At 38.0% G+C, this 72,089-nt stretch overlaps 3 protein-coding genes across 3 annotated transcripts; all 3 read right to left on the reverse strand.

Annotated features, from left to right (window-relative positions):
• Window positions 1-14,799: 14,799 nt before the first annotated feature.
• On the reverse strand, window positions 14,800-17,096 carry LOC117305626. The gene is made up of 6 exons (XM_033790506.1): window positions 16,930-17,096; window positions 16,514-16,836; window positions 16,229-16,431; window positions 15,769-16,119; window positions 15,326-15,449; window positions 14,800-15,104 (listed from the first exon to the last, which is right to left on the reverse strand). Exons 1-6 carry the CDS (start codon window positions 17,094-17,096, stop codon window positions 14,800-14,802), a joined length of 1,473 nt encoding a protein of 490 aa, XP_033646397.1.
• Window positions 17,097-39,442: 22,346 nt separating this feature from the next.
• LOC117305627 lies at window positions 39,443-41,050 on the reverse strand. The gene is made up of 2 exons (XM_033790507.1): window positions 40,439-41,050; window positions 39,443-40,102 (listed from the first exon to the last, which is right to left on the reverse strand). The coding sequence occupies exons 1-2, from the start codon at window positions 41,048-41,050 to the stop codon at window positions 39,998-40,000; spliced, it is 717 nt and encodes a 238-aa protein (XP_033646398.1). The 3' UTR covers window positions 39,443-39,997.
• A 22,566-nt stretch (window positions 41,051-63,616) lies between these two features.
• LOC117305613 lies at window positions 63,617-66,985 on the reverse strand. The gene is made up of 3 exons (XM_033790494.1): window positions 66,798-66,985; window positions 65,715-66,267; window positions 63,617-64,907 (listed from the first exon to the last, which is right to left on the reverse strand). Exons 2-3 carry the CDS (start codon window positions 65,924-65,926, stop codon window positions 63,779-63,781), a joined length of 1,341 nt encoding a protein of 446 aa, XP_033646385.1. The 5' UTR covers window positions 65,927-66,267; window positions 66,798-66,985; the 3' UTR covers window positions 63,617-63,778.
• Window positions 66,986-72,089: the final 5,104 nt, after the last annotated feature.

Below are 72,089 nucleotides of genomic sequence, written 5' to 3' on the forward strand. Positions count from 1 at the left end.
GAAACTGGCGAAGCCGCAGATCTAAAACGAACTCTACAACAACGGGAAGCAGGCATGTGCAAGACTGTGCAGCTCACGTTTTGTGCTTTAGTGTTAAGCTGAGCTGAATAGGACTAGCCCGGGTTGGACTCCCAAACGGAGGAGACTAACATTGGCTAGATCTATAATTTATAGCCATAAATGTAATTTGTCAGTCCATGTATGTGTGGTGGGGAGTTCATGAGACAAGAAATCAAATTGGCAGTAGGCCTATGCCGCAATTGATAGTGATTTCGTTTGCAATTAACTACGTCACTATTAACAACAAAACTTAACTAATTATCATATATGCATAGGTCTATACTTATTTGCAATGCAGAATTTAAACAAAATAATGAAACAAAAACAGCAAACCCACCATTTCATACTTCATGTGATGCCAAGCAAATTTTGATGACGCAACATCGGTTCGCACTGCGTTTCAAATTTTTGCAGGAAGCATTCGTAAGAAGTATGAACCGGGGGCCACAAACATTCTCAACAAAATTCTCAACAAAAATTCTCAACAAAATAGACGGCAAGTTACTAGTCTGTCTGAGATGATGATCGTTATTTTAAAAGCCAAATATTTCTTGAAAAGCGCTGGAACAAAACTTTACACCTCTCAAGTTTTATGGCTAGGTATTTATTTAACTTCTTCATGGTCTTGTTGATAACGTGAAAGAGATTGCAATAAAAACAGTGAATTCATAAAGTGATCTGGAACTGGTCAAACTGAGTATTTTTAATATGGACATCCTTAGCCCTAGTCAGCCGCCAGAGTCTCCACTGATCGTCCAAACTTACTCAATAATTCCAGAGTGCCTATACATAGTCCTACTCAAACTAAAGTCTACCACAAATTCTTCACTAACGCTCCCATGACCGTCAATTCTTGTGGACTTAAAGTTGTGTTAAAAATTTTATGTTTGAATTGTGTCAGGCAATAAGACGCTCTTAGCTAAGAAACGGGATGCTTTCATTCTGACTGACTGACAGACTCCCACCGTCAACAAATCCCCATTGGGCAAAGGAAGCCGCAACAAATTGCCAATCAGAAAGTACATTTCTGAGACGGACTCACAAGACTCGGAGGTAGGTATACATAGTATGTATATATATTTGCAAACAACAAGGTTTTTTTCTTCTGATGGTGGTGTTGGGGTGGTTTTTGGTGTTTTATTTCTTGCTTTTATTTGTTTACAGTTGTTGGAAGACGTCGTTCACAGAAAATAAAGTAGACACAACTAAATTTCCTTGATGGTAAATAGGAGAAATAGAATGCTCGGATATTAAAATTTACGGTTAACTTTTCTTGCAGGACAGCTACGAGCCGGTGCCAAAAAAAAAGTGTCCAATTATTTTAGAACCACAAACAAAGAGAGATACGTCGGTAGTTTACTAGGGCTGATTTGTTTTGTTTGTAAGACAAACCTCATTGATTTATAAAGCCGTGGTAGTAGATGCCGATTGTCTTTTTTTGTTGAAATATGTTTTAACAATATATATGCCCTTTGTAAGGGCAATATTGCCATTCTTTCAAAAGAAAAGGTCAGAGCAAGAAATGTGTCAGTGGGTTATTTTCTTTTAGTTAATATCAAAATTAATTGACGATTTATTAACTTTTTGACAACTGGACAAGACACAAAAATAAAGGAATTGGAGAAAGAAGTCGAAGAGCTGCGCACCAACAATATGGTGCTAACGAGAAAGGTGGACAGACTCACTGACGCTTTGTCTTGTTTGGAAATTATGTTGTATTTGGTTTTGTTGTTTGTTTAGCTTGTTTGTATGTTTGTGTGTACGTGTTTGTTTGTTTGTTTAATTGTATGTTGTTTGTTTATTTGTTTTTTAGCCTGTTTGAATTTGTTCAACGCCCCTTTTCCAGTGAAATATACAATAGCTAGGCCTCTTAGATCAATAATACGAGACCAAGTACTTCCGATGACAGGAGTTGATTTAATCTGAATTAATGTCATTACATCTACAGATTTGCCATCGCTACTTAAAACGATGAGAGATCTTCCGAAAGAAGAAGGAAGCAGTCGCATGTAATATCAAGGAACCGTATACATGTAATATCAAACATAAAGACTCGGCCGCGGCCAGTGCATCAGATGAGGTATGATGTTTCGGTTAATCCCTTCCTTAATTGATTTGCATGTCTAATACGTACAATAAAGATGTTGACTTAAACATGTTATTATTATTATTATTATTTCTTGTGCTTTATTGTTGTCCCCCTTTATCTCTATATGTTATTGTTTATTTTCAGATCTCATGTACGTTGTTTGGTGAACTAAAGGTACCGAAGAGTGTGAATTTTGCTTTAAAACATCATGGCATTTGCGTGAAATGAAGTATTGCCTTCCAGGTCTCGAGTTGGTGAATTTTTGATCACGTCAACAAGTTACGCGAGAACTCTACGATTTAATGGGGATCAGCCTGATTCACACTCATTCTGCAGACGGGCATGTTTATTTGTAGAATTCGGTTGGTAAGTCTCATGATTGAGAACGTCAACTGAAATTTCATCGGCACAAACAAATAGGGCTATTGGTGCCAGTGTCAAGCCACTTATGCCACGCTTACTCCATAGAACTGTCCGGACTAAAAAAAAATAAAAATCATCAAGGCAATAAAGGGCATATCAAAAAGCACCGACAAAAAAATAAACAAGCGAGTATAGACGTCAGCGAAAGGGAGCAATTTGCCATAATCGGCTGGTTACGTCACATCAGGACAGAACACAATTAGGTACATGCTTTTCTATTTCATCTGGAGGACACCTGTCTTAACTTCAACCTTCAAAGGCATCCCTCTCCAAGCTCTGCTTTCAGGGTTTTGCCCCATATCACTTCCTCTTTAAGTTATGAAATATTGTTAAAACTGAAATGAAATCGAAGCCTTTCTGTAGGCAGTATCGATCTAGTCCATGGCAAGTTTTAATTTTGTTTCAGATAGTTGTACAAAGGGGAAGGTTATTAAGATACAAACCTCTAGTGAAACCCGTGTATAAATACGATTTTAACAAATCCTTGCAGCTCTCACAAATTGATATACAATTTTGTTTTTATATAAAGTAACCTATGGAAAAAAACTGTCCGTAGCTAAACTCGCGTACGACATGTGCCAATAATTCCCAGACAAAACTTTTCTGAATGACAATAAACTTTATATTTTGAGTCTGCGTACTCGTATCGTTGAGCATTCAACAAATGTCACGTGCAAGAAGAACACGAACAAAAAAAATCTGCACGGTGTTACAATGTAATACACTGAGCATGGGCGTATAATGTAATACACGGAGGTCAACCAATATTTTCTATACACATGTACTGGAGATGGAGGGGGATTTGCGCAGTTCTTTCCCTGTCGATGCTGTGTGAACGACCCTTATGGAAAAGGGTTGTTTAGTTTTTACGCTAACATAAACTGATTGGATTATATATGAGTAAAGCATTATTTTACTCATGTTATATGCATATTTTATTGGTCAGGTTTTTGGTGTTGAATAAAACGCATATAAAAATAAACACATCAACTAAAATTCCAAGTCTCCCCTCAGCAGTTCGTCATGACATGGTTTAGTAAAACGTTTTACCATTTATGCACCTAATTAAGACATAGTTAATTGAAATGTTTCCTATTTGTTTGAAAATGAAAGTTGTCCATGGATTCATGTCTGATTAAGCTCAAATTTAAGAAAAAATCTGCAGTTCAGTAATGCTTGTATCCACTACGCCTCCCTCATGGTGTTGATCAGTCTGGTGGTGACACGCCGCTGTTAAAATTTGAATTAAAGTACCGATTGAAAATAACTAGACGCTGTGCAATAAATTTAGCGCGATAGAAATGCCTTGGTGCGATAGACTGTTGCGCCGCCTAACGCGTGGGTTTTATCGCGCCAGACAACAAAATAAGTAAACAGCCGTCGGCAATTAGTCGCGCGTAGGCGGTACTCTTTCGCGACAATCTCCACGCGAAAAATGCTGGACCATTCTCCTTGCATGGTTGTGTGAATGCTTGAAATGTGATTCATTGTTGTTCCCAGCTGAGAGCAACCACAGTTTACAGCCTATTACATCTTTATTTGGAAGGAAAAAGCCGGTTTGATTTGAAGAACTATTTACTGAAAAGAAGTTTGAAACTCTAGCGGCATCACAAAGGAATTGTTGCTTATAGACAGCCCATTCAAAATGAACCAATGCACGAAAGTTCTATACAGTCACTTTTGTAAACCTACCGCCTAAAACTACCGGTTCTATAAACCTACCGCCTAAAACTAACCCAATAGGCAACGACTACGTCTTTAGTTGGAAGGAGACAGCCGGTTTTTACTGGACGAGCTAGTTTCAGAAACAAGTATAAAAAGCTAGCGGCATCACATAGGAAGTGTAGGTGTCCTCTTTTGCCACTGTCCCCAGTGAATTAAATTCCCATCAAAGGGAAAGTCGGATCCCAAAAAGACCACACTTGTTAAGCAAAGCTTCTTATTGTAAATGTTGTACCAGTGGCATCTCAAAGGAACTGTTGAACAATGGAGCTGTCACTCATCTTATTGAAGGGTGTGCATTTTTTGGGTGGGATAAATTTATAGGGGGGGGGGTTGGCCCTGTGAGTTTTTTCAATTATGTGATATAAAAAGGAAACATAAACTTGCTTTGACATAGTTCTTCAAAAGTAGGATGTCGTCTTGAAATAATTTATGATTACAAAGTCGACAGCCTGAGAGAAGGATATTGCCTCCTTGATACGTTTTATCTCCTTGCTCTGATGCTGCAAAACGTTTACGTAAGATAACATCATGAGATCAATTGTGTCCGGATAAAAAACTCCTTGAAGTTGAATGTCATTTTCCAGATGCTGTTCAAATTAAACTCATGTTTAGTAACATTGGACTCCAAGGTAGTCAAACTTTTATAACATCAAAATAATTTGAGTTTAAGTAGGATTTTAAACTTGTGCATGGTGGAAAAACGATATAGAAAGGTTTGCGGTAACACCATGTCTAATGAGTTGGGGTGGTTCTGAAAAGAAACGTTGGTTTTCAACTTTGAAATAAATTTAAAGTACAACAAAATCATTAAACAAATGCCAATAAAAAAAATGATGAAAAGTAATTAAACTCGGGAAAAAAACCATTGTTTTAGGGAGGCAGGCAAAAATGTTCAACCACGTGATTTCGGGGATTCAACAATAAGGAAAATAACAACCCGTACACACGTATAGCAATAGGTGAAGTAAAACCTTGGCTGTCAAATTGTTTGCCGCACATTGAAAAGAAAGCCAGTTGACGGTCGGTTACTTACTACTCCTTAAAGTGACCATGCTCATGCACCATCCTCTGACCATGGCAACACTGTTGGTAAGAAACTTTCCAACGCATATGGGACTTGCCGCGGGAATTATTTCAGCAAGCAAGCGCGTAACCCCAAATGACAGAATTCAGAACCACATAATCAATCAATTACGTCGTTTATCTTTACGGAATGTGCAGAATTATTTGAAGGCTTAACAATCAAGAAATTCCAACTGCAGCGGCATCACATAGGAATCACTTTTCTTTGAAGACTAAGCTTTTTTAAGACGTTCTTCGGGGATTAATTTTGAGAAAAATTGAAAAGTTAATGGAGAACAACTTCCTAAAAGGCCCTAATTCAAATATCAAAATAATCCCAATTCCCATAGGTCTTAGTATTTAAACGACAAATTATTGAAACGAAAGTTCTATTTAAGTTATGTCATTTGAATACAACACCGAATCAGTGTTCGAAACGCTCAGACTGGTGTAGACTATTAAACTCTCAACTCTTATTATTTGTGGAACAAATTCAATTGCCATGATTAAAGATTAAATTTCAATTAAATAATTAATTTAATTTTCGAACGAGTTTCATTGAAAGTTTCCTGGTTAATCAATAAAAACAATTCTGAAAAATACTTATGTTCGAATGATCATTGTTTTAGAGCTTACGGATACGAAGGAGCATGGAAAAAACCTCACAAATTCAGCCTTAGGCATGAGGCATGGACAATATGTTGAATAAAAAACCAAAGATATGTCCTCGGATTGTTTAATAATTATTTATGCTACACGAAAATCAGTTTTGGGTAAGAGTTGAAGCTGCCAAGAAGAAGAAAAAAAAACACCATAAAATTTGTTCAAGTCTGCAATATTCTTGAAAAAGTATGGTAGAATGATCATTTAAAACACAAAGGTAATTTTAACAATACAACCGCATGCGTCACATCAACGGAATCACTAAGGTTATTAGTTTAACAATATCTGAGTTCCACCAAAAACTAAGCTGTCAAATTGTTCTCGATACGCACATACTTGAACAAAACATATGCATTGAAACGAAAGTCAGTCGGTCAGAGACTATTGCAGAATGGCCGTGCTCTTGTAGGCACCGTCCTCTGACCATGGCAACACTGTTGCTAGGCGGCGTAAGAACCTATTCAAAGCTTTTGGGCCTTGCCGCGGCAATTATTTCATAAAGAAAGCGGTAGGACCCAAATGACAGAAGTCCGATCAACAGAGTCAACCAATTACGTCTTTATTTTGACGGAATCGGCAGATTTGTTTGAAGGCTAACAATAAAGAAATTCCGAACTCCAGCTGCATCACAAAGGAATCGTGTTTCTCTGAACATGGGGCTTGTTACCCACCCCCAGGTTTGAACGCGGTGAACATAAAAAAAAAAGTCAATCACTGGGGGAAAATATAGAGGGGACTTTTTTATGACGTACCAACCATTCTTTGGGGATTAATTTGGAGGGAACCTGACAAGTTAATGGAGAATTATTTCCTGAAAGGCCCTAATTCAATTATCAAAATAATCTCAATTCCTATATAGCTCTTAGTCTTAGCATTTTGGAGAAAAATTATTGAAACGAAAGTTCGATTTAAGTTATGTCAGTTGAAGACAATACCGAAACAATGTTCGAAACGCTCAGACTGGTGGACACTATTAATCTCTAAGCTATTTTTACTGTTTGTGGAATAAATTATTGTCTCTGCTTTTTTCAATGGCCCTGATTAAAGAAGATATTTTAATGAAAGGGTTAACTTGTTTCTCAATCGAGTTTCATTGAAGGTTCCCTGGTTCATAAATTACTCAAAATAATCCCAATTCAAATATAGCTCGTAGCATTTAAAATAAACATTATTGAAAGGGAAGTTTGATTTAAGTTATGTCAATTGAAGACAATGAAACAGTGTTCCCAACGCTCAGACTGGCTTAATCTCTCAACCAACGTTCTGGCATAAAACCGCTCTGCTTTTTTCAATGGCCCTGATTAAAGATGACATTTTAATTAAATAATTTATTTAACTTTAGAACGAGTTTCATTGGAGGTTTCCTGGAAGTTATCAATAAAAACAATTCGGAGGAACGTCCCCTGTTTGGCGGAAAAATACTAATGTTTGAATTCTTTTTGTTTATCATATGGATAAGGAGGAGCAGGGGAAAAAGGTTATAGGAAACACTTTGTCTTTATAGGAAATAAGTGAATTGCATTTTTATTGGTCTAAAAGCTTGGTCATCCACTCAAAATGCAATTTTTCAACGACAAATTTATTAATTTTTTGAAAAATAGTACCTAAACTCAAGGTGCCTAAGTTTCGTCAATTATCAGGCATAATAACCAGCTTTGTGGATAGCGTAGGCAAAAAGGGTGTAAAAGTTTTACTGTTCAAAATCTCACCGTCAATATTATGTTTGCAGAAAATGTAATTTGCACAGACTTAAAAGGGACAACATAACTTTTACATATATTTTTCTAAAGACTGAAGTTTTTTTAGTTAAAAAAGAGAAAGTGTACAGCTTTAAGGCACGAGGCATTCACAACATGTTGAATAACAAACAAACCCAGATATTTCCTCGGATTATTTTATAATTGTTTATACTGTATCGACAATAACTTTTGGGTTTAAAAGTTGAAACTGCCAAGAGGGGCAAAAACACAATCACAAATTGCAAGCCAGCGCTATTCTTGAAAAGTTATGGTAGATTGATCATACAATACAAAGGTTTTTGTAACAATACAATCGCATGCGTCACAGCAAAATGTTAGCGGCAACTCGCTCCGATCCGTAGCAGCACTGTTGCTGGAATCGGTTAATACAAAAATACCAAACATACATGTGCAGGGTAAAAACCGTTAGCTGCCAAATTGTTTTCGAGCCGCACATTTGAACAAAATAGTAATGCATTGAAAAAAACAGTCGGTCAGAGACTCTTGCAGAGTGGCCGTGCTCTTGTAGGCACCTTCCTCTGACCATGGCAACACTGTTGCTAGGCGGCGTAAGAACCTTTACAAAGCTTAATGACCTTGCCACGGCAATTATTTCATAGAGAAAGCGGTGTAGGCCCCAAAATGATAGAAGTCCGATCCACAGCATCAACAAACTACGTCTTTATCTTGACGGAATCGGCAGATTTATTTGAAGGCTTTAACAATACAGAAATTCCGAACTCCAGCGGCATCACTGAGGAAGTTGGGTTTCTCTGTTGATGAAGGACAATTTATGAAAGTAAATCCAATGGAGGAGACAAATAAATTTAACAACAAATTATGTATATTCTTTATCCCTGATGCCAATTTTAACATCTATTAAATAAACTATGTATTATAACTTATCACATGCACACAAGTGCGAGTGATATATGGAAAAATATAGCGCTTCTGCATCCCATATCCAACGAGGCGGAAGGATATGGGATGCAGACTCACCATTTTTTTTTGTATTACATGAGAGTGTGTGTGTTAAAAAGAATGTATCTTCCAGTCTCACGTTCAATGCGCAAAGTTTAAAATTTCAAAACGTTATTTTGTGACGAACAGCATGCATGCGCAAGAAGTTTAGAACACAATTAACGCGTACTGAAAGATAAATACGAATAGATTTAGATTATAAATATCAAGCATTCAGGCTTATTTGTTAAATTCAAAGGGACACATTGCCAACTTGTGGAGTCACAATCCAAGGCATTGTGTCCCTTTAAAGATTACCAAGAACCAAGTAGATTTTTTTTTGACCCAATTTGTTTTTTTCTTTGTCTAGTAAAATGCAAAAGGATGTGGTACACAAGAGTGATATTGTCAAGAGGTGAGGAAGTTAACTTACATTTATATATTTAATAATTATTCAGCATGTACAAAGTTATACCAGAACTGGTAATTTCTTTGTACTTGCTAAAATAATTTTCATATAACTGAGACTGAAATTATTTTCAGGAAATTATTTAAGTACTATTATCATCCAAAACCATGTTATTTTAAAGGTTCTCGACACAATTGGCAATTACTGAAAATAATCTTTAGGGCAAATTTTTACTTGGTAATGAGCAATGGAGAGCTGTTTGAAGTATAACACATTGTCAGAAACGGTTACCTTTGAAGTAACATAGTTTTTAAGAAAGAATTTATGTTTCACTATAAAACAATTCACTAATAAACAATCGACATGGTGGAATTGGCTAGTGTCCTTGTACCTACCAAAAAAAAAACCCTGATAATTTGAATTTAATTTGCGTTAAGTTGTTTACGAACAAGTTCGCGGCCAGCAGCGTCAATGCGTTTGCAGCAAACTTTCCACTCGTCATTCTTGAGCAGATCCGGTGTTTGGACTATCTTAAAATAGTCCAACCGGATCTGCTCAAGCCTGACGAGGTCGAGCTGGCCACGAACCTGCCAAAAAATTGATTTTTTTTAATTTTTTATTATTGGTATACGTGTCGACGGGGATTCATGGGTTGCCCCAACCGTCAGTGTATTGCTATCGTCGAGCGTCGAAGAAATTAATCAACTCAGTTTACTCCATAGCCACTCTTATATACCAATTTCTTTATATAAGTCCTTAGGGCTACCTCAAATTGAGGCATTGGCGTATGCCACCATGGTTTGCACCAACGGCGATCCCTAAGAATTTCTATTCCTGTACAAGTATTGGCTTTCTTGCAATGTCTAAATACCCTCTTATATTTAATACCCTTACTTGATCTAGGATTAGATACGTATGTATCTGTGTCCATATGTGTGTGTATTTGATCAAATGTTGGAAACCCATCTAACCAACCTACTTCTACTAATGGATCTGGTCTCCATCTTAATCCTAATGATCCCCATGGTTGAGATGCTGGCCCTCTTGGTGCTATTTTACCATTTAACATAGGACAACGTCTTTGTGTGTTGTGTACTTGTGATGCATTAATCCATCTTTCTAATTGTGCTAAGCTTGTGTTATCTTGGTTTTTGCTACATGCTTTTGTTCTTTGGTATGCTTGTATTCCAATGTTTGTTGCGGTTTTTTCTGTTGGTCTTTCTAGTCTGTCTTTAAATGTTACGTCATGTGCCGTCAAGAATCTGTTTTTTCTTAGTAAATTATTCATTTGGAATCTTGTGCGTTTTGTATTCTGTAGAGTTCTATCTGCTGCAACTTCTCCTGCTGTTGTTCCCTCTACTTGAGTCACATATGGATATCTGTCTGCTGCTAATGCTGCTACATCCATCATTAGTAATGAGCAGTCTGCAGCCATTGCACCTGTTACTCTTGGTGCTATTTGTGGTGGTCGTCTTACAAAGTTGTCTAGAAACATTTTATATTCTATAATGAAGTCTGTCGTTATGTTATATTGTTCTGGATGTCTTGGTTTACATTGTGTTCTTATTAAAATCAATGGTAACGGTTTATGTGAGAACATTGGTGACTGTGTTGCATCAAATTGTGTATAACCATGTCTTTCTCTAAAGTTTAACAATGCTTCATCTATTGATACATAATAATGGTCGTGTTCTTGTTTTGTTGTGAATACTTGATGTTCTTGACGTGTTTTATTCGACGCCGTTGGATTTGCTGCATTTCTATAATTAAATGGTTTAGATCTGTCATCTACTTGTGTTAGTCTTTCTCTTGCACAGTGATCGAAGTTTACGGATGAACCATTTTTCCAGTAATTTCCTGATTGTCCTTGTAATCCGAAACAGCTTAGTGGGTCTGTTTTGTCTGCTTGTAGTACAGTTTCCATTCTTAGGTATGATTCACTTGCTATTGGAATTGCTGATACTCCGTGGTTTGCTATTGTGTTGTCTACTCCAATTGTTGCATTTGTGTATTGATATTTTGCATTGTCAATATCTCTACAGTTATCTCCTCCGAATATGATCTTCTGTCCGATTGAAACTGTGTGTTCCCAAGTTTCCCCACTTGCTTTTCTTTCAAATGATCCATAATCTCTGTAATTTAGTTCGTCTCCTACACCCATGAATTGATCTCTGTCTGTTTGTTCCAGTCCATCATGATCTATATTGTCTCTCATTAGTTGTTCCATTTCTGGTGTTACTGGGAAACGTATTGTTGATATTGTTGGTAACGTCTTAACGTCGTCTTCTAATGGATAATGTACAGTGTATCCTCTCTATTTGGTGATATTGTCATTGGTTTTATTTTAAATGCCCCACTTTGGTCTATAAATAGCTCTATACTTGTGTCTGTACTTGTTGCTATTTCTAATGTATTTACATCTCTACCTGGTTTATGAATATATTGTCTTAAATTTTTTTATTTAATTTTTACCCATTTTAATTCACAGCAATCATATAATGTTGCCATTTCTTGCCATACACATGGATCCATATATTGTTGAAATTGATCAATTCCTATAATATGCTAACCTCCGTCATAATAATATTGTGGAATTGATGACGGTTTTGCTGTACCAGATTCTGTTCCAGGATATATTCTACGTAAACCGGAAAGTTTATTTTCATCAATAGAATGACTAAATTCTTTCTTAAATACTTGGGGTCCACAATTAACTTTTAGCTGCTGTGGTCTATTTTTAAAACTTTCTTGATAACTGTCTGGAAAATTTAAATTTCCTAATGCACCCCCTCCTCCCCCTCCTGCATCCGCCCCACCGGCGCTTCTTGGTTCTCTACCCGCATCTGTTTCGTCTCCATCTATTTCCATTGCTTCTTCTTGTTCCCCCCTATTATTATTTTGGTTTAATGCGTCTTCAAAAGTTTCTTCGTTATTATCTTCTGAATTATTTTGTTCTGACGGTTCAAAATTTTCTTCGTCACTGTCTAAATCTAAATCGTCGTCACCGTCTGTATCTGTAAATGATGAGTTGGGGGAATACGAGGGTGAGTCATTATTAACTGAGTCTGAATCATTTTGTTCAGGTTCTAATGTTTCTTTATCTGTTTGTTCAACATCTTCTTTTTCATCCTGAATTTCTTTTCCAATTCTTTCTAAATTATTTACACTAAAATGTTCGATAGGAATATTATTAACAGGTACATTATTTAAAGCTTCTACATTTCGGACAGTTTTGCCTTCTCTTTGGGCTTGTAAAGCTTGAATCACTATTAATATTTGTTTTATGTATATAATCATTAACTCTTCGCATCACCATATATCCTGCTCGACTTTTCTCGTCATTTTGTTGTTTTGTTTTACTCAAATAAATTTTATATGCTGCTTTTTGCCCCCCATGTGTAAATTCCTTTTTGTTTTTGTTGCTACTTCTGATAAATCTATTCCAAATTGTCTTCCCAATTGTACAGCTGCTATCCCCATTATACCCAATGTTCCCGACCATGGATTTGTTCCGACCTAAATTGTTCCCCAATAAATTCGTGATCTGCCTCAATTCTAACCCCCCTTCTGCGTAATGCCTATCATGATCTCTGGCGATGCGATCAGTTTCATCTACGGGGTCATTGGTATCTAAATTAATATTACTAGTTCTAGGACCTACAAAATTACTGGTTGGCACATGCAATTTATCATTTAAAAAATCTCCAAAACTTATTTCTTCGTCTACTTTAGTAAATTTGGTGTTGATATTAGATTTAGGCGGTGCATCTGCTTTTCTTTTCCCCATCTTTCAATTCCCTGTATATACATGAGATACATATTACATGTTATTATTTCTTATTTGTTGTTGAAATTTATTGTCCCGAATTCCCCTACTCTGATCCAAATGCATAGCCTTTGATTGTAATATCACACTCACCAAATCTCTGAAGTGTTCATTATCTACAAAATCAATTAACCAGTCTGCCTTTCTGTTATTATAAGAATTTAACCAAAATTTAAAGAAATCTTCCCAATAATCTTTTTCTGTCTTATTTGGGTCTACTCTTGCTTCGTATTGCACATCTAGTGTATATAAGTCAAATTCCAACATTTGCCCCGTCTCCCCATTGTGGATTTTCTGATGGCTTCTTGTTCTCATCTTTATGCTTCTTGAGGATTTTCTTCCTTTACCAATTTAATGTCTTGTAAGATCGCCTCTTGGGTTTCTGGGTCCAGTGAAGATATCAATGATTCTAGTTCTGGATCGATGTCCTTCTGAAATATATCCACAGAGTCTATAAATTCTTGAAAGTCTTTTTCAAATTCAGTTGCTTCAGACTTTGATTTTGGTTTGTACCGAAAATCTCCATCAATTATGTCATCAGGGACATATTCCCCAAGATCTGGGATACCCGGTGTGTGTCTCAGATCTTCTACAGTTTGTGATCTTTTCAGCTTGAAGAAGGGGACGTTATCCCCATCATCTTCAAGCGGCTCAACGCCACTGATTTGACTGCTGTCGCTCTTATATGTTGTTTGTGGTACATCTAATGTGTACCTCATCCGTTTTGGGGATGGTGAGTCTAGTACTTCGATTTCCTCAGGTTTTTCGTCCTGAGTCAACCTCATTCTTCTGCTCGTGTCATTTTCGCATGTGCTTTTGTCATGAGCATCAGTTTCTAGGATGTGCTCCCAGTGAGCTGATGCTTCTTCCCTTGTGAATTTTTGGTTGCCCATGTTTGTCTTTTCCATGACGTCTTTGATCAATGCTCCCATCAAGATCTTGCCCCTACCAGTATAGTCGAAATCACTGATCCCAACTGTACAAACAACGAGATTCACCATATTATTGATATGTTGGTGCATAGCTTTTTCTTGATACTTGTCATCAATCTTTGCTACCCCACTCAGTACTTTAAGGTAACACCCTGGGTGGAATTCGACCGACTTGTCGTCCCAGGGTAGACAATCCCAGTTAAGCTTGTTCCACTTATGCAATATACAGCGATTCATGAGGGCCTCTTTGTTCATGGAATTAATTACATGCTTGAAAGGGTGTTGATTTGTGGTTATTAAACAAGTGAACCGACCAATTCTTGCTGCCCCGGCGAATTTCACCTCTATTTCGGCGTTTTCCACCCCTAGCAATTCTTTCATCTTCTCGGACATTTGATCAGTGATCACCAGTTCATTAAAGAGGGTCCACCTCTTGACCTTCATGGACATGAACTGAAAAACACTTGCATCGGTCTGTCCCCCACCTCCAATGATTGCGTGGTTTTGGCACACTCTCTGTATGGGTCGAACAATCCAGGATTTACCTGCATTACTCGGCCCATATATGCATAGTGAGTTTTTTTTTTCGTTACTTGTTGCCTTATTGAACACATTATGAATTTCATTCAACCACGTGTCTTTCTTTTCGCCATGTATCTTGAGGAACTCGTTCATCGCAATGACCGAGTCCTCTTTACTCATAATCGTGGTGCTGCTAGTTTCGTCATACCGTGAATTGGTACCATACCTCTGTTCGTATGTCTCAATGTGTTCGTTGAGAGACTTCGCATGTTGTATTCCCCGGTAGTGTCTGGCCGCATTGTTCCATACATTCTTAATTATCATAGGATTAACAGTTGCCCTGTGCAGCAAGACATGGTCGGAATCTTCCATATATTGCATATGTTTCTTCAGCGGACATCACGCCGGAGGGTGTTGAGATGGGCGTGGACCGACTCCCCTCCTTGCTCGCCGTAGAAGCCAAGACCAAAGTGCCACTGCCGCAGCCAGGAGATGACATGGTCCTCTAGTAGATGCATCTTCGGCGGCACACTCTCAGATGGAAAAGTGGCTCGAAAGTAAGCCAGGTAGTTCTTAATGTCCTGGCTTAATGCATCTACGGCTGGGCCATCCAGGACCGATGAAGTGTTATACGTCCGGTGACAAGTGGCAAACAGCTGGAAGAGTTTGGCATACTTTGCAGCGACTGTTCTTGCTTCACCCACCAGGGAAGGACAAAGATCTCAGGTTTTGTTGACTACTGCGTCGGTTAGGAGTTTGATGTTTTCTTCCTGCATTATATAAGATAGGTAGAATATTTTAGCTCTAAAATACTTATCAGTTATAATTGTTATTAGTCATACTTGTTATTTGTCACAATGTCTTACAAAAATTTGTATACCTTGCAACATTTGTGGCCATGATTGCCAACAATACTCTTCCCATGGTAGGCTTGTCGCTGCACCCGGAAATCCTGGAGAACGATGTCAAGTTGCCCAGCGGGAGGACCTTGACCCGGCTTGAGCGCTGCCTTTTCTCGAAGAGCCTTTGCCTCCGCCAACTGAACAAAATTAATAACATGGGCAATGTAGTGAATAGAAATGATTGGGTTTTGGGTACTTTTTGTAGTGACACAAAACAATACCACAGGTTTACATTAAACAACACGGTTTGAAGGTAGAAACCGTTAAAATATTACTTCTTAGGCAATGATAATTATGATGTAAATGCAAAGATAACCTTAGTCTCCCAAGAAATAAATTTGTGTGACATCGGGAGATGAAATTTTTTTTTAAGGAATATTGCAAGTAATATTTTAAGGAAAGATTTCTACCAGCAAACCCTCAAACAGTTTTACATTTTATGTTATGAAAACTTACCAGATGTTGTTGTAGCTTTCGCAGTGCAGTCGTTTCAGCGATGTAAGCTTGAAGATCTGCACTTCCCTCAACAGATGACATGATGGTGTCCGCAAGGTCTTCTTCTTTCTGACGGAATTCCTCCTCCAAGGCCTCTGCCTGCAGATCTAGTTGCCGGGCCCTCTTCAACACGGAGACGACACTCTTGAAGCAGGAGCCAAGTGCTGGATTGTCTTCCTCGGTGCGATGTTCATCTTGCAACGCTAACAAAGCCGCCACTTGCATGTCAAGGTCATGACATGCCCCTTCAAAGCTATTAAAATGCTTGAGGTATAACCCCAGACTGATGTGAAGTCCGGGGGGGGGGCAAACCTGTAATAAGTAAGAAACAAACTAACTTGTAACTTCATTTGCATTGACGTGCATTGAATTAAAAAAAAAAACATTTATAAGCGCTAAATACAATTCGCAAATTGTTTACCTGTGTCAGCGGGATCCTAAACATTGGCTCTCTGATCACGTTGTGGAAGAGTTTGGCCTTGGAGAGATTACTGCCGTCATCGTTGAATCTGCGGAGGTCGTCGTCCAGGGTCTGTAGAGTCCTCTGCCTGGATGGTGTCCGTTCCTCCCGGGGCTGGCGCATGTCCTCTTTTGTGATGTCACAATAAAGACAGCAGTGTCGCCCTATTCAATACAAGAAAAAAATAAAATAAACATACGTCTACATTTTGCTTTTTTGAACTTTGAAAAACAAAACTGAATTTACCTGAAGCCCCGGTGATCCCATACACTCGGCAGAGATACTCATAGTCCCCGAACATGAAGAGTCTGATGTTGTGACTCTTCCAAGTGCAGGACTGCAGCTCAGCAACTTGTTGACAGAAGCGCAGGAGACCAATCTTGAGGTTGTTGCTGGTATCACCTGCTGCGAAAGCACAAGCAACTACGGTGTCTCTAAGGGCATTGGGACGTCCAACGTTGGCCATCTGGAACATCTGTTTGAACGTCCCGCCTCCCTTGTTGCCTCCGATCTTGACCCAAACCTCGGTCTGTGGGATATTGCCCTCGTGCCAAGTTAGCTCGTTGTTCCTGTTGAGGAGAGGAGCAAATTTTAAGCATTCTATTCAATTATGTTCTTAAAAATTAATAAATGAACTGTTTCAACTTTCCTATTTTTCTTACTTCTGGTAGGCATCTAGTTGCTGTCTTACTTTAGCGACAAGGGACTTCACAGCTACGCAGGGGGCTGGCTTGATGGTAACTCCTCCATTGACGTCGTCAGGGAATGAAAAGGGGAGGTTTTCAGCAATGATGTTGTCCGCCACGACGTCTTGTTGTTGATGACGCATGGCGTTTTCTCCTTCGGTCAGAATGTTGTACTCCCTCAACCAATTTCCTGGTGCGCTTCCAAGATACTCCCAGGTGAGCCTTCGCAGCAAGGAGCTGCATGTTGGGGATCCTGATGGTGTTGATCTTTAAGTCCCGCAACATGCCCTGCAGATCTTTTCGCAGGTGGCATAGCTTGAGTTCGTCTTTGTGCTGCTCCTTTGTTGCACCCTTGCTGAGAAGGTTACGGGTCTTGTGTAAAATCTCTGAGCGCCGTCGGATGGTTTTGGAGGAGGCAACCTCGCTGCTTTTCCGAGGTGTGGGGACACAAAGTGTCATCAGAGGCTTATTACGAGAAAAAAAAAGATACAAAATAATCAGCATCTCAAATCATTTTAAGAAATTCCTTGCATGGAGGTAAATGGAAAAAAACACAAAGAAAACAATTTTAAACTTCATAAATAATTTAATGCAACACTTAAGTTGGGAAATAATTCAACTCACCAGACCACCGGTGCTGTACTGTGTGGGTAACCCGTCTGCAGATTGGGCGAGCTTGGTCTTCAAGATGTGTGCTCCGAGAGCCTCCATCTGAGGGGTTAACGGCGCAGTCAGGGGACGCAGCAACATCTGGGTGACTTCACTTGGAGTTGTGGATGGCTGAACGATTTTATCTGCAATTCAAACTTTAGGTGGGTTAACTGAACAAACATGGGTTGAAATTTCACCCACAGTTACATGGACCTTGCATGCTGTGCACTTCATAGCTGTACTAAAAAATAAATCAGCAAAATATCCTCGGGGGGCAGTGATGCTCTCGAAGTGCACTGGTACTTGACAGACTGGACATGGGGCGCTAGGTTCTCTGAAAGATTTATAGTGTGCTGTCAAGCACCCAGAACAAAATAGATGCATGCAAGGTGTCTCCAGGGCATTGTCAAGTAACTGGGTACAAATTTTACATTCTATCAAGGCTGTACTTGACAATGGCTCAAAATTGGAAATCTTATCCCTGGAGACTGTGGGTGAGGGGGGGGGGGGAGACTGCTAAAGTTCTCTACATATGCGGGGGTAATCCTAGGCCTGCCAACCCCTGTGCGTTTCTGCTTCTTTTTTCGACCAGCTGTGAGATGTTGGTGGACAGAATTTGTGCAAACAGTGCAGACACCTGTTCTTGGGTGGGGTGGCCAGGAGGGGGCAGCTTTCCTAGGCAAAAGAAACAGACAAGTATAACAAGAATGGCACATGTGAGGGGGTGAGTGCTTTCTTCATCATGGGAGACGTCAACCTGAAATGTGCTAAGAATTTTGTCTCTGTATTTGGCACAACTCTTAGAACATTTCCCAACCTTCGTGTCCAATGATTACAAGCACCGCCCCCCACACAGTCTACATAACCTTTTCAGAAAACTCTTATGTTCATCCATTTTGAATCTGTATTTCAGAAAAGAAAAGAAAAACAGGAAAAAAAAATTAATGTTAAAGTTTGAATTATATTAACAATAATTTAAAGTTAAAACTTAGATTTTGTTTATTGCACAAATTGTTTCTTTAAAATTGACAATGTGATTTAATTTGTAATGTTAAAAAATAATAATAATAATAATAATAATAATACAGATGAGGTTTTCCCTGACAGACCATTTTTTAAAAGTCGTTTAGGCCTATTAATTACACACAAATAATTACACAATAAAAATAGACAAAGATGCGGTTTTTTTAAAAATGAATTACTGTTTTCCAAATTTGCACTGTCACAAAATTTTATTGTAGGCCTATGGATTGCATTTATTAATTAAACTCTTGCCTAGTTTACTTAGTTACTTGGTTATTATTAATATTATTATGAAAAGACGGATGCTTTTAATAAAAAACAAACTTGGTTTGGCCAAGCCTGTTTGAATTATTTTCCTGATGTCTGCTAGAAGAGGAGTGTTTATACTGAGCTGTGAAAAAGAATCTGGGTCTTAACATTTAAGTTTATTTAAAAAAAAATAAAAAAAATAAAAAACCCACAGTTTCTAACTAATAACTGGTTACACTAGACGTGATACATGGCAGAAATATTTGCATAAGATTGCCGAACTAAGTTATTTGTAATAAACATAAAAAGCAGCTACGTGTACAGGCCCCTTTTGTTCAAAAGCATCGTTGCCTAATTAGGCAGAATTTACTTTTACTACGAGTAAAGCGACCCCAACGACCACAATCAAAACACCTGTCAAACGCATCGTTTAACGACACTCCAGTAAAGGCGCAGCGGTCTGAATAGGGCTTTATTTCATTTGTTACGTATTCATGACCGTCGCTGCTATGAATACATAATGAGGACACATGAGGACACATTTTCAAAAATCCATTTCTGGATTAGTAAATACAGTATCGAAAAAATACTATCACATACCGAAGCAAAAGCGTTTTATTGTACCTACAAAAAATATAACACAAATTTTGGGGATCAAAATAAGGAAATATGGGACCAAAAACATTGCGATCTTTGTGCAAAAATAACGGTCTTCAAAAAAGTCATTTTTTAAATAGTTAACGAAACTGTGCAGAAGAATTTTACCGTATGGATGGTAGACACACTATTGATGTGGGCATTCGCTGTATTCCTCATTTTTGAGGATACTCAAAACAGTCAAGTTCACCAAAAGAATCCGCCTTCGTCAAAAAAACCGTTAAGAATCGAAAGGCCCACCATGACTCGCTTGCAAAATGAAACCTCGAACGTGATTGGTCACAGCATGCATTCGACTAGCGCTACCGTCCTGCGTGTGTAACCAATCAGCTACTGCGTATAAAAACGCCAGACACGTTGATCGTGTATTGCTCCCTGCTTACTGCGTACAATAAAAAGCTGTGTTTTGTAAACATTGAGGTACCCGATTATTTCAGGATGGGAATGAATCGTGTATTGCTCCCTGCTCCCTCCGTTAAATCGAGAGCTGTGTTTTGTAAACATTGAGGTACCCGACTATTTAAGGATGGGAATTATTCTGTGTTTTTTTTTTTTTGGGGGGGGGAAACCAAGACGTTTTATTTAATATTATGTCGTTCTACAATCTTTCTACTTTGGTTCCCTATGTTTTGTTTTGCTGAGTATGTGCTTTTGCATTTGTCTTGTACAGGCCAAGATGAAACATCCACAAAGAAATTTTCGAGCATTATTCCAACCCTCTGGTGCTTAACAAATGTTGTGTTTTTCTTGAAGTGATGCACCACCGTCTTGAGTCATATCTGGTCATGTCCCAAATATGATGTATATTATTCTTCTTCTTCTACTTATTTAATTAAGGATTTCCTCTTTAGAAATTTAGACTTCACTTCTTCTGAGAGATCAGTTATTAATTTCATAATTTTTTAACACCACAATAAAAGCACTTCCACACTTTTGTTCTTGTTTTATGGAAACTTTTTATTTATTTATTATTTTCAGTTTCTTCTTTCACTTTCAGCTGCATGAATATCTTACACAACTACCAACATTTTCAAAAACACAGTAGTCCTACATATAAAATATATATAAAATAACAAAATAAATATCAAATCGTTATATGATTCACACACAAAGTTTTGAGTAAGTACGTAAAATCATTAAAGGGACACCCAAATAATAGGGAGACATTGAAACATAAATGTCCACATAAATTACTTTTCCCTGCTTAATCTCTGTAGTACCACAACCCATTTGTAATACAACTTTTGGCACACTTTGGCATTTTGAGTATTGCTTAAATACGTGTAAAAAATAAATAACATACACATTGTAAACCAATGCTTTTCACAGGTAGTATACAGACAACTTTCATTTTTTGCTTTGATGAAACATTTCCCTCTGAAATGAAGTCATGTTCAGAAAGCTGTATTAACCTGAAAAAAACAGAAAATTTACAAACAGCTGATTAAATACAACTTGAACAAAAAATGCCTTAAGATTCAAAGAAAGGCGGTCTTTGTCCATGTAACACAAAATATTCATTATCAAATCACAATTGTTACTTTTAGCTGAATATAGTGACTATAGGTGCTTGCATCAGTTGCAAGTGGTGGAGAGGAATCACTTGAATCTTTTTGCTTTAACCTCAGCGAACGAATTTTTGCATGAGCTTGATGCAAAGCCTTCTTTAAATATATATGGGTGTGCATTAGGAGTGTGCTTTTGCGCCGGGCATCCATACGATGAACTGTCAGCAATGTACCAAATTTACTCATGACTGATGCCAAAAGCCACCGTGCTGTACGCAAACAATAATTCACATCAAAGTTACATTCCTTATGCTTTTCAAGAGACATGTGTACATTTTGTGAAAATAAGTCATACATGTCAATTAAAAGCACCACATTGTTATCAAAACATGCATCAATAATGGCATTATACACTTTCAATAGGCTTTGTTCAATAATTTGGTCTGCTGTTGTTACAAGTAAATTTACTGACAAACTTTCAAGAATGCATTTTTTCATGTCCTTTAAGGATAATAGTGATGACACTTGCCCAGAAACTAGAATGTAACATGCAAAACATAGGTAACCATCGAGCGCTACAATTTGTTCTCCAAATATTTTTTGGAAAGTATCAGCTGCAAGGGGTCCTACATCTAGAGAATTACACAAATATTTTTTTGCTGACTGTTGTATTGTAACTTGACAAACAGCGCATTTAAATTGAAATCTGTATTTCCATAATGTATTGTAGTGTTGCTTACACAGTGAAAAGGTGTAAGGGCTATCCATATTACATTCAACAGAAAAGCAAGAAGCAAAATCGTCTGTATTGCACTCCATGTTGTGGGATGATAGTGCAAAACACGAATTATTAAATGTTTTAAGTGCACACACAGATCTTTTTTTAGCCCTGGATTTTTTTGGTGTGTAGCTCGGGTTTGTTAGCTTTTTAACCACTGAAACTTTACAAGCTCGGCAAATGCAATCTGAATTTAATATTTGTGTGTTTGCTTTGAACCATGCTATTACACTATCATTTTGCAGGTTATCCAAGTGAACATAAGTAAAGCTTTTGCGTTTACATCGTGCACATGGACCACACTGTTTTTTTCCACAAGGAGGAACCACATTTTTCCTTTTTGTCCCCTCTTGCTCTGGATTTACCCCTGCAAAAGGAAATTACAACTGCTTTTACTACAACCTTGTTTCTTGCTCTTTCGTCGTTTCTTTTTTTTAACCCTCTCACGCTGACGGTGCTTCTTCCTACCCAGCTGCTTGCGTTAAATGTACGGGGTAGGAGGTTGTGGTGGGCGGATGTAGGAATCCTTGAAATAAAAGTGCTTACTCAAGGATAGAGAACATGTATGCATATACAGGATAGGGAAATCAGGAAGAATTTGAACTCGAATAGGAGTACCTTCGTTTGGGTGTTTTGAAAACCCAACCTGAACAAAACCATCATCTTGAAGAAAATGCTGCCCTCTTCTCCTAGAAGACCTCTTCGACTTTGAAGGGCTTGATGGTGGAGCTGCAGATGAAACGGCAGGTGACGATGGAGGCGACGATGGAAGTGAAGATGGAGGTGATGATATAGGCGACGATGGAGGTGACGACGGAGGTGTCCGCTTCCTCTTTCTTTTCTTGGTTACAAGCTGCAGTAGCTCTTTAGGAATGAATTGCTTTGTTAATACACCAGGAATGACTCTCATTAACAAAGCCTCGATAGCCGATTGCAAACTTGCAGAAAAGAGTTCGTTGCCTCTAAAGTTAAGATGAAGTCCATCTTTAGCAAAGAGGTGGCGCCCATCTAGTACTTCCGAATGGCCGATAAACTTGCAATCAGTAAACTTCATGCAAAGTTTAGCTAGATGGGCGTTAAAGATATTGACCGTGTCTTGACAGAATAAACTGTCATAACGAGGCAAGAGTCCGCTGACTATTATCTTACTCCCCTTGAACTTCTCCCTTGTTGACCTCAGTAGCCCTTCAAACTGCCGCAGGAAGGGATCCAGAAGATGCGAGCACAGGTTGTTCGTGCCCACATGCAGAACCACCACATGTGGTTGCCCAAGGGGCAGATGACCTACCGTTTCTTTAATGCGAGAAATTGTCGCTCCTGGCCAGGTTACAACATCAGGGAGAAACCAGTCACTGTCAAAGTTCTCCGCCAAGTATCTTGTGATGGAATCACGCAATACTTTCACTTGAAAGAACGGTAGGTCATCAATAGTGCTAGGCCTAAAGCAGAGGTAAAACAAAAAGCAATCAACACAAAAATTGTTATATTATTTATAAAAATTTAAATAATTTTTACCCAGCCCCATCAGTTGTTTAATATTAGAATTGCGGTTAAAATAGAAGTAACAAGCAGTGTGCGTTTACTGCACAAGCGCCAAATATCTGCCAAGCCCATTCCCCCCCCCCTGCACAATTTAAAAGAAGAAGAAAAAAGGCCTAGACCTATATATATTTTTGGGTCTACATATATTTGTTATTTTTTTCCTAACCAACATTATCAATAAGACTTGTTGTTATTATGAATTGAATGGGTATTCATATAATAATCAGCTAGAATTAGATATTCAAGAAGTGAAATCGTTCATTCAATTTCAATTGTGCAGGCCTATTAAATGTACGTACATGTATGATCGATCGATGATGTCGATAAAAATTAAAACAAACATCACAAAATAAGAAGCCACATTATAATTTAAAAAATAAATTTAACTATACCTGTCATGTTGAATTGAAATTAAATTGAATTTTGATGCATCAATTTATAATAATAAAAAAAAATAAAAAATTATATATATGTGACCGGCTTAAATAAAGGATCCTGCGGGACACAATCTTTGCTGTTCCATACTTTTATTTATATCTGAATTGAAGACGGAGAAAATAATGTGATGTTAAGTCTCCGACGTCAAAGGAAAGAGTGCAATTAAATAAACATACTTTAAATAGAACATTTAGAATAAAACTTACAGTCACAAATACTATTTACAATTAATTAGGAAATCCTTAAAGGACGCGAGAGTGTTGCTGTTTTCCAGCCTAGAAATTATGTATTTTAGAATAAACAAATCAATGAAATAATCCGTGAACTTGGATAAAGACTATCTATAATAAACGATTTGCCAAAGATTGGAAATGGATGGCAAACAGAAAAGCATAAATAACGGCAAACTAAATAATATAATTAAAGTTCCCGCCAAAAGTTTAATGGCGTCCGCCATCTTGGAATTGTACCAAAATTAGAGGATAACTCCGCAAAATCAGCAATATTTACATCATTAAATCGGAAAACAAGTACGGCATTACTTTAGATCTCTAGTAATGCAGAACTAGAAACAAAATCTAAGAGAGGAGACTTGAGGAAATTCAAATCAAAAAGAAATATATCTATAACGGGAGTTTCCTTTCCCGACTAAACACTAAGTAAATTAACTCTAGAAAACCGTTCTCTTGTCAAAAAGAAACATGTCATAAAATAGGCTAAACTCTACGACTTATTTATACAAGAGGAATTTATATGAAATCTAGGGGAGAATGGATGGAAAATAGAATGCTAATTACCTGAATTGAAGACTGAGAAAATAATGTGATGTTAAGTCTCCGACGTCAAAGGAAAGAGTGGCCCTCTGTTGTCTTGCGGCCGATGAGGGCGCGCGCTAACCGCTGTATTTAAAAAGGTGAGTATGTATAAATGAAAAGTTCCCGGATGTGAATTATTCTACTTGTCACATCCTCCCCTGCTTTTCGAAGATAATACAAATACACTATATAAACAACCAAAATTTCTCTAGAAACAATTTAAAATTCCCGCTGTTATTCTTCAATTTTGGTAAACAATACTTGCGACACTTTCCACATGTCCGATCTTAACCTTGGAAACGTCAACAATGCACACTCTCACGGGGGACGCGGCGCTGTAGTCTCCATTTTGCAAAACCACTGCGCAGCATACAATAGTCTGGTTTCGGCCCAATGACGTCACCCCCGTAAACAGCTTTGCCGTGTGCTGCATGCGTTACTCTTTACAAGAGGTGGAAACCAGACAACTAGCTGTATACACAACCTCTGTACCGGATAGGTGCATCCACTTGAGCAACCCCTCGTGTAGATTGCGCTTTCATCGGAAACTGCCTCGTTCTTGAACTTTGACACTGCTGTCATTCGTTATATCATGAATGGGGCTTTCCAATGGTATGCAACTGTATCGCGGGCTGACAGGGTCTCATTGCGTTTAATCAAACACTACATTTGTTCGGTGTTTTATTAATTCAAGATCATGTTTATCGCCCTGACCCGGGTTATAGATGAAAAGATTTTAAGGGGAAGTATGACAATATTGGGACATATTTCGTGAGACTACAACCACAACGAAAACTTCATCACGCTCGGAAACAAAAAATTAATAAATCGACGGGACGCAGAGAAAGCGATGTTTTCAGCGCAAAGTACGGATTTAAATTGCCCTATTCTAGACAAGTAAAATTATAGTAAGTGTCAAATTCAATCAAGTACTACATCAAAGTGGTCTTAATACATTCATGTTGTTTAAATTTTTTTTATTCTCCTCCATTTTGTTAAAATAATTTTTGGAAGATAAAACATTGACACTGGACGTGAAAAAGTTCGCCGTTTTTACGCGTGTCACGTGACCGTATTGACATCCCTACCAGAAGATCATGCAAATCAGCCCGATCTCAAAAGATTATCAAGTCGGGGTATGATTGCCGTCAAAATCAAGCAATTTGGAAAGTTTAGGACTCCGCCCAACGTTACTGTTTCTACGCTACTGTTTCTGACTCGCTGCCAAGACACGTCATTTTATTTTCTCCGGTTAAAATATTTATTCATGGTGGTTTCATTGTATTGTTAACTTTTCAGGAACATCCGTTGGCATCTCAAACGTGATTACAAAGCAACTGATTGGAAGCTATTTCAGTAAACATATCACAACAGCTTACAGCTTGTCGAACCTGGGCGACACAATCACCATCCTTGCTGTTGTGCCCTTGATACAGCTTTTCCTAGACATCTACGGCTGGAGGGGAACAATGCTACTACTTGGATGTTTATTATTACATCTCGCTGTCGTTGGAGCTCTGGTGAAACCACCTGCAGCTTGTGAGGGTCAAGATGGTTATGAGGCAGCTCTCATCACAGACGACAAGCAAGAGACAAGGGAATACAAAGTGGCACCAAGCAACCGCTTTGGCTGTTCTTGTTTGACCACAGTCTGCTCATTTACTAGAGATACATTCCAGCTGGGTTTATTCTCATCCATACCATTCTGGCTGGTTGTATTTACATACACAAGCTGGCAAATTATCTCCTGTGCATGGGTTATATTATACTATGTGCAGTACACTACTATGGTCATCGCATTTCATTGTTGCTTATGGATTTGGCAATTGATTGCCTGCATTGTAACTGGTCCACTGGTTAGTTATGTGCAGGTTGTCAGCACAAACACATGGATTGCTGGTGCCTCACTTGTAGTTGCCATTTATTATGCTGTCGATCCGTGGTTGACGTCTTATTGGCCGATCATTGCGAATTCTATCATGGTTGGGTCGCTTTTTCAATGACTACAATACTAATGGATGCTTTCGTCAATGATATATTCGGTAAAGAGCAGATGGGCCATGTACTGGGATGGATGGGACTTTCGTCTGGTTCGTCATTGCTCCTTCTGTTGTATGTCCCAGGTGAGTTATTACGGAGCTTTCGATTCGGGATGGTAGTGCGTACGGGACAGAGAGTAACTTAACGAGGCTATCCGGGCGCTCACCGCTCCCGACCTGGGTTCAATTTCATAGAGAGCTGCTTAGCACAAAAAAATTGCTTAGCATGACATTTATTCCTTGATGGAAACAAGGTTACCAACTAACTTTCCATTGGTTGGTAATCCTGTTTTACGAAGGATTACCAAGGACTACTGACCAAACCAGCAATATGCAACAAATGAAAATTGTGTTGATTATCCTGTTTCCATCAAGGAAGACATTTCGTACTAAGCAAATGTTTGTGCCTAGCAGCTCTATGGAATGGGGCCCAGATTTGTCAGCTGTTTTGGTTCATAGTTGTGGACGGTGTCTCGGCCCACATGATCAGGGTTTAGTGCAAGTGCATCACAACCAAAACAACATGTTTACGCAATACATTTGTCGGTCTAGCTTGTATAGACCGGACGTCGTTCCACCCCAAAACCGTTCTCAAACTCTGTAGGAGAGAGACATGTTCACTTTCGCGCAGACCGATTGTTACGCTTCCGCACCGTCCCCTCCCTTCTCCCGTCCCAAATAGAAAGCTCCCTATTGCGCATTGTCCACAGCAACAACACTGATAGGAATTATCGAATATGGCATTATTTATGCACATCTTTTGATTTTGGATGACTGCATATTATATTCCTGCAAAATTTCAAACATTTTTATTGTTATTATTTTTCTTTTTGAAATTGTACTCAATTGGTATAATTGTCATCGACCCGTCTGTTCACTTGGTTTATGTCCACGTATGCATGAATTAACAAACCTGTGCAAATTTGAGCGCAAATGGTTGTCGAAGTTGCGAAAAAATATTGAGAGAAACAAACACCCTTGTCACATTGAGTAGTGTGTTTTTAGATTTTTTATGTCGAGACCTAAAAATCTAACAATTAGGTCTCGATATCAAAATCGTTGAAAATTACTACTTTCTCAAAAATTACGTTACTTCAGAGGGACCTGTTTCTCACAATATATTATGCTATCAACAGCTCCCCATTACTCATAACCAAGTAAGGTTGTTCTTAATGATGTTTGTTTTTGTTAAATACAGCTATATTTGTTTTCAGTCAGTCATCTTTTGTTCTTCCTTTTAAGTCAACTTTATTTTTCTACTGAGTACACATTTGTTTTGACACAGGGATTTCCTTCATAAGTTATAAAATGCACAGTTTAGTAACGAGTTTTGGTGACCAAAGGCTGAGTCACACTGCAGCGATAACGAAAACGAGAACGACGCAGAGAGAACGCATTCTAGCGGTTGAATTGCTCCCACAGATTATTTTAATTCTATATCTATGATTGCTCCACGCAGAATACGCACACGCTCATTCAACCAATGGAATGCGTTCTCTTTGCATCGTTATCAATGTCGTTATCGATATCGTTATCGTTATCGCTGCAGTAGGGATGTACCAGAACGTAAACGAAAGGACGTACGGAAACCTAACAAATTTCGTCCACTAGTGTACAGTAGGCTGCATCTGATAAGCCTGTACGTGTCACATGGGTACCTAATTATTCCATTTGGCGTACGCCAAGTTCAGGAGATATGCCCATCCTTTGTCACGTACGTTCACGTCCCCTTGGCCGCGCGCTATCAGTATTCTGCACAGCCGAGGCGGAAACTTGACTTTTCCACTGCGGGAACCAGACGATTCTCGGCCGCCTGAACATGGCAACAGGACGCCCTCTAGAGCACTACAAACTTTTAGCTTGGCTTTTGGCGCCTTTTTCGAAACCTGAACCTTAAAAATTCAGTACCAAGCCTTTTGGTACGTATTCAAGTTATAAAATAAGGACTTTTTAGAGCAAAAACTAAACCAATAAAAGTGTTTTTATTAACCAAAGTGGTTGCTAAGGTTTCTTTACAGAAGTGAATTTCGTTTGAAAATTTTGTTGTTGTTTATTAACTATATCTAATTAAATAGAGTTTTGACAAAGCTATGTTATACTTCAAAAGAAAGTTCAAACTCTCTACTTCAAGGTAACATATATGTTTTTCTGCTGGAATTTGTTTTCCTTTAGTTCTGAGTGATTTTGATTAACGTCAAAATGGACAATCATCTCAGCGTTTTGGGTGCTCTTTGCAGGGTGTGTGGTAATAGACACACTACGTATGCCGAAAAATCAAAAAAGAAATCAGGAATACAGATAGTGCCCCACATAGGTCTTAAGATAGAGAAAACCTTTTCCATCTGTTTAGCAGAAGACAACTTAGCAACACATCCCACCCATGTATGTCTTAATTGCTACTCTAATACAAAGGACCACTTGCAAGCAGACTATTCCCAAGATAAATTCACTGACTGGCAGGAACATGCAGAAGCATGCAGTACATGTGAGCGATACAATGCTCAATGTAAAGGAGGCAGGCCCCCCAAAAAAGAAAAGAGGACGACCCCCAGTCCCACCAACTAAAGCTGTTGAAAATGAGTTTAGCATAGTTGCTCAAGCCGTTATCCAAAGGCCCCTTACAGCTCCCGTTACACAAGACATGGAGCGAGTAGCAGCCCACATCATCAAGTCAAAAATGCATCAATCTGGGGGAATTGTAACAGAGCTTTCAACGGGTACACAGGTAATAATATTCATAAATTAATCAACAGAATCTTTGAATAGTTTAAAACAATCATACACAGCATATCAAGCTTATCAGGCTTATTGATTGGAATGCTTTATAAAAACACAACCTCATTTTGTAAATTGAGTTAACATTTTAATTTTTTTATTTAACCAATTATTGATGGTCTCCAATATTTTTTTTAACAGTCACTGCAAACTCTGTGTGTTCCTCGCACAAGGGTCCAAAGCGAGGGGGCATCAACTTCCACCAGACGAAGACGATCTCTCATCCTTAACAAGGCTAAGGAAGTCATTGGTGCACCTGACCCCAACCCTAGTCCTCCATTAAAGGCTGTCAACTCATTGGCAATGAAGGCACAAATGGGGCTGTCTTGGACAAAGAACAGAAAGTTAAAACGGTGGGTTAAAACTCTTTGACACAATAGTACAGTGACAATAATTTCATATCAGTTTTATTTTAAATACTTTTTGTAAATACTATGCCTTGTTTTTTAGATGGCTCAATCATCAAGGAGTAGCAACAGAAAGCGAGTATAAGATGCGAAAACAAGAGGAAACAATTGTACAAAGTAATATGCTGGCAGAATACATCCCAATGATGTGTAACGATGAAGCTACTAGTGAGAAGGTTCTCAGAAAAGTACCCTGCGTTTAAGCTAAGTCACTGAAAGAAAAGGTCTTCCAGCAACTCGATGAGTATGAGAGGTGAGTACAATGATCATTGGCAATAACAGTGCAATACTTTTGCTAAAATATAGCTATACACATTTGTCGACAACAAAGCATTTGATGCCATCCCCTTCAATATTCTAGTGTGCTTTTCACTCTGTGAAAAGATTTTAAAAACTATGATGGTAATTGGATTGTTGTTTCTAAATTAACAGAGCTGAAGAGTTGACCTGGCACCAAGGCCTCATACCGGAGAATGAAATCTGGGTCAAACTGGGGGGCGACAAGGGCGGAAAAACATTCAAACAAATGTTCCAGATAGCCAATGTAACTCACCCAAATGCCCCACGACATACAGTAGTCGTCTGTGCTTTTGAAGCGTCAGATAATTCTTACAACCTTGAGGTCGGCCTAAGACACTTCAAGAACCAAGTGGTAGAACTGGTTGAATCTAAGTGGAGGTAAGTAAATACATTGTATACTAGTTTTAGATCAGACATTTAAAAAAATAACATCCTAACTAAAACTTACTACATATAATCATAAAACAATTTAAAAACAATTTCAAAAATGTATGTTTTAAAATTTACAGAAGCCGCACGCTAAGAATATTTGTCTTCGGTGATTACGAGTATTTGACAAAGATATATGGATTATCAGGGCCAAGTGGTGAGTATTCTTTCTTGTTTTGCAACTGGTGATGCTTCATGAATATTAAATGTCATTGTGTTAAATTCATCTTTTGTTCACACATGTTTAGGACGTCACAGTTGTTTGTGGTGCAACATCGAATACAAGGAGATGAAACTGCCAGAACAACAAAGAAAACCATGCCAACAACGAAGTCTTGAAAGCATGGACATGTCGCTGAAGGCCTTCAAGGCTAACGGATCCAAGACGGAAAGGGCAAAAATTTATGGAAATGTCATAAAGGAACCACTAATGAAAGTTCCCCTTTGTCAGGTAACTGTAAGATAAAATGCTTGATGTAAAAAGAAAATCTAACAAAGGAGGAAGAAACTGAAATCTACTTTTTAGTTAAATGAAAACATTAAAACCTTATTCTTTTTCTTTATTTTGCAGGTGTGCATTCCAGGTCTGCATATTAGCTTAGGCCTCTTTCTCAAGCACTTTTCCAGGTACGAGACTGTATGTAATGAGCTTGATCTGGAAATTGCCATGACTATGTCATCTGAAGAACGAATGTCTGCAACTGCAGCTCATCATGAACCTGTTCTCTCAGGAAAGTACAAACAAGTTTTGGAAACCATACATCAAGCTGAAGAAATGAGAAAAAAAGCAAAGGCATTTGAGCAAAATAGCAAAGTTCTTCTAGATCAGGTTATTGCACTTGCAAGCGACACAGAACCAGATGATCCAGCTGTGGCATTTCTTAAGGAGACACACACCGATAGTGTACAAGAGGCAAATGAGCTAGTAAGTAGCCACACAACAGAGCTATACTTGGTGAACAAAATCCATGTTGAGAAAAATACCTTATTATTATTCGCTTGACAAATTCATTTCAGCTTACCAAAACAAAGTCACTGCAACAAAGCGTCCCCAATGTGTTGGCAGTTGGTGTAGGACCCCTTACTTCCACCCTGGACAAGACACTACAATCTATTAGGGTTGCAAGGCAAGCCTATCACGGCCGGAGCTTTGTAGGCAACCATGTCGACAAGTGTTGCAAGGTTCGTAAACTGTATAAAAAAAATTAATACATTGTAAAATTGGTAAACTTGGTTATTTTTATGACATAGGCCTACAACTAAATCCTTATAATTCTTTGCAGACAGAGAACATCGCAAAAATAACCGCTTCAGTTGTAGATGTCACCCAAAGGTTGTCAGTCAGTCCGCACTGCACACAATATCCGTTTCTTTTATCTGCAGCGTATGCACGAGTTTCGGGAGCTTGACCTCTCCATGAATATTTAATGAGCGTGGTGTAGTCTCAGGAATTTCATCAATTTCATGTGATCAAAGTAATTTTCTGTCAATATATTTACAGATTTATAAAGATGAATAACCGACCTTTAATCCAGTTGTACAAATTAATGATTTTGCTGGCAATTATTAGTACTAAAATGGACTCGAAAATTGTGTTTCAAAACGAAACAGTTTGCTTCGTAAAACATGGTGGTAACTATTAATTGTCAATGCTACCACAACGTATATTTGGGCTTACCGAATAGATAATGTTATATTCTATCCAAACGCTGAGCTTTTTACATTTGATTTCATTTAGCTGAGTCAGGGCGCTCGTTTTGCCAACACTTCTCATAATTTAACGTTAACGTCTCTTGGTGAATACGCCGCCATGTTTGCTTATGGATTTTCTGATCGCTGATTGGTCAACCGCGAAACGTCACACTCATCCAGTGTACGTACCCGGATGTACATGTAAACAAAGTTCGTGACCACTGTTAGCTATAGTGTTCCCGATTGTTTGGGGTTTGTCTTTTTGGGGAAGGGTGGGGGGGGGGGGTATTTTTGGCGGGTCTTTGGGGAAGGAATGGTGCCTAAGCACATTTTGTATGGACGATTTTAGGGTACTTGGAGAACTAAGGATATAATTTAAAAGGGGTTGATGGTCTGAGTATTATTAATTTAACAAAAGGTTAAATTTTGAAGGACAGAAGAATTTTTTTTAAATTTTGGTCAGGAATGACTTGGTACAAGGTTGAAGCCCTTTTGTTTGAGTCTTTATAAAACTTTATGCTCGATACACAAAAACTCTAGTGAGCAGAATAAGATTTGTTTCGTATCAACTGTTCCTTTATTTTAAGTCACATACACTGCACAAACATGTAACACTATATAATTATCAAAGTTAAGGCACAGTTCAAAAAAAGTTCAGATGTAATAAAAAATATAAATATAAAAGATCTTTGGTAAGTGGTAACTGGTAGGTTGGCAATGTTTAAATGGTCTTGTTACAAAAATGTATTTACATATTTGGTACGTGTAACAGAGCTAGTTCACCTGTTGACATTAATAAAAAATAGCTACCAAAAACAAGTTTAGTAAACTTTATACCCGCATACTTTTATAAGACAAACTGTTCAATGGCAAGCTAGCTTAACTTAATTTTAAACATGAAAGTAAACAATCACAAATATAATACATGACATCATTGCAAGGTATCTTTGGTAAGTTCTTACCCGTAGGTTGGCAATGTTTAAATGAACCTTTTATGACAAAGTTTATTGCTAAATGAGAAGTTAATAATATTCAGCTGCTCCACTTAAAATTAATAAAATGTACCAACTTCAACATTGTCGGTAGTAACAACTGTACCTCAAACTTGTTCAACTAAAAAAAAAATTATATACCCATTGCAAGTTAATTTAAAATGACACTTTGTATAATGTTTCAAGGTATCAAATTATATAAAATAAGGTTAACACAAAAAATAAACTGTATGGCAAGTTCTTCCCATTACATTGGCAATGTTTACAGTTTCTTTGGCAAAATAAATAGTTGAGAAATGTAATGTAAGTGTTGCACTAAAGATGCATCAACTAAGTTTCAGGGGCTTCCATATTTCTTACTTTTAAATGTTAAGCACCACTTTTCTAAACACTTAAACACATGTTCATATAAGATACTTTAAAAATCATATTACACGATAACTCGTAATTTACAATGATGGAGCTGCTTGTTATCCATACATTTACAATATCTGGCATCCCATCTTGGGATATAACCAAATTATCTAAAACATTTTTAGCACAAACACAACACCTTAACCTTATATCTATTTTGGGCCACACTCATCATAAAACACATATTAAGACAATATACATAAACGATTATACAAGATGTAAGTTTTTGGCACAACAGTTTGGGCAATACACAATGAATATATCTAGATAAAACATACCTTTTTGTCATCACTGAAAGCAACTATGAAAATATGAAGAAGACAACCAACTGTACACAATTAACTGCTGTAAATACTAAAACTCCTCCCCTGACAAACTATCATCTGAAAATGGGTTGTCAACAACTTGCACTTCTTGACCCTTTCTTGATATAGTAAGAACCTCATCTTCATCTAATTCATGATCATCACCAATTAAGCTGATGGATGAACTCACCGATTCATCATCAGAAAATGTTTGCTCACCATCTTGAACAGAGACAATTGGCGTACTTTGCACAGGAAGGTTTTCACAATTTCTACATGTGCAACCTGGGCCACATGCTTCATTAATTTTTTTGCACTTACATTGGCGACTTGAACATTTGTTCTTAGCACATGAACAACCTCTGGTTAAGTGAAGTACATTTTTACGTATTCTGTCCATATTTGATGTAGAATCCCATTTAATTGTTACCTCTCCAGAATCAAGAATGTGCTCCCATCCATATAAGTTTAAGTCAGGGTAATTAAAAATTGGTTGGAGTGATTTACCCCAAACATGGCTCACCCAACATGACCTCAGCCAGTGAAAAGACAGTGCAGTGTCGGAAGGAAGAAGAGTGTCTTCATAAACACCTTGCCAAGAAGCTTTACGGATAATGGAAAGAAACTTTGAATGATGATCTACAATGGAAGATGACTGAATGCTATCAAATAGTTCTACAGGATTACTAGCATGTTTATTCAAAGATGCACGGTTGGCTTGGAAGTAAACACAACCAACCAATCGATAAAACGAAAGAAGCCCTCGATCATGGTTAAATTGTACATCATCAAAACACAACTGGCCATCAGTTTGAGTTGAACTACTTCCTGAAATAAATTCTGCAAACTGAAGAAACACTTTCAGGAATGTTGTCTTTCCAAGTCTTGCAAAGTAAGATACAAAATCACAGCCAGTGCAAATATATAGCATTTGCATTATTTTGTGAACATCGCAACCATGCTTCACTAGTGGGGCCAGATCTGAATCTCTGCTTAATGCAGTTCTCAGTATGTTTAGGTTTAGATATTTGTCATCAGTTCCAGATGCCTTGTACTGAATTGTTATTATTTTACCCTCAAAAGATAACGGCAAACCTATCATGCCTACATCCCTGTCTACAGAGTAAACATGAACATATGAGCATGATGTATCATTAACATGTAACCATATTTGGGTATCACTTTCTTCATGATTATGAATGATACTGTGTGATGATATGCCAGCCAAGGTAACACATTTGCCTGTCCATTCTGTTCTTTCGGGGGCATTGGACAGAAAACCTCCAGAAGTGACAAACTTTTGATCTGTTGTTTGAAAAGATGCTGAAACAATGTCTATTAACTTATTAGACAGATATTGGCATAACTTTCGTTTATTTGTTCGCACTTTGAGAAATTTTGACCAATTTTGAGGCAGAGGTGTTTGATCAGTTATTGAATCAAACACTTCAATATCGTCATCTTGGCCAGCATCTCGTCGTTCTCTCTCAAAGCCCTTTGGAGAGATTCCTTGCGAGCAAACCTGGTCAAAGAGAATTCGTACTTCCTTATACCTTTTTTTGAAAAAGGGTGTTACCCATCTTGACACAATGAGCGAAGCATATTCTGCAAAACATCTAAAACCAGGCAGTGGATTAATGTATATGATGTTCATTCCTTCTGCAATTAGACAGGTCCAGGTGGGAAAGTGTGGTTCTCTGTGATAGGTGAAAATGATTGTGAATATCTCTTGCCAAAGAGGTTATACATAATATACTTAGCCCCTTTGCTCGGCAAGCCTGAAGGAGTACATAGTGCTCGAGGAGTTTCAATAAATTGGAAAAGCTGATGAATAGGCTGGTTGTGCTGTTCAGAAAATGAGATTGTTCTTTTGTAACAAAGAGTAATCATTTTTTTTTCCTTTTCTAAGTAATTTATCGTTCTCTTCGTTACTTTGTCTTTGGCAAATGTTTTCAGCCTATGCTTTCTAATGACAGGTTTGGCAGTGCTGGTTTCATTCAAAATATTAAATCGCACGTAAGTGTCGTAAGATGAGTTTCCAACCTCTCTGTATGATAGTAGAGCTTTCTGTTGAACTGCAGAGGCAGGTGTGTGTTCAAAAGGGTGGTAAAGAGTATGTGCTTGATCTTCACTGAACATAGAACAACTGGAAACCTTTGAAAAATATGCCTTAACATTTTGTAATTCAGACATTATGACAGATGGAGCAAAATCTCTCTGAAGAGGTTTAAAAATAGAATCAGACAATTGACTTTGAAAGTTGTCAAGGAGTTGAGCCTGAAACTCCAAGGTTCCGGAAATTTTTTCCATGTTTGTTGGTAAGCTTCTAGACAGTGCCATTTTACAGTCTTTGTTAATCAGCATTTCATGAGCTTCATCTATCCCAACAGATGAAAAGTTAAATCCACGTATACTAGAAACAAACGCCCCGTTTCTGAAATGGTCTAATATGTAGGTTGGTAAGCCATGCATTTGACTCAGGTGAATTGGAATCATTTTAGAGTAGTTCTGCCTATCAAAGGCATGGAATAAAGGACCCATTTCTTTTAGGGCACCTAGACGCAAATTCCAATTACCCGTTCGCATGGCTATCCACAACTGAATATAGCAGAAACAATCTTCTTTCAAAAACCTATTCCAAAATTTGAAAGTTTCATACTTCTCAGCCATTTTGATACAAAATTCATTGAATTCATCAAGCAAAGTTGGTAGACACCCATGAAGTGGCATATGTACCTTAGACACAAACTCCTCAATATCAAAATAATCACAGAAATCACCTTGAATATGCACTTGCTCCACAACGTTTGTGACAATTTTATGGAAAGCTTCATTAGAGATGGAACTTTCATCTTTTCCATCTCTACAATCCAGAAAACACTTGAATTGATGAACATAAATTGCCTCATAAACTTGTAATAGAAACCTATGTGTTCTTTTGAAATTACTGCAAGTTTTCAAATTGTTCAAGGTACTATTTTTGTGGGTTAACTTGGCGATGTCCTTTAAGCCGGCATCCCAAAACACTTTCATTACAACTTCTTGAAAGTTCTTCAATACATGCCAATCACCTAAATAGGGTATAACCCAGTCCAATACTTCACCATATTCTTTCTTTACATCCAACAATATCTTAACTGTTGCACCATCACCTGCAATAACGAGGTGGTTAATGGATTTTGAAATTTTGAAAAGGTCATACAGAAGACCAATGACCGATTTTACAGTTTGAGCACAGTCAGCTTTCTCATTGAGTACATAAATGTAAGAAAACTTTGATTTTTCACATCGGGCCTTTGAATGCAGTAACATGTTACACTTCAGTCCAGGGACAGTATGTTTTGTTACATCAACAACAGAAACGTATCTTTCTGAAATGTGCATAAACATGTCATAGTGAAGTTGCTTCTGCTGAAGCTTTTCTTCGCCAGATGGAAAAAAAGTACTCACTGACAACTGTTGACGAATGAAAGTTTTGAAAAATGGGGTAGCAAAATGTCCTTTTTCAGGAACGTTGAGATTTGATGGGCTAAGTTTTCTTCTTACTGAAGGTTTTTTGGGTGCGTCCATGATCAATGATGGTGTAAAATAACGTTCAGATGAACTACTCGTTTCCTCACCATCAGCAGAAGCCTGAGGATGCAATTGCCTGTCATCACATGTCCTCTGGATAGCTTCTTGTGGACTACCCGAAACAAAATCTAGTAAATTTGGTTTTATCAAACCTCCAAAACCTTTTACTCCATCATGCCATTTATTGAATGTTGTGTCATTTGTATCAAGTAGAAGTTGGCAGTTTGGTCGACAACTACCATGATACATTAAATCAAAATGACTTGTAATAGCATTTGATCCGGGACGGTACAGTAAACAGATGTGAAACATGGACATTGGCTTAGTGGGATATCTTGCAACTAGTGTCAGACCGTGGACAGTTTTCTGATAAACACATATATCTGTACGTAATACACATGCTAGAGAACACATCTCCAAATGACCAGCATAGGTGCCAGAGTTTCTGCCATCAGCAACTTTTTCAGAAAATGAAGAATAAAATTGATCATTTGAAGATTCCAAAAGCACCTGTTTAATTCCCTCTGGAAGTTCTTCTAAAAGTTCGAGATGTTGTTCTAAATGTTGACAAACAGAATATCTGAAGTAATCTGCAAATTGCTGCTCTAAATGGAACATAGTTTGATCAACAGGTATACCAACCTCATTCCGTTTACAAAGTAGTATATTGGAATTGCTGTAAGATGCAATGCATCTGTACAGGCAACGCCCATCTCCATATACTTGTACAGTTTGAAAGTCAGAGGTTATTGGAGAAGATTTTTGTCCAATAATGTCAATCAGTTCTCCAGTGGGGGAGAGTTTTTCTGTCAAGGGTTTTGGCTGTTGTGCCATGACCGATGTTCCATGCCAACTTCTTCCTAAACCCTGTGATGTATTATCAACACTTACTATGGTAAAAGTATTGGATTCTAGTGTAGAAAGTAAACCCGACTGTTGGCGAAGCTGTTTTATGGTTTCTAAGAATCTATCTAAAGTGTCTTCAGAAGTGCAGAAGCCAGACTGATTCAACAATTTAATTAGTTTTGATGAATGTGAAAGTCGTTTCACACAATTTGCAATGACAATATGAAATGGATAGTTGTTGGATTCATTGTAAGTGAACTGCATAACCATAATGAGAATTATTCTTCTGTTGCGTCGCTGTCTTCCATGTGGTTTTGAGTAGCTTGGGAAAACAAGCTTGCCATTTCCAAACAATGATCCACATTCACTGAAATATTTTAACTCATCGTTGTTTGCAGTCAACAAAGAAACAGTATTCCACACTTCTGGGTCAATCATGTCGAACAGGGAATCAAAGTTAAAAGAGCCAGTTTCCATTAGATTTTGTGTGTAGTGTTTAGTGATCTCTCCAGATTGGTGCTTGAGTTTTCTATTTATATGAGGCAGGAAATAAAGAGCCATCTTATTGATATCTCTTTCAGAATTTAATGTGGGTTTAAAATCTTCAGAGAACATCTCATCCCCACTTCTTTTAGAATGATACCGTAATTTGGCACATGACAAATGCAAGGCCTTTCTGAAATTAAGGTCCTTGTAAAGTAATAAAGTGCTGTATTTACGTGTAGACATCTTGTGCACTTCTATCAAGTCCCCAAATATCTCAAAAATTCCAGACAACAACCATCTAGAACTTCGCTTACATGATTCAAGACAACTTGCCTCACCACATTTGAGTTTTAGTAAAGATACAAATAAATCGTACATGTCTGCAAGAAGAAACGCCTCATGACTGTTGCATAGCTTACAAATTTCCTTACAGGTCATGCAAAGTGCTGTTCTTGTGTGTGACATTTCTTTATGACTCTCTAAACTTAACTCAACATCCTCCAAACGTGTAACAGGTACTACTTTCCTTTTAGCGACAGAATAGCAAGTAAAGCAAAGAGAACTGAAAGTAGTAATTGTTACCTCGTCAATTGAAATATTTAGTTGCAGATATGCATTGTTAATATCCAGATTTGTACATGCATACCTTCTACAATTAACCAGAATGACACCACAAACCACACACTTTGCATTTGACTGAATGTTGTATATGAAAGATTTGTGTAAACTGCACAAAGAAACACAGCTTGGTATAAATAAACAGTCAATGGTTGGAAAACAGGATTGAAAAGTTTCCAAAGAAATAGAGCTATCTGCCACTGAAACTGTTGAACACATGTCATATTTGTTAAGGTAACAAAGAGGTCTTTGCTTAGATCTTGTTTTTTCTGGCGTATAGACTGGATTGTTACTTTTTTTTTGTAAATTTGTGCCTGCATGCATTACAAATGCAACCATCCTCACTCAAATGTGGCAAGTAAGTTCTAAAATATTGTTTAACCTTTGAGTTGCTCAAGATGCTAAGATGGGTCCATTTTGTACTGGATCTTGAGCAAATTTGGCACGGACCACACTCAACTTTCTGACAAGGGGGTCGAGCTCGTTTTGAACCCCCTTGAGATTGCTTCACCCCTGCAATGACATATTGTTACCTCCTTGGCTTCCTGTTTTGTTGTTGTCCATTTGCCCATCATTCCTCCAGGAAAACTTGACTGAAGCCTCCCAAGGTACCTGTGTAAAATGAATACGTGTATACACACTTAAATAACAAAACATCACACGAACAAACAATGCAAATTAATGCTATAGTGCAGAAAGACTAAAACAAAAAATATAAATGAACAGAAAAATAGATGAAATATTTGCAACAAAACAATCTTAAATCTTCTTGGCCAGGTGCTTCAAATTTGTTTGTTAAAACCTTTTCATTTCCAGGAAAGGAAAACATCTCAGTGCAGAAAAAAAACTGTATCCATTGAAAATGCAACGTAATAAGGTTCTAAATTGTCAGACCTTACATGGCCAATTGAAAACCTTAATGATTGCTATAAAAATTTATAAACTAACCTTCCATTTTCGCCGCCTCCGTCTTTTCACGATTTGCTTTTTCCTTTTGCGTCGCCTCTTCCCTTGCTTGCGTGATGCAACATAAGGTGTCTCTGCCTTCGGAAGGCGCACTTGTTGGTGTGAAGCACCTCGAGAATGGTGAAAATTGCTGTTGACCTCCTCATACCGTATTGTGGCCATAGCCACATAAGGTTTGATGAAGTACATCACTGGTTTGGTACTAGACAAACTCCTCCCAAGCTGCAAAAAACCTTCTCTGTCCTCGATGACTTGTCTTGACTTCCTCTGTTTTCTTGACATTTTGGGAGGCTTGGTTGTGACAGAAGGAGGAGGCTTAGTGGTGTCCGATGTCTTTGAGGTTGTACTGGAACTTGTGGGAGGCTTTGGGATGTCAATGCACCGCTTGGTCTTTGGGCATTTCGCTGAGATTTTCTTCCTCGGTGTTCGGACCAGTTTCTTCAGCTCATGTGGACAATGGGGTTGGGGTGTACCACGAGGGTCTATGGGTTTTGACATTTTCTCTAATTGCTTCTGTATAAGCCGGCTGAAGAGGTAATTTCCGTCCCAGTTAAGATGAAGTCCATCTTTAGCAAGATGGCATTCATGGAACATGTCACTGAAATCTAAAAACTTGCAATGTGAAAAATTGTGACAAATATTGGCCAGCTTAATATTGTGCATTACCCGAGATAGATTAAGTCGGCTATCATCTGAACGGGGTAAAATACCACTTACCACTATCTCAGTAAGGGGGAAGTTTTCCCTTACAGTGGTAAGTAGTCTCCTGTAGGCTTGGATGTTGCTGTGAAGGAAGCCCTGTTCAAGGTTATTTGTTCCGACATGCAAAAATATAACGTCAGCAGTATGCAACTGATGGGCGTTATTAATAACATACTGACGAAGAATTTGCACAGTTGCCCCTCGACGAGTGTGCACGTCTGGGCTCAACAGGCAACTGTCAAAGTTCTCCCGCAAGTATTTAGTAAGGGAGTCACCCAATATCAGAGCACTAATCTTTCGAGGTGGTCCAAACACAGGCTGTTGGGATGGTAGCTGTGGGTCTGGCCATTTCAGAGGTCGGCCTAACCTGTAATAATCAAACAAATAAAAATAAAAATTGTCAAAAAAAGTACATTTTGAAAAAAAAAGGAGTAGTGAAAAAGGTAGAACAAATTTAATCTAGTTTAACCCAACCAGCAATCAATCCATACATTTTAAAAATAGAACCAACTACTCAATCCCCTAACACTAACAGCCTCCTCGATTGTCATTACATAGCGAGGCCGAGGCTGAGACCAAGTCCGTCCGAAGTCGCCCTCAAACTGATGGAGGGATCATGATTAAATTGCAACTAAATGTTCAAGTTGGACTAATCTCATGTAGTAGGGCTAAATAAAATAGGTTCCATAATAAACATGACATGCCGTGTAATTGCACACAATGAAATTTTAATTGAGTTAATTGAGCTTTGACTCAGGGCCTAAAAAAAATTATTATAAATTAATAATAAATATTGAAACCAATGTATTGTCCTTACTCCTTGACCTTGTCATGCTTGTGTAGGCCTAATTAACAGTTAACAAATGGAGAATCCAAATATCCACCACAAACCAATTAAAACATTTTTTTTTTATTAAATACTATTTATAATTAAAGACCTACATAGTACATGTACTTGTAGGCCCTAAAAAATAATAATAATAATAGGCTAGCTCAGTTGGACAGTAGCTGGGCGCTATAAACAAAAATACATTAAATTAATTAGTTCAGAACAGTCATCAGTACTCTCAAAACACGAAGCAGCCGACAACAACAGCCATGCGTGTGAAAACGTGCACGGTAAAATCGGTCACAAAACAAGAAATCTCGCGAAAAGCAAAAGTGCATTACGATCCTACATTGCCTTCGCCACACGTCAAATAATATACCAAACGATAGCTTACACTTTAATCTTTCGATGTCTAGTGGTTTTATTTTCTCTTTTTATTTAGCTGGGTCAGGGCGCTGCAAACCAAAAACTACCCCAAGTCAATCCTGACACTATACAAAATGTTCAGTGGTAAAAAAAAGGGCTATAAAGTCATAGAAACTTAACAAATTTGGTATCATTTGACTCGGAAAAATATTCTACGTGTACTTACCACGCCATCTTGTGTGCCACCTGAAGCATGTGAGCATCGTGCCGTGTGCAAAAAGGGTCGTCGAACTCTCGCAGTTTATCGCGCAAATCGCGCAGTCGCTTCTGCACGTTGGCTGTGCAGATAAAACTCGGGATTTGACCTCATTAACGCACGCAGTGCGGACTGACTGTTGTGTCCGCGAATGACACAAAAAGTAAAAGAAGTAACTGATCGTTACGAGAAGTTGTTCACTAAATTTGCAGCATGTCACAACATATATAACTCTGCAGCTCAGATGACAGACGCAAACATAAACGAACTAGGTTTGTTGATTGTAATCTCAATTATTTTGATTCTGAGAAAGCTACATGTATATCATTACATTTAAAAAATTTGTTATCAAGTACTTTTATGTACTTTGCGTTCTTGTTTCCATTTTTCAGAAACTGGAATCAAAGAGTATGTCAGCTTCTTCAGACAAGAATTTCCTGGCCAGACCTTTCCACCAAAGCTCCACATGCTTGAGTACCACGTCGTTCCTTTTCTCCGACAGTGGAAAGTTGGCCTTGGATTTCTCGGGGAACAAGGAGGTGAAGGGGTTCACGCCCGTCTGAATGTCATTCGGAGGGACATGCGTGGCTTCAGTGACGATCTGGACATTTTGAAGTCGGTCATCAAGAATCACTGGGTCCAGACCAATCCTTCTGTTGCACAATTTGAATAAAGAAGTAAATTTAAGTAACAAAGAAACAACACATTTCTACAAATTCTGTCTAGTATGAGTTCGGCGGCATGTCTCACAAGTTTCAATATGCAACAGACTTGGGAGCAGACTTATGTTTTCATAAATAAGGCTTAACTAAAGTGTGTCCATGACCATGCCATGGGGTTCGGGAATCAATGTAGTTCTGTTATTAAAATTTAAAATTAAATAGGCCTAAATAAAATTGAAACTAGGCCTACCAGTACCAGCACCAGTAAAAAAAAAAAAAAAAAATGCAAGTAAGAAACATTCCAAATAAAAGAAACACCAAGTGTTTTGAGTATGATCCTCATTGTCTTGATGTCCTGCCTGATTTTTTATTTTTATTTTTACAAGGAATGCTTGCTGTAGCTTACAATACTGTGCCCCCCAAAAAACAAAAAATCGATCGTAAAAATTAAAACAAGTAGACCTAGTTGGAATGGAACAAATAAATTACCCTATTTTACCATAAATATTTTTATAAACTTACCCCTTAACGAACCACCAACCCTTCTCCATCGTATTTCGATACTTGTCGTGATATTTTGTACAAAAAATCGTAAATTTAACCCAATATTCAGCCGCCGTTTCATAACCCTTACCGAAATTCCAGTGAAGTACTGTTTATACATCCGGGTACTTTGAGACCTATTTCATTGACTTCTACAGACAGTGGTCCGTGGAAAAGTTAAAAAAAAAAAAAATACTCAAAAAGTACCGCAATATTTGTGTTTTGGTTAAAAAATGACGATAATAAACGTCGCAGTAAAAATAGTGTAACTTTCATAATTCTATATGTTTTTTCGGAAAATAAGCGATAAACTAATAGTGAAAGAGCCTGTCATTACGAATTCAACCTCTCCCGACTATTTCAAATAATTCCTGTACAGTTATAACGAGTTTCGTCAGGTCATCGGTTACGTGACCTGAGGTCAACCGATCTCATTAGCATGACAAGTGGCATTTAAATTCGCACATGCGCAGAAGGAAATGAACGCATCGAACGTACGTGTTGTGTGCCACAACCGGACAATATCGCTACAGGTTAATCTGGGCATAATATGGTCGTGGTGCGTCTTCAGACCGCCTCTTGGACAATAAAGATTTGCATACGTTCCAGTAATGAGGGGACAGGCAGTGCTGCTGGTGCAAGAGTATCGAGTGACCAATCAAAATTCTGGTTACACGCCCGAGCATGTACCATAGTCCTGTTTAGGTTTCCGTACGTCCTTTCGTTTACGTTCTGGTACATCGCTACTGGGACCGGGCCTTTAGGGGAAAATTAACAAAACATGTATACAAATGTGTGATTAACCCCGGCAAATGTGCATGGACAATAGCTGAATTTAAATTTGAACACTATACTAGGCACGCCAAGACATACTGTACGTACATTTCCACAAAAAAAAATCAATAGACTGTGTAAGTAGACCTCGATACAATCTGGACTTCCTGAAACTTTTAAAAGCAGCTATACAGCGTGTATTATTAACGTTTTTTGCACTTGTATGGTGATGTAATACTAAATTTCATCCAATGAATCGCGTAAAAAAAAAATTTAAAAAAAAACATGATAGTCAAAAAAAAAAAATTGGGGTTCTAAGTTTTAAAGTAATAAGTCCACAGCATATTTTAGGGGCTTTAAAATCAGTCAAACCAACGCGGTGCAACGGTTCTTTTCAGAACCACCACAACTCATTTAACGATTATCGTTACATGTTGTTACCGCAAACCTTTTAATGAAAAAAAAAAATGAGAAATTGGTCATCGTTGGACTTACACGGTCATTAGTTACTACCAACAAGTTTACTTTACGTTGCAAATCACAATCGAGGAACAAAATGTAAGATTTTAAAAGTGGCAAGGATAATGCTTTGTTTTTGATAATTCAACAACGTAGCAGTTTGACCCCCTTTTTGATTGGTAAGTGGTACCATTATTCATAATCATTTTACAGCCCTACTTATCGAGGCATTATGTGTTGGCCTGATACCTTTTTGAATCGACAAAGATTCGAACCCACAAACCGATTATCTTTGCCACTTTACTTTGATTCCGGTGCAATAAAAACATTCAATTAAAACATGCAATTGAAGTAAAATCTAGGTATAATTGTTTTGTTAGCTTAATAAAGTTACGTTTAAATAAGACATTAAATCAGAAACCATTCTTAAAGCTCGAACTCTTGAGTATCAATATCAATAAACGTTCCTTGCTTTTTGCAAAATGTTATTTTAATTTTTTTTATTGTTGTATTTTATTATTTTCAATACATTATTTGTTTACTCAGAAAATAGTAAAATTGTAAGTCGTCCAACTCCTTTTCCTGGTCGTTAGCATTTGATGTTTGTTTAATTCAACAAAAGAGAATTCTAGCATTTAACATTGATTTCAACTTTTACCATTAATACATACATCGATATAATAATTAATAATAACTCAACAAATGTTGAAAGGTTTAAATCTTCTAATCACTGATTATATAATAAGGTTACCTAGATAACGATTATTGATTTCTCATTTGATTGTGATTTGTTCAGAATTCAAAACTTTAACAAACCGTCTGTGATAGTGTAAAATACATGCTTGGTCACCAGATATTATGAACTCCGTTGCTTACCATAGTGAACTATAAAACAAGTACCAGTTGATGCTCGTTACCATCGTTTGCCTTTAACTTTTAAAGGTCATTGTTCAGAAATAAATGTCAATTATAATAATATTCTTGTTGTTCAACATATATCTTTATGGTACCAATTTAGTCTAGTTTATCATGTTTTGTTCCACTAAAACCAAGAGACTTTGTATATCTTTGAAAACTGGCAGTAGGAGAGCTCAATAATGATATACTTCTTACTTAAAATTTAGTTGAATGATTTTTAACAAGTAGCTGTGACCTATTTTAACCGTTTAACTATCAAATGTGTTCATGTGTTTGTCTCGTCTTGAGTTTGCTTGCTTGTAATTTTTATTTGATTACATGACACATACCATCAACATTGGTTGTTCTGTTTACAATTTCCATCAGTTTTGTGGGTCATTTGTTTTATCTCATGTTTTGCTCCAGCTCTCTATAGACATACATCATATTCTGTCACTTATAATTCACTAACTAAAGTCAAACACTCACAACGGTTTTCTCTCATTTGTGACCATACATACCAAGCGTTTGAAATTTGAACCAACACCACATTGCCCTAGCTACTAACTTCGTTAACTAATTTACGCCAAGTAATACTTATATTTTTATTTTACATTTAGGAGCTTTTAAAAACACAATTAAATTACAACACTTTCAATCAGAAACCGTTCTTAAAACATGTTTTTTTTCCCCCAGCAGTTTGGTAACAAGTAATTGTTCTTTTAAGGCTTTTTGTCACGTTTTATCTCTTGAAAAATATGAAACCGTGTTTATTCTTCTGCTCAATCGCAGCTTACATGTATTTATTTTTAAAAACATTTTATTTAAACCTAGTCATAAAAATGGTTCCTGATAATACAATTTTACCAATAATTTATCAAAACAATTAACATCAATATAAAACTACCTTAACACACAAACATTGATATGTGCAGATATTAATTAAATAATTACAGTTGAGTGAACATTGAATGTGACAGAAGTTTTTTAATCAAGCTGGAATGTAATACTGGAGATTGGAAAGGTTTTGATAAAAGTATTCCCACCTATGTCAAAGCACTTCTCTGTTCATTTATCATTTTAGCAGTTTTTTTACTCCATATGTTTTTGAAGGTTTCTGTTCACATTGCCAGAACTAATCTTTCCCTGACCAGGCTAACTTGTTTGTCCAGCGACTTAGCATTAGTGTTACGCACGGGCCATCTTAGCATTAGTGTTACGCACGGGCCATCTTAGCATTAGTGTAACGCACGGGCCATCTTAGCATTAGTGTTACGCACGGGCCATCTTAGCATTAGTGTTACGCATGGGCCATGTCACACAAAGCAATACAGTTACAATTAAATACAATACTTTAAATCAGATACCATTCTTAAAACATAGTGTTTTTTTCCACAGTTTAGTAAAACAGACCAAACCCTTCAGAAACATACTGCCCAAGTCCTTCAATATCCTTCAGTTTGAAGTTGTCGTAAACAGTCGTCGGACACACTCCCATATTGGCTCCAGTGGGTAGAGGGGGTGTCTTTTCTTGTATCTGTATTGGTGGGCCTTGTCGAAGTAGGATGGATCCTTGTCTGGGTCATTGCAGGCCAGAAAGGTGTTGAGTACGTTGAACCTGTTCCTTGCCATGGTTGCAGAAATCAGGTTATTCCTCAGAGCTGGGTGGGTTGACTAGTAGTTCCTATAGTTGGCCTGCTTGATCAGTCCCATGAGGATGTGTAGCCCAAACCAAGCCCGAATCTCTGCTACGTTGGTTGCCTTTTTTCCCGCTGCTCTTATCTTCATGTTTGTCCACTTGACTATAAGGAGGAACAAACTCAGCGGGAAAAACTCGAAGAAATACTTCAAGGCCGATGAGGAACGCTTGAAGCAAGCACCGAGTGGCTTTTTACCCTTGAAGGGCCGCACCAATACACTTTGGAGGGATCTTGTCCAGCCATGGTCATCTGAGGGGTAGTCCCGTGCTTGTGCGACGGGAGACTCTGGCTCTGCCACTCTTCTTCTTCTTTTGACATTTTCCTTTGGTGTCTGTTGTTTCTTTCTTGCCTTTGGGGCAGGCTCAGGGATGTCACTGTCTTCCTCTTCATCCTCTTCGTCCTCACCTTCATCGGCCTTGTACTGCTCTTCATCGTCTTCATCATCATCCCAATCAGAGACGTCGGGATCATTCTCATCTTCATCACCCCAATAATCCTGGCCAGGATCATCACCGTCATCACCATCACTTTCTTCTTCATCCTCATCATGACTTCCAAACCAGTCGGTTACAACACTGCTATCGGTCTGCCTAGATGACTCTGCACACTGGTCGTCCGCCATCATCGCTCCCACCGCCTGGTCCAGGTATTCGTCCTCACTCTCAGAGGAGCTTACAACTGCCCGGTATCTTTTCCCCAAACGGACACCAGCAGCTTTGGCACTGGTGTAGACGACACTTCTTAACTCCTGTCTTTTTGCCTCAGCCTGACGACGCAAAAAACCTCCATCTTTTGCCTTTGGTAGGGGTTCTTTCCCTCTTCCTTTCTCTCTGCTTTCACCTCTATACACTCTCCCTTTATTCTTCCCCATAGCAGCTCTCGTAAACACTTCGGACTCCTCTTGAGTCATAGACTGCTGTAGTGCTCTTGCTTCTCTTGACGACATGCTAACTCAATGGTTGTCTGAAGTAGACAGGGGAGGAGTAGCAATCTGCACTGACTTTTATAGGGAATCAGCACTTAGTTATTACATAATTCTTCATTGATATTAAAATCACATAAACTTTCATATTGTTGATACCCATTGACCTATGTACCTCACTGAATTTGGCTTATTGTTATTGAAATCAATTTATAATTTTACATAATATTACCCTCAACCAAATGGAAGTGCCCAGCTGTATTATGGCCAGGACAATGCCCTTGAGAAATTCCAAAGATTCCAATGGCATGAATGGTGTGTTTACAAAGCCTGTGTGGTATACAATGAACACCCTATGCATGTGAACCCTAAAACAATGACCAAGCTAACAAAGAAAATTTCAGTTGCCAAACAAAATAATATGTCTCCACCGGTAAGAGCCCAAAACCTTCACAATCCTGTTTTGGCCAAGCTACATGAGACCTAATACCTTCAAAATCCTCCTTTGTAAAAATAGCCTAATAGCCCAAGTCCTTCTTAATCTCATCCTCATACAAACTCATAGTGTCCCAAAGCCTTCAAAACCCAAATCCTTCTTTGTCATACACTTCAGCAATGAGGATATTGAAGGAGTTGGGCCCTATAGGGTTAAGGCTTTTTTGCCACGTTTTCTCTGTTGAAAAATATGTTACTTTAATCATTCTGCTCAATCGCAGCTTACAAGTATTTACTTTTAAAAACTATTTGTTTTAAAACCTAGCTTTAACAAAGGTTTCCGAGATGAAATATTTAGGTGTTCGGGCAACAGCCCGAACAACTCATTGATTTTGTTCGGATTTTTGGTGTTCGGGCAACAGCCCGAACAACTCATTGATTTTGTTCGGTTTTTTTTTTTTAGGTGTTCGGGCAACAGCCCGAACAACTCATTGATTTTGTTCGTTTTTTTTTTTTTTTTGGGGGGGGGTTTTTCTTATTCTTCTCGCTGTCGATTGTCCGCAAGAAAAAGCATAGATGCGAAGCTTGCATTAAGTTGAAACTTTGCACACAGGTAGACAATAACCAGTAGATGATACAAAAGTTCTTACGTCACGATGACGTCATCAGTTGACGAGTTACACTCATTCAAAGTTTATTATTTCAAAAAAATCATAACTTTTGATCTGCATGAAGGATTTTGACAATCAATACATCATCGGAAAGGGCATTAAAAACTCCGTAAACACCTCACAGACATGACCCCATTTTGATCTTGTCTTCTGGTTCAAAATCGATGTTGAAAAATCTAAAATTCACGTATAAAGCACTACAAAATTCCCCCATTGATTGCGAGTAAAGATTTGACAATTACATGTACATGTACTTTGTCACCACGTGTAAGCATGCGGTGCATTGCGGTCACCACGTGTAAGTATGCGGTGCATTGATGAGCATAGTCACGCTCTGCACCACGTGTTGATCGTTTTAGTCTGCGTACCATACTGCGTTGATAACACCTGTCACTAAAGTTAAGCAAAATCGAGCCCAGTCAGTATTTGGATGGGAGACCACTTGGCGACCAAAATTTGTACGATTTATTTATGTATTTAATTTTTTTTTCTCCTATAAATAGCTTCGCTTTAGTCTGTTTTCAAGGCGTTTTCAACAAAGATTTTCCTCCTAGTTAGTCTCTTCTCCAGTCGTAATTATGCATAAGCTCCCATATCCTCAACCACACAAGCTATTTTGACAATCTATACATCATATGAAAGGGCTTTACGTACGTAGTCTGTTTTCAAGGTGTTTTCAACAAACATTTCCTTTTCGGTTAGTTAGTCTCTTCTCCAGTCGTCATTATGCATAAGTTCCTATGTCCTCAACCACACAAGCTATTTTGACAATCTATACATCATATGAAAGGGCTTTACGTACGTAGTCTGTTTTCAGATGTTTTCAACAAACATTTCCTATTCGGTTAGTTAGTCTCTTCTCCAGTCGTCATTATGCACAAGTTCCTATGTCCTCAACCACAAAAGCTATTTTGACAATCTATACATCATATGACGGGCTTTACGTACGTAGTCTGTTTTCAAGGCGTTTTCAACAAAGATTTTCCTCTTAGTTAGGCTCTTCTCCAGTCGTCATTATGCATAAGCTCCCATATCCTCAACCACACAAGCTATTTTGACAATCTATACATCATATGAAAGGGCTTTACGTACGTAGTCTGTTTTCAAGGTGTTTTCAACAAACATTTCCCTTTCGGTTAGTTAGTCTCTTCTCCAGTCGTCATTATGCATAAGTTCCTATGTCCTCAACCACACAAGCTATTTTGACAATCTATACATCATATGAAAGGGCTTTACGTACGTAGTCTGTTTTCAGATGTTTTCAACAAACATTTCCTATTCGGTTAGTTAGTCTCTTCTCCAGTTGTCATTATGCATAAGTTCCTATGTCCTCAACCACAAAAGCTATTTTGCCACTCTATACATCATATGAAAGGGCTTTACGTACGTAGTCTGTTTTCAAGGCGTTTTCAACAAACATTTCCCTTCTGGTTAGTTAGGCTCTTCTCCAGTCGCCATTTATCACCAGTTCACGTTTCCTCAACCTCAAAAGCTATTTTGACAATCTATACATCATATGAAAGGGCCTCACGTATTCCACAAAAATGGGTGTGTTGGTGACCTTTTCTTGACTTTTTGACCTTTTTAAACTGGAAGAGCATGTAAAATGCTTTGAAAAGGCAGTATTTAAAGGCTTTTAGGTTGAAATGTACACTTTTTGATGCTTTTTCTATAAATTATTACACATCGAGAAAACTGTTTGGTTTTGATTTCTTTGTAATTTGACGAGCTATTAACAATACTTGTTTCATTTATTCAAACACTGACCCAACAATAGCCGAACACCTAGTGTTTGTTTGTACAAACACTATATCTAGTTTTTTTTTTTTTTGGTTTTTCTTATTCTTCTCGCTGTCGATTGTCCGCAAGAAAAAACATAGATGCGAAGCTTGCATTAAGTTGAAACTTTGCACACAGGTAGACAATAACCAGTAGATGATGCAAAAGTTGTTACGTCACGATGACGTCATCAGTTGACGAGATACACTCATTCAAAGTTTATTGTTTCAAAAAATCATAACTTTTGATCTGCATGAAGGATTTTTACAATCAATACATCATCGGAAAGGGCATTAAAAACTCCGTAAACACCTCACAGACATGACCCCGTTTTGATCTTGTCTTCCGGTTCCAAATCGAGGTTGAAAATTTCAAAATTCACGTCTAAAGAACAACGTAAATCCCCGTTGGTATGTGCATAAACAATACACTTGGGCATACACACAACGTGTAGTGTATTAGCTGTGCGGGAGAGTCACGCTCCAGTGATCATCCATAGAGCGCGAAAAAGCTTCATGTAGAATAGTCTTCGTTCAAGGCGTTTAACCTTTTGATCTTGTCTTCTGGTTCAAATCGAATTTATTGTACATTATCTACGACCGTACTGCGTTGATAACACCGGTTCCCGTCCGATCACTGAAGTTATGCTAAATCGGGCTTGGTCAGTACTTGGATGGGAGACCAATTGGCGACCAAATTTTGTACTATTTAAAAAAAAAAAAAATTTTCTTCTCCTGTAAATAGCTTCGTTTTTAGTCTATTTTTAAGGCGTTTTCAACTAACATTTATTTTCCGGTTAGTTAGTCTCTTCTTCAGGCGTCATTATGCATAAGGCTCCAACCACAAAAGCTATTTTGACAATCTATACATCATATGAAAGGGTTTTAATTACGTAGTCTGTTTTCAAGGCGTTTTCAACAAACATTTCCCATCCGGTTAGTTAGTCTCTTCTCCAGTCGTCATTATGCATAAGTTCCTATGTCCTCAACCACAAAAGCTATTTTGACAATCTACATCATATGAAAGGGCTTCACGTACTTCACAAAAATGGGCATGTTGTGACCTTCTCTTGACCTTTGAACTTTTTAAACCGGAAGTGCCTGTAAAATGCTTTGAAAGGGCATTATTTATAGGCTTTTAGGTTGAAATGTACACTTTTTGATGCTTTACCAGAAAATTATTACACATCGAGAAAACTGTTTGGTTTTCATTTCTTTGCAATTTGACGAGCTATCAACAACACTTTTTTCATTGATTCAAACACTGATCCAACAATAGCCGAACACCTAGTGTTTGTTTCTACAAACACTATATCTAGTTTCAATTTTTATCGTAACAATTAACACCAATAATCTTAAAACACAGATATTGATACGACTGGTGCAGATATTAATTAAATAAGTTACAATTGAGTGAAAATCGAATGTGACAGAAGTCCTTGAATCAAGCTGGAATGTGATACTGGACAGTTTTGGTAAAGGTGTTCCCAGTATGTCAAAGCACAAGTACCACTTCTCTGCTCGTTTATTATGTTAGCAGTCGTTTTTGAAGGTTTCTGTTCACATTGCAAAAACAATGTCTTTCCCTGTCCGGCTAAACTTGTTTGTCTAGTGTCTAAGCATATAGAGTAACGCACGGGCCATGTCATACAAGGCAATACAGTCAACCAGTTTCAAGCAAATTCCACGAAGAAAAGCCATACACAATTCATTGTTCACATATTTTTCTTGTTTTAAAAATTACTCATGCGCCACCAAAGTAGTCCTGTTACATTCACAGCAGTTGGTTTGCCTCTCTGTAAAAGTTGCCTCGTGTGACAAGGCCCGTACACTATTTCTAACGGAATAACACGAGAATTAGGCATGGGGACACAATGTCGTGATATCCCTTCAATGTTATTATGGTTTGTTGGGGAGATGTTGATCACCACAAAGCGCATGACTTGTTTTAGGACTGGTTTAGTTTTACTGTACAAACAAAGTATTAAAAAAAGTGAACAAACCGAAAAGGTTCACGTGTTACCATGGCAACTCTTTCATTGTTTTACCATGGTACCCACGGTTTGACATTGTTGTTTGACAAGCTAGATTAAAAAGTAATTTAAAGGAACACGTTGCCTTGGATCGGTCGAGTTGGTCTTTGAAAAGCGTTTGTAATCGTTTGTTATAAAATGCATATGGTTAGAAAGATGTTTTAAAAGTAGAATACAATGATCCACACAAATTTGCCTCGAAATTACACGGTATTCCGTTTAATTTGCAAACTAACACGGTCGGCCATTTATGGGAGTCAAAAATTTGACTCCCATAAATGACCGGCCGTGTTAGTCGACGAGGAAAAAGTAAAGCCACGCAATTTAGAGGCGTGTTTGTGTGGATCATTGTATTCTACTTTTAAAATATCTTTCTAATCATATGCATTTTTTTAACAAACGGTTACAAACGCTTTTCAAAGACCAACTCGACCGATCCAGGCAACGTGTTCCGTTTAGCTTGGAAAAAAAAAGGGAAACAATGATTTACCGTTTTGTTTGTAGGAAATAACAGTCAAAGTATTGCGTTATTTTGATGAAGTCACTTGACAGTTATCTAAAGTAATAACTATAAAAGCGGCAATGCTAATATTACTTGTTACTTCTATTTTGCAAATTGTACTGAAGAAGTAAATCGTGCGTCGCTAGATTCTTAAACACTTTTAAATATGTTGTTTACATCAAATTCTACAAGAAACCATTCTTAAAATTGGAACTCTGTAAATACTAAATTCAAATCCATTAAAAAGGTTTTGTTTTCTTTAAGTTGAACCCCACTCATTGCTGATAAATTCATTTCTAGACATGTGTTTCACCTAAACTGTAACTAGTTTTACCAGTTTGTTTTTTCCCTTGTGTACGAAAGTATACTTTACTTTAGACTTGTGATAACTTCTTCTGAATTTAAAAAATGGTTTCAGCAGCTATCTACAAATTACAATTCAAACTTACTACGATTAAAACAATGCTTAATATGTGCAACATATGAATTATTTAAGACTTTAGGGCAAACCCGGCAAAATTAGTTTACGATATATCTAAATATATTTTCATCCGAAAGCCGTTTTTTTTACCACACTGAGAGCATGATTTCAATACGCCGTATAATTCCCAACCGCCCATTGGTTCTTACTCAATGTGCATGTCAAATTAACTTCAGGCTTCGGTTGATACACTATACGTATGCAATAAAGCTTTGCATCTCATAAAATAATCACTAAGTCATAGAGTAACTAGTCCGCTCCCATTGCTGTGTGATCTTGCTTCTGTTTAAATGAAGGGACTTGAAGGTGAGTGAACGTTTAGAACAAAATAGTGCTTAGTATTTTTGAGTCAAGTAAAATAGACCAGGTTACCAGTCACATGATGCATGCGATTGTCTGTTAATACAGGTGATGAATAATGCACAAACACACGAGTCTGCGTTTCTTAATCTGTTTTTTTAACACATGTTTACGACTTGGCTGAACAGCTTTTCAATTTGACGAATAAATGCAGCAACTTACGATTTTCCGTTTTCTATTCATTTGACTGTCAAGGGGCTGAAACATTTTTAGCCACGAGGCGGAGATTGACGGCGTATTTTGATTTCAGTCTTTGCAATACGAGACCCATTCCATTCACTAGCTCTAATGACTCGTTTGTATGGACCCATAGTATCACCAGGTTGGATATATTCAGCATTAAGGTTATTATCTACGCCAGGTATACCAGAGCATCTAAAAAACCACCATCCTCCTTCACTATTCAGACCTGGGCAGTTTGTTGAGCCTTGGTTAATATCTGTGTGATGGTGAAAGCTGAAGGCTTGATTGTTGGCAGTCTCAAGAATATTATCTGAAAAACACAATAAAGTACAAATAATCAAAACCAATATTTGATGCTCTTTTAGTTAGACAATTTAAAGTTTTTGGTAACCATTTTTTAAAGGAATTTCACCCCTATACGCGTTTTCTAGAATATAAGCAGTCTAGGCAGTTTATGGCACCACCATAATAATAATAATAATTAACCATTCGTATATAGCGCATAACACATAGAAATCAAACATGTCCCTAAGCGCTTCTGAGAAAAACACAACAGAATACAAAGACAAGATGTACTGGGTAACAAACAAAATGGATGAACTAAATGATAAATAAGTGCGTCTTTAATCTTAAACCTAATAATGAAATCAATGTTTTTTATGTGTTCCGGGAGATTGTTCCATAAGGTTGAGCGATTAATTACGTAATCACTTTACAGGTTTTGCACATGTTCGAGATCGTTTGTGTTGATTTATGTGTGAAGATTAAAGCGGAACGAACAAGTACAACATCAGCGGTTGGACTCATGATTCAGTATTTTAACTAACATTGGGGAACTTACTTCTGCATCCAATGAGTTCAATGCTTACAGCTGGATATCCACCGTTTTCGATTTGTGTGATGCGGATGAAGTGTGCTCTGATTGGCTGCTCAAACAATATGTTTGTAACCGGTGATTGTTCTGTGCTGCCAATGAATGTCTGTAGCACACGAGATAGATAAACTTTATTGAAGCCAATTTTGTTTATTGAAGCAATTGCCTGTATATTAGGTCTCAAAGTAAAATAAAAAATGAATTGTTCAAAATGTTGCAATGTTCCTTGTGCGTACGAGTTTCTGGGATTACCAATTGTCTTTGTTTAAAGCTAGTTGAGTCCACCAGAATAAAAATAGTCAATTTGATGAACCATTTTGTTAATGTAATGACAAAACCATTTACCTGAGGTTCTCCCTGGTGGCTTACGTTGACCCAGGTAACGTTGTCGAGACTGTATTCCACTTGAAATGACGTTTCATTTTTCCCTTGTGCTATGACTCCCTCAACTAGTGTTACTAACAGCAGGTCAATCTGAAGCCGTGGTGATTCGTCGGAAATGATATGGGCTTTATTAAGAAGGCGTTGTCTACATACCCAGCGTACTGTAAAATACAAACATTTGATTGATTGAATATTTGAATTTAATGCGTTGTGCTCCAGTTCTGTAAAGTGACAGTAAACCTGGATTGTCTTTATAAAAAAGGCTTCTCCATAACACGATAGGCTCAAACTGGGCTCTGGTTTGTGAGTTAAATAAACAAATTTTGTTTTGGTTGATCAATTGAGTTCAGAAATACTTACTTCATAAACAAAAAAACAAATTTGTGAACATTATAATTTAAAAGGTCACCAAGCTTTTGATAAATTTCTGATCATCAAGAGCAATTAAAACACTTGTCCATTTAATAAGAGAACAAAACGGAGAGACATCGTAAGAACCAATTCTCAGATCGAAAGTTTGTGGGGGAAAACAGTTCCGTTTATCAATCAAATAAGTGGTTATTGCCATTACTTTAAAGAAAGATTACAAAACATGAAATTACCTTAACTATTTGAGAACAATCTTGGTTTTAGAGTTGTCAGTTGCTTCAAAAAGCTGAGCAAAACTCATTCAAATATGTACACTTTAAAATTATAAATTGTAACTTTGTCAATCACTCATTTAATGTTTAAAATATTGCTGCGTTTGATTTTTTTGTTTATGTATATACACAGTTTTCACGATATTTAGACGAATATAACTTGGTTTAAAGACAATGTGTCTCAGACATCTCGTTAGAACTAACCTTTGCACCCTAGTAGTTCAACACGTATCCACAGAGAGCCATCAGTCTGGTTTTGTGATATGCGGATATAACGAGCAGTGATTGGTGGATTGAACATGCTGGTAGCTACCGAGTCTGCTGCGGTGTTTCTTCGGATAATCTGTTAAGAAACACAAACTACAAATTATGTTCATGCTATCTCCATCAAATGGCATGTCACTACTCACTAGTAAAACAAAAACCATTTAACTTAGCAAAGCAGAATTATCAATACACATTTTGTATTTTGTTCAAATCAGACTTATGGTCTCGAAATCAATTCAACTGTGCATATCACAACAGTTGAATTGATTTCGAGACCATATGTCTGATTTAAACAAAATACAAAATGGGTAGTTAAAAAGTAGCCATAGCAGCTTAAACTAAACTATCTTTGGCACAAGTTGAACAAGATCAATCAAATCCGTTTGAATAGGTTTGCTTGTCAGTTCTTAGAGTCGGACTTAATGGATTTGTGAAACCATTATAAAGCGCCAATTCATCAAGAACACAGCGTGTTATAGTGGGTAAAAATAATGTTTGATACACTTCTCGAATTTGCACGGAAGTCTGACTCCCTTTCTAATTGAGATGGTGAGTTGCATTCCGGGTGTGAGGAGCAAAATGCGAGAAGGTGCGAATGGAAGCAGACTTTAGAAGCTTGACAGGTTGACATAATTAGGTTCCAATAACCTAATCAGTTTACATTAAACATGTATGTTCTTACCTGTGCTGAACCCATAGTATGCCAAGTGCTCTGGTCATCACTGTACTCCAGCCGGTACCCATGACTCACATCTTCATTGATTACCTGATCAGATCCCTGCAACATCATAATTCCCTCTACTATGACATTACTTTCGAGATCAATCTGTAACCATGGGTTGATGTCATTAGGATCAGGGCACCAGCCAATAGTCTGACTGTTTGCTGATTGAGTGAGTCGTACATTGCTTGGTTGACAGTTACCATCTTCCCTCTGCTGTGGACTTGATGCTGTGATTCTGTAGTCTGGAATGCTGCCATCTCCCATTCCGAGACGATCCAAACAAAAGAAGCGTTCTGTATCAGTTAAAATAAAAGGCAACGCAATAATAGGTTAATCGAAGTGCATTTTTTTTAATAATGTATTGTTCGAATTCCGGTCACAGTGTGGTCTTGTTCAGAAAAAAACAAGCAAGTGACTTTACCGCCACTGACAAAACAATGTTTTCTCAAATTTAAATTGAAAATGAATCGTTGTAGGGTGTTATGGCCGAGCAGATAGAGCACCGAACTCAAGCTCTGGTACTTCTGTTCAGCAGAGTGTGGGTTCGAATCTCGGTCATTACACTTGTGTCCCTGACCAAGACACTTAACTGTAGTTGCCACTCTCCAACCAGGGGTAAATGGGTACATGTGGATGAGGGCAGAGATGGTTCTTGTGATTGGTTTTAGTAGCCGAGTAGCGCATATTACTGTTGAACAGGCTGCATACTCCCCACTAGGGAGCTGAAATAGTCTAAGGAGTAAATTAAGGCCTATTAACCAGGGGTAATAATGTGAAGCGCTTTGGGACGGCCTCCGGGTGTGAAAAGCGCTATAAAAAACGGGTTGTTATTTATTATTATTAGTAAGGTTTAAGGTTAAAGGTTTATTGTTTCCACAGTAACGTTGTAAAACAGGCAATAATATATACATATTCCAATAAATACAGTTAAGCCAGGAGGAAATAAACACACTTTTATAAAACTGCAAGGGGGCTCACTAAGAGGTACACCCCTAAAACGGTTGTATTTAGCCCTTGAATTTCGCTCATGATTGTTATTTGCTTAATCAAAATAAAATATAAAGTATAAATTAGAATTATCGTTTGACTGTAATGCATGTTCAGATCACACGTTTGGATAAAAGGCAAAAGTTTTTGCAGCGATTGTCTATAATATTGTAAAAATTCTGTCGAGTGAGATCAATTTGAATTCAGTAAGTGTTTGCCTAAAATACGAGACGTAGCCCATTAAAATTGAAAATCAAAGTTTCAACAAACCCAATTAAAGAAGAATTGATGATTATGTTGTTGTCAGTTTTTGTTATACAAATCAACGGGATTGACAAATAAATAAATAATTGTTTTTTTTATGACTTTACCATTACATCCAAGGAGTTCAATACGCATCCCAGGATGCCGATGATACCCAGTTGGTGTGATGCGGATGTAGCGTGCTCTGATTTTCTCAATGAACATGTTGGTTACTCTGGTACGTCGATTTGTATTTCCAGAGAATCTCTGTGGAAAACAAATGTGATGGTCAATAACAGCATCTATCTTAGACAAACAAAACATCTTGATTCCGCCCAGGTCTCAAGACTCGCTGCTTCCGTACACGATATAGGCCGTATGTGTTTTGTTTTACAGTTTAGATTAGTAGGATTTGAAATTGTGCATGGTGAATAACGGTATGGAAAAGTTTGCGGTAACACCATATAATAAATATCTATAAATGAGTTGGGGTGGTTCTGAAAAGAACCGTTAGTTTCAACTCGACGTTTCGATCAGTATGCTCTGATCGTCTTCTGGAGAGTTGGGATTCCTAAATAAATGCAGACGCTTATTACTGCAGTTTATTTATGTAAAACGTGCTGCCGCTCGTTGTTCTGAGGAACACTCTGTTATCAAAAATAACATGCATAATCTGGTTTAAACGTTCCTTTTGTTCATATTTGTAAAATGCTGTAGACATCTGGAAACACTGTACAAAAGAATGATTGACTTTGAAGGGAATAGTGAACTTGCCAGTTTCAGTGAATTCATCAAGAAACAAATAATCTGCCTAATACATTACAGGTGGTGTTGTTGATTTATACAATTTTTAACATTTAATATTTTTCTGTCATTTAGGTATGAAGTCCTACCTGTGCGTTGTCCTCATCTGTCCCTCCTACGAAGCGCAGGTCTTGCTCATTGTCACCGTAAGATACGATGAACTCTGTAACCAAGTACCATTTGTCGTTGTTACCCTGTGTAACAACACCTTGGATCAATACCGGGTGCTTTAGATCCACTTGGAACCATGCACTGTCTCTGCCATCCAATGTGGGACACCAGCCACCATTCAAATCTAGCCGTCCATAGGGCTTCCCGCTGCATTCCTGGTCATCAGTAGACGATGTCGTTATGCTTCCATCAGGGATGGTACCATCTCCCATTCCAAGCTTCTGCTGACAAACTTTAAGAGCTGAGAAAATAAATAAATTCATAGTGTTTTAATCAAGCCAGCCTTTAGTGAATACATTCAGTTTTTGCGAATTTTGAAGTTGGTATTGTTAACTTCAGAAGTGTTTCATTTTAATTAATTCTTATTGAGATCTTGGTTTACCTTAGAAACACGTTTTAATTTGGCTTTATAGTACATTTTTATAATAGTAGCTAATGTGTAGTCTAATAATTGTTATAGTAGCTAATGTGTAGTCTAATAATTGTTTACAATAACTTTGAAGGGGAGTTATAACGCCCTACATTAAGTAATAGGGCGTTATAACGCCCTACTGAAGAAGTGTTTATTTGTTGGCGGAGATCAGCCACCGTACGTACCTTTACCTTTGCAGCCACTGAGCTCAATACCTTAAGTATTCCAGTTTGTTGGTTTGCAGCTGATGCACTGAATTTGTTATGTGCAGTGTTCTGTGCAAGTCTGACAATAAATTGTTTTCTAGATACTTTGTAGATGAGATTTATAGACTTACGTTCGAAATCAGAATAGGCGTGTCTCGTTTTAAGGGTCTGTTTACTTTTTTAAGGACACCACAAAATGTCATCAGATTTGCACAGTTTGAAAATAAAAATTGTAGAAAGCTTCCCTTGGTGTTGTTTTAGCATGTACAACGTATTTTAATGACATTGTTTTTAAAAATTACAGCACATCAGCAAGCAATATTTGTTATATAAGCTTTCTACTGACATTATCATCAATCTGTGTAAGTTAAATGTAAAGGTAAATATGTAAACTTTGTGTTTTGTGTTACAAAAAGTACCCCAATCCTTTTAGTGAGATTATGTACAATAAGCCTGACGTTTGAAAAAGTGGTGATTGAATATAACAATACCTCTGCATCCAATGAGCTCAATACGTAGGCCTGGGTGCCGATTCCATGATGTTGGTCTGATGCGGGTGTACCGTAGTTGAATAGGCTGCTGGAATATATTGGTAACTGCGGTGTTCCCATCAGTGTTGCCAATGAAAGTCTGTAAAAAAAATGTAAACCAGAGGTGGAGACAATAATCAATACAAATGATAATTAACACTTTGGTTATAAATAATGGCTGTACTATTATTGGAGTGTCTATGTTTTTAATGAATATTGGTAAACTAGGGTGTTTCTATCAGTAGGCAGATCACACTATTTTTCAAAGTTCTGCCAATGCCTTCAAAGTTTGTCTCATATGTTTTAGCTTGATAAAAGAAACAAAGAACTGAAAAGCAAATTGAAATCCGACATTCGATTCTCTTTTTATGCAAATTTTTGTTTATTGTTTAAAGCACCTGTTTTAACAATTTACGGGCAAAAAGTGGACAATGCTTTCTTTTCAGTTTTTCCTTTAAGTTTTCATTGTTTTTTCTCAATTTTAAACCCTGTTAGTGTTTCTTTTCTTATAGTACACAGGTCAAACCTACTTGCAAAAGAGAAATGGAGGTTCTATTACATTGAATTTTTTTACGGTCACCAAAAATGGCACATTATCCAAAATTCCATAACGGGAAACCCCAAAATGTTCCAAAAATGACTAAGTCCAGCTAATTAAATATGCGTGAGGCTCTCCTGGGGTAACTAAAGTAGTTACAGCTATGAAACTTGGCACAATTCTTGTTTGTGTATAGACATTTCTTTTTAAAGTGTATATTTCAAAGTTTTACACGCCATTATGCAAATTAGCCTAATTAATTATTCATTTTGTACGCAAAATTACCTAATTAAATATGCGTGAGACTCTCCTGGGTTAACGCAAGCACCTACAACCATGAAACTTGGCACAATGAAAGTTTGTTATTTTACAGTACATTGTAGTTATTTACATGGTTTCATACATCATTCTGAGAATTCCACACAACTGCAAACCAGACCATTATACTGGTGCATCTCATACAGAGAATGAGAAACGTCAACAATTTGCAAATAATTATGTCAATTAGCATCTTATATGGTTTTGCAGTAGCACCACGTGTTTATGTGTCTAATAATAAATTGTATGAGTTGTGATGGTTCTAAATTGAGAGGTTGGTGTTACAACTCGAGCTGATCGTCTTTCTCCTGAAGACAATCAGAGCATATTGATCAAAATGTTGAGTTGCAAACACCAAGGGTTCTTTTCAGATCCACCACAACTGCAAACCAGATCAACAAAAATATATCTTTCCTTTTCATGAGATTAGATTTATAGTGAGATCATATTACCTAAAGTTCATGTACATTTTATACCATTATGTACAACCTCCATATCAAGAAAGTATGTAGATACATAATTTCTTTTCTGAGTGTAGATAATGTTCACAACTGACTAATTATTGTGAAATTTTTAAAGAAGAAAAATAAAGAAAAAATTGTAAACATGGAGTAAAGTGTACACTATGTTACTTTAAATGCATCATGATCACCTTTTATACTGTTGTGTGTGAACTACATGTGCCTTACAGGGAGCTGTTGTGTTATAAGATGATTTACATTAAATCTAGTGTGCCCTCATCCCATTCCTTTTCCAGTGGATAACATAGCATTTCCTGATATGGAGGGTCGTACATAATGGTATAAAATGTGTGCACCCCAACATATTTTCTATCACCCGGTTCGACCAATTCATCAATGTCTTCTTCTGTTGCTTTCCTTAGGACAATGGCCTTATACTCGACTAAATCTCCCCCTTTAGACTGTAGGAACATATGGCGTATTCTTTTTTGGATTATCCGATCCCCTGGAAATGGACCTTTACGTCTCTTTTTGGTGGGAGACAACTTGGATAGAAGTTTCTTTTTCAGTTCACTTTTCTGCTGCTCTTTGTCTATGTGTTCATGTGATGAAGAACTCTGTGAGGTGCCTGCGTCTTCATCTGGGATATCTTGTGTTATTATCTGTTTAATAATATTTCTCAAGTTACTTTCCATCTGATCTACACTTAGTTTCTTTCCTTTGTTGGTGAGATAGAAGAGGTCTTTTTGAACTCCTCCTTTGCTGGCACTCTTCCAATGCTTTATTTGGGTTGTCAAGGCTTGTTCAAGATCGTTTCCCTTATGTTTGTCTTTCAAATGGTCTACATCTTTTGGGGAGTTGCACAGGATGCCGCAGACCTTCAAAGCATTTCGAGTGTTTTCAACTGCTTGTTTCGTAAGGAAGCGCCGTCTGGCTTGCTTTTTTTCTTGATTCATTTTCAATTTATCAGCAACAGTTTTTTTTATTGCAGCACTCTTGCGCTGATATAATTTCAAAAATGAGCTTCAATGCTTGCACGCATCACCTAGGAATTTATTTCTTGTGTCCTCATCCATATCATCTAGGTATTCTCTCGTCTTATTCAAGCTCCAGAGGAGAATGCCTTCAAAGGCCACTGTATTGGCATTAGGCATCTTACGCCTAAGATAATCGAGACCTGCAAACATACGCTCAGGAGCAAGATTGTCCTTAGGGCAGGTAAATGTTTCTTCTGTAAAACCTTCCCCCTGGAAGATGATCAGCGACCTGACGACTGATGCACACATGAAGATTGTGCATTATCACAGAGAGTGCTTGCTTGGTCAGGTTTTCAATGTTACCTGTTGTTCGTTCATATAGGGACGTGTGGATTTCATTCTTTACTGGTGGGAATTCTGGAAACAGGATAGTACTGTCATTGACGAGTGGGGAGGGGTCTATCATCCACTCTTGGACTTTCTGGTGCAGCCTGGTATAGAATTTGTCTGTGTCGAGTACATGGAGATTACTTTCAACCATCTGCATTAGTGGAGTCGTTATATGCTGGGATATAATCCCCATTGCTCTCATCCCTGCCAGTATTATTTCATCCTGCAGGTCTAGTTTGAGACATTTAACAAACATGTTTTCCTCGCGCTTGGAGTCGAGAGATGAGCACAGCGTGTTGAAATGTTCTCTATGGTGGAACACCGCAGCAGAATTCTGGAATGGGATGTTGAAACGATTCCCTCGGTATGATTGAAGATGTGATTTGCATTGATGATGTGTTTTCAATACAGATTTGAAATCTTCAACCATGCCGGATTGTTCATCACATTCTGGTCCTAATAAATTACAGAATGAACGGACAGTAAGTAATGTTGTACTCTCCTTTCCCCTACTCCACAGCATTTTGTTTTCCCTCCCCAGTTTTCCATCATCTGCCTCGATACGTTCCCACTCGTACAGTGCAGAGGCAGCATACTCTTGAAGATTAAGAACTAAGTGCTTTCCGCAGAAAAGATCATTGATGGTGCTAAGTTGATGTTTGACATCATCATCAATCTCTTCCCAATTGTCAGTCACCTGTGGTAGTGCAGCAGCTCTCCATTTTTCTAGTTTTGTGATGTAAGCCTTATTTACGATGCATCGGTCAGTCATTGTGTTCTTTATTTTGGCTAAAAGTTTAAGGGTTTGCTTTGGGTCGTCCTTTATGTTCAGCATGATCAACTCGTCCAGTGTGTCCTTCGTTTCTTCAAGTAAGCTCTCTGCGCTTTCAGTGTGGATGTCATGAAGGCTAATGCCAACAGTCCCCGCATCTGTGGAAGCTAAAAAAGTTGTATATCCCTTCCTCTTCTTGGTAGTGCCATCAACTTGAAGTGTTACGGAATGTTCTGAGGATTCAATTTTAGCTCGTGCTGCTTCTTTGCTGAGCATAGCTTGTTCTATGCATAGATAGCGTATTAGAGTTGGCTTTGGTAATCTTCCGACTTTCATCTTGGCTACATCTTTTAGAACTATCCTTATTATGTCGGACACATTTCTGCTACTAACTCCTCGGGCAATAAGTTCAAAACATGTTAGCCTGATGTCATTGATGTATTTGCCATTTTCATAGCTCCGGATCTCACGATCATTTACTATATCATCAAGTTGACACTTTAAGTCCTCATTTTCAGCCTCCAATTCTTTCACCTGTTTATTTAAGGTTTGCTTTGCTTTGTCACTTTCATCACGATTAGTCTTGAAATATCTTCTGGAATCACCTTTATTCTTCTTTGACTTTTGCAACATTTTCACTGTTTCCTCTAGCTTTTCTATTTTCTTGTTAAGTCTTTGATTGGTCTTTTTCACTTCTTCCAAATCTTGCTTTCTTCTTTGTAAGCGTCGTACCACATTCTTATTTTGCAAACTGCCAAGCTCTATTTTCAGAGAATGATTTATTGCTTTCGCATCTTCCAATGCTTTTGATACTCTGCTTAACACTTTTTGAGTTTTCTGATTGTCTTCAACCTCCTGCCAAAGGTCTGTCAAATATTCCATACAGTTACCCGTATGGTCAAGAGTGTTTTCTGAAATCAAGTCTGCATAACATTCCAGATCTGAGTCGTCATCTTCATCTTCATCGTTATCTTGGCTGTCAATACTTTGTGCTGGAGGTCTTGGGGTTGGAACTCTGTAAGATGTTTCCAGAAAATCCTTAAGTGGGTCATGTCGTAGTTTCTGTCGCTTTAGAGCCAAGTTGTGCCAGTTAGTCTGGATAGTGCCAATTGGTGGAGGAATGAAATCTGCTGAAAACAGATTTGGCCACCATGTGTCCCGAACAGTTTGCCAGGTTGTGTTTGAAGTCTCCCGGAACCAATTTAGTTCAATGATCATTGCATTGTTGAGGTTTTGTGCACTGAAGTCTGTTGAATGAAGTAGCGAGTCTGGTGTTAATCTGCTCTTTTCACAGTGTGGTCCAATGGTGTGCTTGTAGTGTTTTGCAAATTCAGGCACTTCTTGGAGGATGTCTACTGTGGTGTGGGTTCGTTTTGATTTGGCTACATGTCGTTGTACTTTTTGGAGTAGTCCATTTAAGTTGGTACTGGTAGGCAAGTTGAGGTTGAGGGCAGAAAATATTGGTGGGAAATCACGTTTGTAGCTTTTGGTGGTCGAGTGCTCAATACGATATCTGATTGTCTCCAACAACGCTGTGGTCAGAATTCCATTCCAATGATCTGGTGAAAAGAAAAAAAAAACATGAAAAAAAAATAATAAAAATAAATGACATTTTTTGTTTGGGGCATATTTTCTCTTTCCGTGACAGTTAAAAATAGTGAATGAAAGAGGCACATTTAAAAGGGTTAAATTAATTTTGTTAGGAATGTGTAGCCACTTTCCATCACAGAGCTTTATCAATCCATAGAGCAATAAACTAGACTCCATGATCAATCTGAATCAAAACTTTGCAAAATGTAAACAAGCCGACAAACTATTCCCACGACCATACGGAGTACCAGCAATAAATGGAACAGCCTTGATCAAGACATTAGCGACATCCGATTGGTCAACCGCTTGATAAATGTGTCACGTGACATTTTTTTTAGACGTTAAATTCACCGTACACCCGCCCTGAATTACTCATTTCTCTTAACTTTCCGAACTTTACTCTCTGATTTTACACAACAAATCTACACAGAGGGTAATTTTATAACGATATTATTAAAATATATTATCTTGAAAATTGAGGAAAGTATTTATTTCTAACCTGGAACGCTGTATTCCGTAAGCAACAGGTCAATTTCGTCTGATGTCCAGCCAGAGATATGTTCAACTTCGCACGCGAATGCTTGGTCATTGAACTCAACTGCTGCCGGAGGCTCTGAATTGACAAAACAAACATGTCCTATTTTAGAGCGCTATTACTGAGAGCAACGGATAACGAAATTCAACAATCTGCACATCATAACAAACTTTAGAATGTCTATTTTCATATTCTAATATAGAAGTATTCATATTTGAGTCATATAGGGAAAAAACGGGTGGCTTACCTGCTCGCCGTTTCCCGCTTCTACTGGCCGCCATTTTGGAAATTTCGAGAACGTACGCATCTGGAGTAGAGTTTCCCCATCCTAAAAATAGCTTCACAGGGTCCCTACGTCACCGACTCACTCCGGAATCGTCCATTATAGAAGAGAATAGGGGGGATTAAGCTGCGAGGTGGTATTTTTTTTCCCTCCCACGCGCCGTCGCTGCGCGCCGGACCGACAAACTAAGTAACCCAAAACTACTGTAAAATCTATATTTCTTGACCAATTTGGATCAAATGAGCAGACAAACACAGGGGAAGTCTATATTTTTTAGTAATGTAATTGTTTTCTTTATTGAATTATCTAATTCTCCCTTAAACGACTTTGATCTGTACCAATCTTTTCACATTCGACCGTGCCGACCGTTGTACGTGTGAGAATATGCATGGTCGGCTGAAATGTTTACGTGCAGAGTGATCTGCCTACAGTATCAGTGTTGCCAACGAATGTCTGTAAAAAAACAGGGGTAGAAAAAAACTAAAAAAATAAAAATGATAATTAGGCTTTTGGTCATGAATTATAGTTGTACAGCTTGATTGGAGTGTCGATGTTTTTAAGGATTACATGTTTGGATGGAAGGTGTCTTTGCCGAGTACTCTTACCTGTGGAGTAGAGGCCTCATTCACGTACAGCCATGCAATGCCACCTTTGCTGTATTGTACCTGGTACTGTGTCACCCAGCAGTAATCACCGTATGAATCGCCCTGTGTGATGACGCCCTCAATATGCACAGTCTCTGAACCCATGTCTAATTGAAGCCATGAATCAACAAACTGTCCAGTAGCTGGTAACCAACAACGCTTCAGATTCAGTCGTGCATTACTTGGCAGAAACAGGTTATCCAATAGACTAGATGCTGTGATCTTATCATCGGGAATACTCCCGTCTTCCATTCCTAGTTTGTGTCCACAAAATCTACCAACTGGAAAGATAAAAAAACAATATAGCCTTTAATTATGTTATGTTACTGTTGAATTAATAATAGCTTCGTTTAGATTTTTGCCAGGAGTCAACTAACGGATTTAATTTAATTGAATTTAATTGAATTTAATTGAATTAAATGTTAGATTGAAGGGCGGTTTGAAATGTTTAAAGCAACATAGTAATTGAGAAAAGGCCCGTCAAAACATCGTTTGCGATTTACAAACAAATATTTACAATTTGTTCTTAAAAAAAATTACAATACATGGAGCCTTTAAAACAACCTTGATAGATTATCAATATAATCAGTGGAACCCTGGTAATGGTGAGAACAAACTAAAAGTAGACATACCAGTTGGTGGTATCTTGGAGTGCTCCAGAAACAGGGTGTAATCGTCAGGTCCGACGCGGAACTGTGTCTTCAGCAAATGACCCGTTTTATTTTCTTCATTGGTTAGGTCCAGACGGATTGTCCAGTTCCCTCCAGCATCAGTCAAATTATGTAGAATCTCATTGCCAAGCCAGCACTCACCATCCAATGACCCAAACCCTTTCTTGTATTCTGCCCAACTGCGGTCAAAATTGACTGATCCATTAACGCGCCGCTGGAACACCTTCAAAGAAATTATTTATATGATAATATTTTGACCTTGCCTTCAGATTTATCTCAGTTTATTTTTAAACATGAGTAACCGGTATGAATATTACCCCCTCTAAAACTAAATTGGTACATGTAGAATTACGTCACTGTTGTTATAAATATTCATCTATGCAAATCACGCTTAAATTTTAAGGAAAACAATGAAGTTTTGAAAACTTTGGAAAATATTTGCAATAATTTGTGTATTCATTGCAAACTTCTCAATAATTTCCGTGGAGTAATGACTCAATTTTATTACATTCTCATTGATGGTGTGTCGGGCTTGTACATTTACGTTCGTCTTTTAATTTTTGTAAACATGATTGCTGCTGAACGATGTGCGAATTTTAGTTTGCCCTAAAATACGTTTTTGGGGAAGATTGATTTTGAGAATTTGTGTAAGTGCAATTAATTGAGGGAATGGAATCTTAAAATGTTATGAACGATGATGTTTTTTAGCAACAGAGCTAACAAAAATAGATCGATGTACACGAACGTGGGATTTTCTGGCATTTTTAGTCTTAGTCCAAAGGGTGACTTTGTAGGTAAAAGTAATTATAGGGTCACAGTGCCTGAAAGTACTTTTTATGCAGAAAAAACTAAACACTACATCCAAAACTTCCGTATCATACTCACACAGCTTGGTCAAAATCAACCAGTGGTCGACCACTATTAAATATCTATGGCTATGAGTAATTTGACACGTCTTCGCGAAGATAAGAAGCCCATCCACAACACCACGTTGGCATTCGGTTGTTTACTGTGTGCATGTGTACAAAAAGGTACATGTACATATCCTTTGCCCACGCACTTGGCCACAAGTAGACATGACATTTAATAGAGGACAATTTTGGCGAACGATTGTGATCTCTTCGCCCAAAACTGTGCCGGCCATGCAGGATATCTTTCTTTATTTTCGAAATAATGTGCAAATACACCCATACAAGTTACAAGTTCTCTCATCTGCAAATAAAACACTCGACTCCTCGAGTCTTGCCGATGGGGTCAGCAAAATTGTAATAGTATTTTTTCATTGACTGACAATTTCTTCCCTCTAACAATCGATCGCAACGGCTGATCTCTAATTAATAATAAGATCAGTGATCGCCTTTGCATGCACAATAAAATGCACCTGGTGTGTATTTCCCCGGGTTCCCGCCGTAGCATGATGCAGCGAGGCTTTTTGACTCGACACGTCGGGTGCATGCAAGTTACCAGGCTGGCCCGCTTGTCTGTTTCCAGTTGTGCGCGTGCGTAGTATTTTGTTGACCCACACGTTGAATATGTATACGAAGGTCACATAACTCAATCTAGCACACGGACCAAGACGTTTCTCCGGGGCGGTGAGTGGACTATAAGTCAGGTGAGTCGGTGCGCGCGCTGTCGGTGAATTGGCCGCGGTGTGCGTGAAAAGGGAACGAGAAACGTCTTGCACCAAGACTAGTGAGTTGGCCGCGCTGCGTGTGAAAAAGGAAAAAGGGAAACATCTTGCACCAAGACTACTACGCGCACGAATGGTTATGAAAAGGCAACACACGTACAGAGATTAAGTACATTGGACAACCGCTAAGATTTACACAATGTTTTACTTTGTTACGCCTGTTAACCAAGAAGGCATTTATGAATGGGAATAAAAAGGTGGCCACCCGTTCTTAAACCGCCGTTTAAAACCTTGCAGGGTTGTGGCCGTGCGATCACACGACCATGACCCAGCCGGTTTTAAACGGCCATTTAAGAACTCGTCGCTACCCTTTTAATTCATGTACTTACAATCCAGCCTGTATGCTTCGTCATATCACAAAACACTTTAATTCCTTCATCATTCTGGTAGGGATGGATAGTGTAGATACCATTGTCTTTGTACCCAGCATCCAGCAAAGCCTGACAACTGGTAAATGTATCTGTTGGATTAGGCAAGAGAAAATGATATTGAAATTGAAATCATTTGTTATGTGGAGTAACATGTATTTCGGTACCCTGTGCTAGAATGATCCGAACTGACTCTAGTCATTGATGGAGATCGACGGTCCAGTTCTGAAAACATTAACATCTAATGTGGCAAAGTCAAGGGTTTGAAACCCATCCATGTTGGTTGCCTGTGGAATGATATGTTCTTTGTTAAGTATACCGTGCTCTATACGTGGAAGTGTCGCGGCCGAGCGGTTAAATGCACCGAATTTCACACTCTGGTGTTTCTAATCAACAGAGTGTGGGTTCGGGTTAAGCTAGACACTTAACAGTATTGCTTGGTCCTTCTGTGAGACGTGAAGCCGTTGGTCCCATGTGTTGTGTAACGCATGTAAAATAACCCAGTGCACTTGCCGAAAAGAGAAGGGGTTTGCCCCAGTGTTCCAAGGCTATGATTGCTAAGTGCGCCGTAGCACCTTGTAAACCCTTATTATGTGTACAATTGGGTCCCATAATTCATCACTTCAATAACTTATCTTCCTTAAAGTTTGTACTCAGCGCATTGAGTACCTGGTTGGTGGGGACGTGCGCTATAAAAGACTTCGATATTCTTACTGTATTCAAATAAAAACCAAAGGGTTGTACTTTGGAGTTCAGAAGTTCACCATTTAAACAATGAACTTCAAAGTAGTTTCTGCTTACCTTTTTTAGTGGACTGGCATCGATTCCGTTTTGGTACCTGTTTCATGACTTGTGTGACCCAGTGTTGATCAGGAGTATAACCATCAGGAGGTGGTCCAAAATGATGAACTATCATCTTACTCTCAGTCAAATCAAGGATTACTAAATAAAATGAACAATCTCTGAGTAATTTCATTGTAATGTTTTTTGAGTTGGAGTTAATAACTTGCAATGTAAATACTTGATAACTGAACTCGCTTCAAAGCAGTGTTCTTGCTAAACCACTCATCACAAAAGACAATGACTAAACAAGTTGGCCGTCCATCATTTTACCTTTTCTGTAGGGCCAAATTTCCCATCTCTACTTACCGTCGAACTCTGCTCGTTCAATCATCACTCTTTGTAAGAGCCCAACATCAACCAAAAAACATTCCTGCTAACATGTGGAATATGCCTCACGTAGGCGAGGAGGAACTTGCTACATATGAGGAGCATCTTCGGTAAACGGTAAGCATAGCCAAGCAATTTTGCACAAGGTGTCCACTGTCGAAATCGGGTCTGAGCGGGGGGACTGTCACCTGGCCTGAAAGTCAAGGCTCTGCTTATTGCTGCATTGGCTAACGATCACCGCTCTCTGCTTACTGTGGAAGGGTTTAGTTTCTGTGCAAACGTTATGATTGACGTAAGCGCAGAATTTCCTGCTTCCTTAAGCGCAGATATTGTGTGCTTAAGGTAAGTAGACGTAAAATTGTGCCCTCTTTAATTGGTACTGGAGCGCTGTCCACCCATATCGCAAGGTTGGCGACGCTCATTTATGCTA

Source organism: Asterias rubens, unplaced genomic scaffold, assembly GCF_902459465.1.
Source record: "Asterias rubens unplaced genomic scaffold, eAstRub1.3, whole genome shotgun sequence".
NCBI classification, from domain to species: domain Eukaryota; kingdom Metazoa; phylum Echinodermata; class Asteroidea; order Forcipulatida; family Asteriidae; genus Asterias; species Asterias rubens.

Excerpts from the sequence above, each read along its gene's own strand:
- LOC117305626 (XM_033790506.1), bottom strand. The coding sequence starts at position 17,096 with ATGCGTCATCAACAACAAGACGTCGTGGCGGACAACATCATTGCTGAA. Across the intron at positions 16,120-16,228 it reads TTAGGATCCCGCTGACACAG|GTTTGCCCCCCCCCCGGACT; the intron begins GTAAACAATTTG and ends TACTTATTACAG. Across the intron at positions 15,105-15,325 it reads ACAAGCCTACCATGGGAAGA|CAAGAACAGTCGCTGCAAAG; the intron begins GTATTGTTGGCA and ends TGGTGGGTGAAG.
- LOC117305627 (XM_033790507.1), bottom strand. The coding sequence starts at position 41,050 with ATGTTCCATGAATGCCATCTTGCTAAAGATGGACTTCATCTTAACTGG. Across the intron at positions 40,103-40,438 it reads GGAGGCGGCGAAAATGGAAG|GTACCTTGGGAGGCTTCAGT; the intron begins GTTAGTTTATAA and ends CATTTTACACAG.
- LOC117305613 (XM_033790494.1), bottom strand. The coding sequence starts at position 65,926 with ATGATCATTGAACTAAATTGGTTCCGGGAGACTTCAAACACAACCTGG. Across the intron at positions 64,908-65,714 it reads ACATCTTACAGAGTTCCAAC|CAAGAAGAGGAAGGGATATA; the intron begins CCCAAGACCTCC and ends TGATGGCACTAC.